General features: G+C 38.1%; 1 pseudogene; it reads right to left on the minus strand.

Annotated features, from left to right (window-relative positions):
- Window positions 1-33532: 33532 nt before the first annotated feature.
- Window positions 33533-49079, minus strand: LOC103013241 (nicotinamide phosphoribosyltransferase-like; annotated as a pseudogene).
- Window positions 49080-72089: the final 23010 nt, after the last annotated feature.

A 72089-nucleotide genomic window follows, 5' to 3' on the forward strand; every position in this document is an offset into this window, starting at 1 on the left:
CATGGTAAATCAACTATACTTCAATTTAAAAAAAAATCATAATCTCAAACTTGATGAAACTTATATCCTAATGATGGCATGCAGATTAAAAGAGTAAAATAAAATTTTCTGTAGAGAAAAGAAAAGCAGTATAGAAGGATGGAGGTACTACGTCTATAGGAAGGCCAAGGAAAACATCTCTGATCAGATGATTTTGCAGAGAGAGCTGAAGGAAATAAAGGAACAAGGCGTGTGAATATGGGGGGTTTGGGTAAACATCCTGGCAGAGAATAACAGCTTCAGAGGTCTCATGTGCTTGATGTGTCTGAAGATCAGTAGGGTGGCTTCTCTAGCTGCAGCAGAGTGAAAGAGGAAGAGGCGGGTAGAAGATGAGGTCAGCAAAGTGATGGGTTAGCATTTCAGGTAGAGCCTTGTAGATCATTGTGAAAACTGAGCCGGGAAGAGGTTGGAGGAGTAAAGTGATATGACATATTTTCACAGTGTCACTCAGAGGAAAACAGCTAGACATCTGCAGAACAGCTCACTAATTCTTTGAAGTATAGTGGATGATAATGTCTCATCTATTTTACTTTTTTAAAAATTGAGGTATACTTTGCATAAAGTAGTATTCACTGTTTTTGGAGTAGAGTTCTGTGAGTTCGGACAAGCACATACGGTCATGTGGCCACCACTACAAGCATGATGGAAGACACTTCCATCACTCCTTAAAATTCCCTTCTACTGCTGCTGGTGGTAAACCTCTCCCCCATCCCCATGGCTTCATCTGTTTCGTCTTTCTTGTGTTACCTTTTCCAGAATGTCATATCAAAGGAATCATAGAGTATGTAGCCTTTTGAGTCTGACTTCTTTCACTTAGCATTATGAATTTAAGATTCATCTGTGTTGTTGTTGTGCGTTTTGGTATTTGTTCCTTTTCATTGATGAATAGTATGCTGTTGAATGGATGTGCCACATTTTCTTTTTCCATTCACCAGAATTTGTTTTTTTTTTTTTTCCAGTCTTCAGCTCTTTTGAGTAAAGCCTCTAAAAACATTCGTTTGTGTGTGTGTGAATGTTAAGTTTTTATTTGTCTTGGATAAATATCAGGAATGGGGAATTTTATTGATACTTTTAAAAATCTGATGCAGTTAGGCATTAAACTGCAGAGGAAAGCATTAACTGACTACAAATGAAGGCCATACCGTGTGCAAGGAGTTAGAGCTACCACAGTGAACAGAACAAGGTCCTGTTCTCTGAGTAATATGGAGACATGCATATGCCAACTATATTCCAGGCACTCTTCTAGGCACTAGAAATAAAACAAAGGATAAAATAGAATTAGCTCTTTCTAGTATATAAGCAAATTAATAATCAAGAAAATATCAAGCCCTGATAAGTCCAAAAAAATAATAAAATCGGTGCTGTGAAAGAGGAAGAGGGTAACTCTAGAGGCAGTGACCAGAGGAAATTTCTCTGAGAAAGGCACAAGTAGGCTGATGCTAGAGCCCTTACCTTAATATCTTGGACAAGAGTGTTTAGGACAAATGTCTTATTTTGGGAACAGGCAATGAATGTTCAATGAGGTGAAGTAATTGACAGTTATTGAGCAACTATATACCAGTCAACATGCTAAGTTATTAACCCATGTTCTAAGTTATAGCATATTCTTCATTTGAATAGAATACCTAAATTCCCAGTAAAACTGTTAAACTGTAAGATATGGAGTAATAATTAGACTCATAAGGAAGAACGTTCATGTATCTAAGTATGAAGTGTATAATATCATGGTGATCACCACTGCTCTCCTAAGCTAGACATAAATTAAAGCTGAATGAGTAAGTAGGAGTGAGCTCACTCCCTGCACATACAGTGGGTATGATTTAACAGTGATGCCTCAGTGCCTTTCAAAATGGCATCTCACTTACTCTAAAAAAATGGAATAGATCACACGCCAGAGGTCTTAGGCAGTATGTCAAGATACTTTATAGAGACAAAGAAAGCTATAAAACAAAGCAAACCAACTAAGTATTCACTGACATATAAAAGAAATAGTCTGCTTTGAGCTGAATTTTCTCTGGTTCTCTGATTCAGTGTTCTTCTTTCCCAAATGTATATTCTTCTTGAGATATTAAAGCCTCATGGAGAGATGACAGCATTTTCATCTCAGCACCACTTTATTCCAGCCTTCATGATCTTTCATTATGTCTAATTTGTGCTTTACATAGATGTGGCAACTGTGGGTGTAACTTTGCAATAGTAGGTTAGAAAACTCCAGGTAGAACGAGAACTTGATTTTTGACCAATCACATTATCTAAGTGCTTGAAAACATAGGTGACAACAGTTAAAAATACTAACCTAAACATCGTCATGTTTCCTGCCATCTTAACTGCAATGTGATCAGAATACAAATTCTGTTTGATACATAGTGATACTTCAGAGTTGGAACCAACCTAAAATCAGGATTATCAGATAAATGTGGGGGTAGGACATAGACCAAGGAATGTGTTCAAATATATGGGTGTTCATAGGGTTTGAAAGATGGCAAAAGTTGGGTATGAGGAGATTTATTGAAATTGAGATGTGGGACTTTAGACTATTGACAGGGATATAATAGCATGCTTAACATTATCACTTATTACACATGTAAATAGATGATGTAGAAATGGATGAAAAGACCTCTGGTCCAATGAAGTAGACTGAATGTACATGTTTATGCTTGTTATTTCTCAAAAACACCAGTGGAAAAAAATGACAGTGAAAAAATAGAGATATAAGTCTACAAAGAAAAAGAATGAGAGAGGAGAAGACCCCAGATGAGAGATAGCGTAGCATACAAAGGAAGGAAATGGATGGAAGAATGGCAACAGACTAGAAGAGCAAATGAAGCTGAAATTTACCTGCATAAAGTGAAAGAGCCAATTAGCAGCTAGCCAGAGTTAGCCACCGAACCTCAGAAAGGTTCAGGATTTGGAACTGTTGTGTAATTCTAAGGTAAATGGAGAGAGGTGAGGCTGAATTGAGAGGACCCTTTGGAAAACTGTGTAAGATGTAGTTGCCCCACTAGCCCACCCCACGTTAGAGCTCCCCCATCACCCACCACTCCTCACACCTATGTGGCCACTCTTTGCTCACCCTCAGATGCTAAGAGTTTCACTGCATGCGGAAATTGAACCAGAGAACCTCTAGACCTGTACCAGACTGTATGACTACACCCTTCTATTACATTTAGTACTTGTACTTATTTATTTATTTTCATGACTGTTGATTTTAATGCTAAATAGATGAGCCATACATGTGTTTTTTCAGTGTATGGTTATGAATACAAATATTCTAAGGTTTGAAATATTAGCTTTTACTTTAGTACAAGAGGCAAATTTAGTTTTACCTAAAATAACTATTAGTGATCCTCTCCCTTTTTACAGCTTTCCCCAACATAAGCACTTACCTCTTGAAGTGGTCCTGTGTATTAAATGAGAAAATATGAACAAGCCTAGGCAAAGTACACAGTAAATGCTACATAACTACTTGTCTCCATTCTTCTTTCTTTCAAATCATCTTCCTTCTCTCCCATATGGACATCTTTTTTTTAAGGCATCCAATATCCATTCCCTCATTTTTATTGTATTAGAGCCTTCATTTTCCTTTGGGTAACTCTCTACTTAATTGCTAACACCTTGGTTTGGAAATAGCCGACTTCACTAAGCCACCTCCAAGGGATGGAGATGAGACCTAAACGTAGCGAATCCGTGGCCACGGTAAACAGTTATTGACCTGTATGTAGCACAAGCCAAGCTAATCACACCAATACACACAGTTTACAGGAACTAATAAGGAAGAGAAGCCCTTTCCACAGGGATCGCTAGACAATGAGGGTAAGCCTGGAGCCCTTGGTGACCAGCGTGACTGGGGAGTTTGCCTGAAGGCGAAGTCAACACAAAGAACATCAGTGCTGGAAATGCAGCTTGACTGAGTTCAGACTATGGCATGGAGCACCTTGGCTCAGCTGTGTCTGAACTTCTCAGCTATGTTAACCAATAAATCTCCCCCCCTTTTTCTCCTAAGTTGTGTTGAAGTGAGTTTGGTATTTCCAAATATAAGTGTGTGACCCAATCATATTCGTGTATTCATTCCATCCTTTCAAGATGAGCTTCTCTATTAAATCTTTTTACTCAGTATTTCTTTACACATTTTTCACTATCCTCACTTTTTTTAACTGAATTATATATTGTATTCAGAAATTATTCATTATTAAAAATGTTTATTTCTGTAGAACCACACATTGTTTAATGTAATCAATAAGGATAAGAAAAATTACTTGTTCTTTGACAAATCCTAGTTGTATGATTTGGGGAAAATTCTTAGTCATTCATAAATCCACTCTAATTAAATTTTTGCTTTGATCATTATAATGAGAATTCTCTTGTCAAGGTCACTGCTGTCAACCACATTGATATATTCAATGCTCGATTCCCAGTCCTCATCTACTTGACTTACCTGCGCCGTTTGACAAATCTGATGACCTCCTCCTCATTGAAAGTCTTTTTTTTTACTTGGCTTCTAGGACTCCACAGTCACCTGGTTTTCCTCCGGCCTCACTGGCCATTCCACCTCAGTTTATTTCATGGTAACTCCTCATATTTTGGCTCTAAATGTTGGAGGGCTTAGTTCTTGGACCACTTTCTCATCTTCGTTTCCTCCTTTGGTGTTCTCTGTGCATCTCATGGATGTAAGTGCCTCCGTAAACCTGGCCATACCCACATTCATTATCTCTTCTGAACCTAGGCTTGGTTACCTAACTGCCTATTTGACATCTCCTCTTGAAAATCTAATAAACTTCTCAAACTTAACCTATTCAAAACTGAACTCCTAATTGTCTCACCAAAACTGTATCACCCAGATCTTCCCCATGTTAGATAAGAGCTACTCTTCCAGTTATCGGGCACAAATACTTGAAGTCATCCCACACTCCTTTCTCTCTCACATAAGCACACCCATGCCTCAGGGTCCTTGTACTTGGTGTCCCCTCTGCCTGGAATGCCATTTCCTAAGATATCTGCATGCCTCACTTTTTTACATCATTTAAGTTTTCGTTCAAAAGTCAGTTTCTCAATATGGTCTTCCCTGACCAATATGGTCTTCCCTGACCATGATATTTAAAATGTGTGTCTCTAAAGCTGGACAGCCCAGATTTAAACGATGGCTCTGCCATTCCTTAGCCAACTCTCACCAGTAAGTTATTTAATACATCTTGGATTAATTTATTTATCTTTAATATAAGGCTAATAATTCTACTCATATCATGGGGTTTTATGAGGACTAAATGAATTCACACATGTAGAGTATTTAGAATGTAACTTATTGTTATTACTTTCCATGTAAAGTTAACAGGAAAATGATGTTATTAGAAAAGGAAACAGTTTCTAGCAACATATATACCACAGGGTATAAGCAGAGGGATACGCATTTTTTTTTTTAAAGGAATGCAAGCCTTGTTTATTTATTTATTTATTTATTTATTTTTGGCTGTGTTGGGTCTTCATTTCTGTGTGAGGGCTTTCTCCAGTTGCGGCGAGCGGCGGCCACTCTTCATCGCGGTGCGCGGGCCTCTCACTATCATGGCCTCTCTTGTTGCGGAGCAAGGGCTCCAGACGCGCAGGCTCAGTAATTGTGGCTCACGGACCCAGCTGCTCTGCGGCATGTGGGATCTTCCCAGACCAGGACTCGAACCCGCGTCCCCTGCATTGGCAGGCAGACTCTCAACCACTGCGCCACCAGGGAAGCCCGGGATACGCATTTTTATGTAAAGCAAAAATTCTTCACAAACCATGAGACCATCACACTCATTGGCTCTGCTCATAGGTAAATTTCTGATCAGTAGGGTGCCTGATTTCTCTTTCTAATTCAGTGAGTTAGGAGTGCTCCTATAGGAAAGGGATAAAATCAAAATTATCTTGTGATGTGATATGCAGCAAAGGTGACAACAGGTTCTTTTTCATCTTCCTGAAATAGATGCTGTAATAAAACTTCTGACATAAAAGTGAGCTACTCAAGATGCTCAGGTTATTTATTTAAAGTGTAATTTTCTATCTGTCCCACAAGGCAACATACTGTGTTGCTTCTCACCAACATAGACGCTGTATATTTAAAACTCCAAAGCAAACATTGATAAAAGAAACAAAACCACTGGATTTTATTTCAGATTCAAGCAACAGCTTAGACAATTTCTCTTCACAAAATTGATTAAACTAGGTTATATTTCGTTTTATTTTTGTTTTTGACATTATAGAAACAAAAGGAAGGAGGGAAGGGGAAGACTTCAAAATAACTCTTAATTTCTATTTATTTTTTAAAATAATTTAAACTGTTAATACACACATGCGTGCGCACACACACACACACATACATTTTGGAAAACTGTGTGAGAAGTTCACCATGAATGTATACTTAATTGTGAAAACTGAATTGTGTGGTCATATTGTTTTTATTATTTATTGACGACATAAAAGAAGTTAGGGGCAATGTTGATGAAAAAAGGAAATTCACATCAGAGCAGAAGCCAATTTTTAAAATTTCAGTGTTGAACATAAGGGGAGATCAGAGCCATGAGGAAAGAGCAGGTGCTAACTCCAGTCACTAACCTAGATCCTTTATACTGTCCATCTATTTGACACAATTTGATTTATTTTATTTAGGATATGCATATGGTATCATGCTGGGGAGAAATTAATGGCTTCTCTAGGTTCTTTCTAAACCAGGAAGCCTATGTCCTCCTACTAACTGAGTTGTTTACCCAGGACCTCTCCAACCCACAGATTCCAAAACCATTGTCTCCTTAGAACTACCAGAGAACCATGTCCTCTGCCTGCTGAATGCTATAATCTGGGGGGCGGGGGGGGGGGACAGAAACCCTCACATGCTTAATGGCTTTAGTTTATTATTTAAAATATAGATGAAAAATGTCCTACGTAAGAAGAAAATAGCTCTTCCTAAAAGCTTATTTACACATGAGGCTTTATTTTACCCTTCTTTGTCCCTTAGCATTTATTTCACTTCTGGGAACTGTGTAGGTATTGCTCGCCCATCTAAAGATTAAGTGACAGAGGCGTTAAGTGATCAAATAGCAATTATGTCTTAAAGCCAACCTATGAAGTGTGTACTGCTGTCTCTCAATTTGTGTCCTTGTGAAAATTTTAATTTAAAAATTCTGAGAGGGTTTGAACTGCTTTTTACACTTCTTAAGAAAAGCCCCCTTACCTATCTGGCCTTGATGAATGCTTTCGGATGTAGTGAGTTTTGATGCCTAGTTTTCATTCCTTCACTTGTTTGATAAATACTATGTAAGCATCAATTTTGCGCAAGACACTGCTCAACAGAGAGAGGGAAGTTGGGACTGCGTTATAAAGCAATAGCACAAAAGCCCACATTAGCTGTTCTCCTTTTGGTGGTTTTATAATGTATGTGTGTGCTCATGTGTTTGTGCACACGTATATGTTCAAATAGGGAGACCCTGTTTGACTCAGGCTAGATTTAAATCCCTTATAATAGTAAGCTGTGATCATGGGTTTTATAGGCCTAGAAGGCAGGGTACACTCCATAAATCCTTTCACTTAACACATATTTATTAAGTACCTCCTATGTACCAGAATTCTAGACACAGATTTCAGCAGTAAAGAAACAAATAAAATGTCTAGCTTTTTGGATCTCACATCACAGTTTTCATGTTAGCTTTTACTCCAAACAAATCTAACCTGGAGTTTACACATGTAAGAGCCAGAGATGAACATTTACAAACCAAGAAGATCAATAAAGCTCAGCCACTTTTTTTTCCCACGGTCACTCACTTGTTCCTTTATTTAGTACATCATTTAAACATATTATATGCCCAGGGGTTATGCTAGCTACTGGGGAAACTGAGATGCATAAAACACAGCCCTTTCCCTTAAGATGTTTACTGTAGAGTTTGTGAGACAGACCCTCATATCAGCCAATTACATAAAAAATAAAAGTTTTTTAAACATAAGAAAAAACTTCAACCTCATACACAATGAGATAAAATTGAAACTTACAACTACAATGAGATATCATTCCTTAACTTTCATATTTACAAAGGCCCAAAAGTTCCAAAACACACTTTATAGAAGATGCTATGAGGAAATACCCTTTCATCCATTGAAGCTCAGCCACGTTTTTTTTTTTTTAACATCTTAATTGGAGTATAATTGCCTTACAATGGTGTGTTAATTTCTGCTTTATAACAAAGTGAATCACCTATACGTATACATATATCCCCATATCCCCTCCCTCTGGCGTCTCCCTCCCACCCTCCCTATCCCACCCCTCTAGGTGGTCACAAAGCACCGAGCTGATCTCGCTGCGCTATGCAGCTGCTTCCCACTAGCTATCTATTTTACATTTGGTAGTATATATATGTCCATGCCACTCTCTCACTTCATCCCAGCTTACCCTTACCCCTCCCCGTGTCCTCAAGTCCATTCTCTATGTCTGTGTCTTTGTTCCTGTCCTGCCACTAGGTTCTTCAGAACCTTTTTTTTTTTAGATTCCATATATATGTGTTAGCATACTGTATTTGTTTTTCTCTTTTTGACTTACTTCACTCTGTATGACAGTCTCTAGGTCCATCCACCTCACTACAAATAACTCAATTTTGTTTCTTTTCATGGCTGAGTAATATTCCATTGTATATATGTACCACATCTTTTTTTTTTCTTTTTTCTTTTTTTTTTTAACATCTTTATTGGAGTATAATTGCTTTACAATGGTGTGCTGGTTTCTGCTTTATAACAAAGTGAATCAGTTATACATATACATATGTTCCCATATCTCTTCCCTCTTGCGTCTCCCTCCCACCCTCCCTATCCCACCCCTCTAGGTGGTCACAAGGCACTGAGCTGATCTCTGTGTGCTATGCGGCTGCTTCCCACTAGCTATCTATTTTACATTTGGTAGTGTATATATGTCCATGCAACTATCTCACTTTGTCACAGTTTACCCTTCCCCCTCCCCATATCCTCAAGTCCATTCTATAGTAGGTCTGTGTCTTTATTCCCGTCTTGCCCCTAGGTTCTTCATGACCTTTTTTTTTTTTTCCTTAGATTCCATATATATGAGTTAGAATACGGTATTTCTTTTTCTGTTTCTGACTTACTTCACTTTGTATGACAGACTCTAGGTCCATCCATCTCACTACAAATAACTCAATTTCATTTCTTTTTATGGCTGAGTAATATTCCATTGTATATATGTGCCACATCTTCTTTATCCATTCATCTGTTGATGGACACATAGGTTGCTGTTGGCTATTGTAAATGTCCTGGCTATTGTATTTTTTCTTTTCTTTTTTTTTTTAATAGATCTTGAAAGCAGTTTTTTAAATTTATTTATTTATTTATGGCTGTGCTGGGTCCTCGTCTCCGTGCGAGGGCCCTCTCCAGTTGCGGCAAGCGGGGGCCACTCTTCATCGCGGTGCATGGGCCTCTCACTATCGTGGCCTCTCTTGTTGCGGAGCACAGTCTCCAGACGCTCAGGCTCAGCAATTGTGGCTCACGGGCCCAGCTGCTCCGCGGCACACGGGATCTTCCCAGACCAGGGCTCAAACCTGTGTCCCCTGCACTGGCAGGCAGACCCCCAACCACTGCGCCACCAGGGAAGCCCCTGGCTATTGTAAATAGAAGCTCAGCCGCTTTTAACTCCAGTTTATGAACCCAAAATGTGCCTAAAACCCAAAATCTTCAGGCTTAATAGCTTCAAAAGTAATGGTAAAAAAAAATAATAATCAGGGTCTCAACTAGAACTTAATAAATCAGTTATGCCTGAGTATTGAATCTTAAAACACTTCCTCTTCTATCTTAAATATCATTTAATATGATAGTGTACTGGATTCATTTCATAATCCAGTTTTTCATTTTGCTTGCAGAATTCCTCAAATATTTTGTAAAAGAGATTATAGTAGCTGAACTTGTGAATGTTAATGTTGCTCTTTCATTAGTAACATTTTAATTCCTTTCACTAAACTCACAAACTGAGCTTTGTTTAAGCAATGAAATGTGGAAGACCATACTGATAGGTGGTGAAACCTTGCCATGTTCCAGTATGATGCATTTTAGTCATCACAACAGCCCTATTAGGTGGATTCTCTTTTCAAATTCTATTTTTAAAATAAAGAAAAAAGAATGATCAGGTAATGTTTTCAATGTCTGACTGCTCCTAAGTGGAAAAGCTAGACCCAGCCCCACACCTTTCTGAAATTAGTAAAGAGGTGTATGCACTGAATACTTAGTATGTGCTCAGCACAGAGGTAAGATGCTTTGTGTGAATTGACTTATTTAGTTATCACTATGATAACTCAAGGAAAGTAGCATTATTCTCCCAGTTTTATATTCTTACAAGCTAAAACTCAAAGAGATTAACTAGCTTGCCTAATCTTATATGTCTGATAAGCAGTAGTGGGTATTTGAACTTGGGCAGTCAGATGACAAAGTCCCTGCTTTCTTTTTTTTTTAAATTTTATTGAGGTATAGTTAATTTACAATGTTGTGTTAATTTCTGCTATACAGCAGAGTGACTCAATTATACATGTATATTTTCTTTTTCATATTCTTTTCCATTATGGTTTGCACAGGATATTGATTATAGTTCCTGTGCTATACAATAGGACCTTGTTGTTTATCCATCCTAATATATATATTATATTATATATGTATATAATAGTTTATATCTGCTAATCTCAAACTCCCAATACTTCCCTCCCCCATGCTCCCTCCCCCTTGGCAACCACAAGTCTGTTATCTATGTCTGTGAGTGTGTTTCTGTTTTGTAGATATGTTCATTTGTGTCGTATTTTACATTCCACATATAAGTGATATCATATGGTATTTGTATTTTTCTTTCTGACTTAACTTAGTATGATAATCTCTAGGTCCAGCCATGGTGCTGCAAATAGCATTATTTAATTCTTTTTAATTGCTGAATAATATTCCATTGCATAAATATACCATATCTTCTTTATCCATTCATCTGCCAATGGACATTTAAGTTGTTTCCATGTCTTGGTATCTTTTCAAATTATAGTTTTGTCTGGGTATATGCCCAGGAGTGGAATTGCTGGATCATATGGCAACTTTATTTTTAGTTTTTTGAGGACCTTCATACTGTTTTCCATAGTGCCTGAACCAATTTACTTTCCCACCAACAGTGTGTAAGAGGGTTCCCTTTTCGCCACACCCTCTCCAACATTTATTATTTGTAGAATTTTTAATAATGGTCATCCTGACCACTGTGAGGTGGTATGTCATTGTAGATTTGATTTGCATTTCTCTAATAATTAGTGGGGATGAGCACCTTTTCATGTGCCTCTTGCCATCTGTATGTTTTCTTTGGAGAAATGTCTATTTGGGTCTCCTGCCCATTTTTCAATTTGGTTGTTTGTTTTTTTGTTACTGAATTGTATAAGCTGTTTGTATATTTTGGAAATTAAGCCCTTATCAGTCACATCATTTGCAAATATTTTCTCCCAGTCTGTAGGTTGTCTTTTTGATTTGTTTATGGTTTCCTTTGCTGTGCAAAAGCTTATAAGCTTGATTAGGTCTCATTTGTTTATTTTTGCTTTTATTTCTATTGCTTTGGGAGACTGACCTAAGAAAACATTGGTACAATTTATGTCGGAGAATGTTTTGCCTATGTTCTCTTCTAGGAGTTTAATAGTGTCTTGTCTTATATTTGTCTTTAAGCCATTTTGAGTTTATTTTTGTGTATGGTGTGAGGGTGTATTCTAACTTTATTGATTTCCATGTGGCTGTCCAGCTTTCCCAACACTACTTGCTGAAGAGACTCTCTTTTCTTCATTGTACATTCTTGCCTTCTTTGTCAAAGATTAATTGACTGTAGGTGTGTGGGTTTATTTCTGGGCTCTCTATTCTATTCCATTGATCTGTATATCCGTTTTTGTGCCAGTGCCATGCTGTTTTGATTACTGTAGCTTTGTAGAATTGTCTGAAGTCTGGGAGGGTTGTGCCTCCTGCTTTGTTCTTTTTCCTCAGGATTCTTTTGTCAATTCTGGGTCTTTTATGGTTCCATATAAATTTAGGATTATTTGTTCTAGTTCTGTGAAAAATGTCATGGATAATTTGATAGGGATTGCATTAAATCTTAGATTGCTTTGTGTAGTATGGCCATTTTAACAATATTAATTCTTCCAATTCAAAAGCATGGGATATTTTTTCCATTTCCCAAAGTCCCTGCTTTCAAACATTATGATATGCTGAATCTAGTAGCTACTGAGAAATATATCTGGGCCCAGAAATAAACAGCATGTGGTCCCAGTCAGCTATAAATATTGGTATTACAAATGAGAGCAGATTTTTTTTTTTTAATACATAGTAGTACCCATGAGTTAGTAAAGGAGGGGAACCAATTTTGTGGGGGACGATCATGAAGTCAAGTTGAGATGTGATGAATGAGAAGTAACTGGGTGACACCCAGTGCTGATGGTGGATAGGAAGTTGGATGGATGGGATGTAACCCATAGGAAGGGACTGTTTTGGAGATATCTATGTGAGAAATGTCCTTAGAAATGAAGCCAAGCTCATGAGTTGTAACACCTAGGAAAAGAGTTAGGAGTAATAAGAGGAGAAATTCAGGAGAAAGCCTTAAAGACAGTCTACTTTTTTTTTTTTTTATTGAAGTACAGTTGGCTTACAATGTTGTGTTAGTTTCAGGTGTACAGCAAAGTGATTCAATTATGCATTTATATATATATATATATTTTTCAGATTCTTTTCTCTTATAGGTTATTACAAAATACTGAGTATAGTTGCCTGTGCTATACAGTAGGTCCTTATTGGCTATCTATTTTATATATAGTACCATGTATATGTTACTCCCAATCTCCTAATTTATCCCTCCCTGCCCCTTTCCCCTTTTGTAACCATAAGTTTGTTTTCTATGTCTGTGGATCTATTTCTGTTTTGTATATAAGTTCATTTGTATGTTTTTTAGATTCCACATATAAGTGATAGCATATGACATTTGTCTTTCTCTGACTGGCTTACATCACTTAGTATGATAATCTCTAGGTCCATCCATGTTGCTGCAAATGGCCTTATTTCATTCTTTTTTTATGGCTAATATTTTATTGTATAAATATACCACATTTTCTTTATCCATTCATCATGGACATTTAGGTTGCTTCCATGTCTTGGCTGTTGTAAATAGTGCTGCAATGAACATTGAGGTGCATCTATCTTTTTGAAATATGGTTTTCTCTAGTTATATGCCCAGGAGTGGGATTGCTGGATCATATGGTAGTTCTATTTTTAGTTTTTTAAGGAACCTCCATACTGTTCTCCATAGTGGCTGCCCCAACTTAAATTCCCACCAGCAGTATGGGGGGGGGTCCCTTTTTCCACACCCTTTCCATCATTTATTATTTGTAGACTTTTTGATGATGGCCATTCTGACTGGTGTGAAGTGATACCTCATTGTTGTTTTGATTTGCATTTCTCTAATAATTAGCAGTGTTATGCATTTTTTCACATGCCTTTTGATCAGATGACCAAAAGACAGTTCACATTTAAAGCCCTGGGAGAGAAGGCTGAACCAGCAGTGTCTATGGGCCCTATCATGAAAATTGGTTCCCCATGATGAATAAAATAGGAAAGAAGGAAGGAGGGAGGGAGGGAGGAGGGAGAGAGGGAGGGGAAGGGAAGGAAGAGTTTGCCAAACCAAATGCATCCTACCTAGTTCTGATATTTATATTCTCAGTAACATTTTCACCCTATTTTAGTTATGCACAGTAGTCATTTAAAACAATTCAGAGCAAAATGTTGGATACAGAAAGCTATCTTTTCATACGTATAGACCTGGAAACAGACTTTTCCATTACAATCTTGGGTAAGTGATTTAACCTTTTCAAATCTTGACTTTTTTCACTTTTAGAAAAATTAGACCAGAAAACAGAAGTCTCATATAACTTACTCTGGAATCTTCTCTATTGCCCTGTAAATATCAAGTGTTTTAGAAATACTGAATTATAAATGAGCAATTTTTATGTTCATGGTAAAATAACATGTTCATTATGCTTTTTTGTTTGTTTGTTTGTGATAGTACTGCTAATTCTCTGCAAAAGGGAGAAGAGTTGAAGAGTTTCAGTAATTAATAAAATCCTATTTGTCAAATAGTTTTCCTTGTGTATAAATTCAAGAGTAGTATAGAACGAGGAGGAGCCAAGGGGTACTAAAAGAGGAATAAATAAGAATTCCAGCATCCGCTCTCCAATTAATCAACCGAGTGACCTCAGACTCTTAAGGCTAGGCAGCCCTGGAAAATTAGTTACAGGAAGGATATTAGCCGATTATATTTATTTAGCACTTTATTATGAGCCAGGTTCTGTCTCATACGTTTTCCATATATTATTTCTATTTCCACCTCACAATATCCCTGCAAGATTGGATTTATTATCCTCACTTCAAAGATAAGACAGCTGAGGTTCAGAGAGTTGAAGTTATTTTCCTGTTGTGAGAGCTAGTAAGTGTTTAAGATAGAATTGTGATCCAGCACTTTTATGTTTAAAGCATATACTACTTCTAATAAATCACTCAAAAATAGGTAGCATGTAAAAGTGCTTTATAAGCTGCCAAAAGCTATAGAAATACAGGTTGTGATTGCAATAAATTAGTTATTTTAACCAAAGCCTATAAAGTTGATGTTATCTTTACCTCACTACTATAATGTTACAATGGAAGTGTAATATAACGTTGAAGTAAAATCAACTGCAGACAGTAGTTTAGCAAACAGATCCTGTTTTCTGCATTCTGGGTTCATTTGTTACCATAACCCACTGAGACACTTCCCTCCTTGTCAACTAATAGGCTTTTGATGAAACCATTTTAGATCCATCTAGAGATACATTATAAATCTTAATTTGCTCTATTTATTTAATGAAAGTTGTTGAGACTAATCCTCGTTTTTCTTGCAAGTGTAAAAAAAATGATTTCCATTTAATTAAAATTAATGACCTTCACACTGCCAAAGATTTTTTTAGTTCATAGAATGAAATTTAAGACAGTGCAAAAGGGGAGCCTGGCACAAATGTAATAAATTGGAAGAAGCCTTCTTTGGCACATGTGATGACAATTTCCTTTGCAACATTCAATTCCCTCATCTCCAAAATCAGTGAGGAGAAATTGCAGTGTGCTAATAGAATGTTGGACTCTGTAACAAGTGACACTGCTTTAGTTTTGGTCTCCTGTCTCATTTATGCCGAAATATTGTATTTTACTTAATTTGAAAATTTTTCCTTAATATGAATGGGCAAAAGAGGAGTGTAAATGGAATTTAAATACCGTAAAAGTCACCCTTAATATTGTGTTATTTTGTGCACAGTCGAGCTTTGGATATTAATTGGAAAATTAAAGGTTTTAACATAAAACCAGAAGATTAGGCAAACAGCAAAATACATTTTGTTGTGCATGCGTATTGAGTATACTCCTCATGTAAAGCCTCCCTAGCATACTTTAAGCTGTATGTGTAATTTATTAGAAAAGTAAAAGTAAAATCCCCTCATGCTAAATTGCAGAAGTTACTTTTCCTTAAAGTCAATGGACATAGTAAGATATTTTTTAACAGCTGAGATTCAAGCACAGATCCGTTTAAGCCTCTTTTTAAATCTAAAGTCAAATTTCACTTAGCAGATATTGTGAAAATTAAAGGGCAAGAAAAATGAAAGCAGCCATGGTTTCTTCCTAAAACCACAAGTTGTTTCGTTTGCAGATTGTGCCTCAGTCAACAGTTCTGGTTCAAGTCCAGTGTGACTATTTTCTTTACTCTTCCTGCAAAGGAGAGACTGGGGAAAATATCCACAACATGTCACAGGCCATATTCCTAAGACGTTTATTCAGTGGGCCCTTAGGTGCTTTGAAAATAAGAAAAAAAGTTGAGTTGTCCCGGGAATGCAGGGAGAATGGTTAGAAATGGTCTGTTGAAGAAACATTATACCTGTTAAATCATGAAATACTGCTCTAAGTGGAGTGTCTGTGGCAATCACCTGGGTTGAGTAGATGATTTATTGCTCCCGAGGGAAGAAAGAATAAAAAGGGCAGTTTCTGTTCAGACTTGTCTATCAGTAACAGTATTTGAGAGTCATTCTTTTGGAACCAGTGGTGGCATTTGACCAGAACAGCGAGGGATAGGTTAGCCAAAGACTGACTGGATTTATTCATAATGAAAGGCAAGGAAGAGAGGGGCTGAAGGCAGCAAATTTTACTTAAAATAATTTGTTTTTAAAATAACATCTGAGATAATGCTTCCTCGGGGGCTGTGCTGAAAGTAATCAAATGCCAAAGCTGCCAGCATTTAGGAAGCTCTGCAATGGGGCCTGACAAGCCGACAACAGTATCCTGGTTTGTTTTGATCTTCCAGGACTCATCAGGCTTTGCAGCTGTTCTTTCTCAAAAATGCTCGGACAGGAAGAGAATAATTCATTTACCCTGAGCACATTAGTCAGGTTCAGAAAGCAACAGCAGAAAGGGCAAGGGCAGGGCTCATGGGTTGGTAGATCCTCCCATTCTGCCCCAGCAGCCTCTTTCAGAGCTCTGCAGGCTGGGTGACCAGAATGCAAGTGGAAAAAAGTGATGCTACTGGGTGTACCCAGAATGTCTGTGAAAAGTGTGCACTCAATGGCTATTAAAGCTCTAGCTGATATTCACATTGTTCTTAATCCTGCCTTTCTCTAGAGTATGTAAGGAATACATAGAGAGTTATTTCATATATTTCAGAATATAGGAAATAGGTAGTCATTTCATTGAAAACAAGTCTTTTACTAAATGTCTACTAAGTGCCAGGCACCATGCTAAGCACTGGGGACATAAAAATAAATAAATATATGAAGTTCTTGCCCTTGATAAGCTTACTTTAGTGTCATAGGCAAGGCATCACACAATTATATCTGGGTATGTATAAATAAACACAAAATATGATATGGCTTCTGAACAGAAAGTATAGGGTGCAATGATTGATTATTGTGGGGATAGCTGATCTAGCTGAGGATATGTCATTTTAATGGAGACTAAAAGAAATAAGGAAGATTTAACAAGGTATGGAATGTAGAGAATAGTCCAGGTATTATGAAGAGCCTAAGGAGAGGGAAATCCTTTTGAGCTCTAGAACTAAGAGAAAGCAGAGGCTACATAAGAGCAAGAAGTTAAAAGGAAAGGTGAGAAGACATTAGGGTGGTTCATGGGTACCAGTGATGAAATATAGGTCAGAAAGGGGGTTGCCTTGGGAGGAATCAATATGAACACATCTCCTCAAATCCCCCTTTTCTGTGACATGTAAACAAAGGAGAGGACTCATACTCACTGGTGCAGTTAGCAGGCCAGGGAAAACACAGACCACATCCATTGATGCCAAAGGAGCTCCGATTTTTAAAAAGGAGAGTTGAGCTGATTCCCCGTGAGAATTTACCTGGTATGGCAGTTCTATGTCTTTGTGACCTGAGTTGACATTTAGGCAACACAGTTAAACAATCAGTAGAAGTATTTTTAATCTATGTGCCTTCATCTTGGACCTACCTATCCTAAATCACTTGAGTGCATCTCACAGTTGAGTGCTTTAGACCCTGGTTCCAAATGATCCCTCTGATACACAAATCAAATAGAACTTATGGTTTATTGTGATAACTTAAGACGACACATTCTCACCAGAGCATGGCATAGAACATCAGGGCAATGAGTAGGAAAGGTTTTTGGAGTTTCCTAGTTCCTCATGGAAGATGCTCTTGGTATTCTTCCAGTCTAGGGTGAAGTGTTGCCAGGTCAAAGGAGGCTCTAAGAGGGACTTACCAAGCCTCTTAAACTCATGGTCACACATCCCTGAAATTCAGGCATGATTACCTTATTTTGTAACTCACCTTTTGCACGATATTAATTAGATCTAACAGTTGGGTTCTTGGTAAAATTTTGTACAGAGCCACAAGCATATTTTTGACGTTGATTCAATTACATTGTAACAGACCATAAACAGATGCCATAAATTCCTCACAAGGCCTGGGAAGGGCTGAATATGGCAGACCAGGCTGGGGCCTACCATGGTTACTTACCATGGCAAAAGACAGAAAAATGTACCCAATGAGCTTTTTAAAAAGTCTTTATTTGCACACCTAATTGAAAAACTTACAAGCTGGTTTTAGGTATTGCTTGATTCCAAACTCAAACTTTACTACCATATCTCAACTATGTTCTCTCTAACATGGCTTTATCAATGTGGTAGGAAAAAAACAGTAGCAGTGTCAAACCTTCCATTATTCTTCCACTAAGCGCTGAGGAATATAGAGAAGCTTGTCTTTTGTAACCCCTAAGGGATAGAGAAGAAATTTTGCTTTCCCAGAATTCTCAGTGTTTCTTCAATATTATTATTTTTTCAGCTTTAGTGAGATATATCTGAAGTATAACACTGTGTAAGTGTAAGATGTGCAATGTGATATATAGAGATATAGATATATTTACCATAATAAGGTTTGTTAACACATCTGTCATCTCACATAATTACATTTTGTGTGTGTGTGTTGAGAACTTTTAAGATCTACTCTCCTGGGAACGTTCAAGTAATCAAGTAACTATAGTCACCATGCTGTACCTTATAAGAATTTATTCATCTTATAACTAATAATTTGTATGCTTTGACCACATTTACCCGTTTTCCTCTCTACCCTATCCCCACCTCCCATCCCTGGCAGCCACCAATCTACTCTCTGTTTCTATGAGTTCAGTTTCTTTGATTCCACATATAAGTGAGATTATAATGTCCTCCATGTTTATTCATGTTGTCACAAAGAGCAGGAATTTCTTCTTTTTTATGGCTGAATATTTCTGTGTGTGTATGTATGTGTGTGTATCACATACCCATTCATCTGTTGATGGACACTTAGGTTGTTTCCATATCTTGCTATTGTAAATGATGCTTCAGTGAACATGAGGGTAAAGCTATTTCTTTGAGATAGTGATTTCATTTCCTTTGGATATATACTTAAAATTGGAACTGTTGGATCATATGGTAGTTCTGTTTATAATTTTTGAGGAAACTCCATCCTATTTCCATAATGGTTGTACCAATTTACACCCCCACCAACAGTGCACAAGGATTTTCTTTTCTCCACATCCTCACCAACATTTATTAGATCTTACTTTTTGATAATAATCATTCTGATATGTGTGATGTGTATCTCATTGTAGTTTTGACTTGCATTTCCCTGATGATTAGTGATGTTGAGCACCTTCTCATGTGCCTGTTGGCCAGTTGTATACTTTGGGAAAATGTCTATTCAGATTCTTTGCCGATTTTTTAATTAGATAGCTGGTTTTTCAATATTGAGTTGTATAAGTTCCTTGTATATTTTGGATATTAAAACCTTATCAGAGATATTATTTGCAAATATTTTCACTCACTCTGTAGATTGCCTTTTCATTTTGTTGATTATTTCTTTTGCTGGTAGAAGCTTTTTAGTTTGATGTAGTCCCACTTTATTTTTGCTTTTGTTGCTTTTGCTTTTGGTGTCATATCCAAAAAGTCATCGCAAAGACCAAAGTCAAAAAGGTTTTTTCCTATGTTTTCTTCTAGAAATTAGTGTTTCTTTGGTAATTGTTTTGAGGGTGTTCCATACTAATCCATTAAACAATTAGTGTGACCAGTGGATTGCCATAGAATAATTGCCTTAAGGATGATGTCAATTTCATTCAAGCCCCATGGGTGAAAACAGGAAAAGAGTAAACTACTATAAAACTGGTGTGAGAAGGACAAGGGGAGGTGGAAACAGGAGAAAAGTAGAGAGAGAAGACGGGAGGTGAGGAGAGGAGAGGAGAGAGATTTATTTTTTAAAAAAAAATTGGCGGGCTTCCCTGGTGGCGCAGTGGTTGAGAATCTGCCTGCTAATGCAGGGGACATGGGTTCGAGCCCTGGTCTGGGAAGATCCCACATGCCACGGAGCAGCTGGGCCCGTGAGCCACAGCTGCTGAGCCTGCGCGTCTGGAGCCTGTGCCCCGCAACGGGAGGGGCCGCGATAGTGAAAGGCCCGCGCACCGCGATGAAGAGCGGTCCCCGCACCGCGATGAAGAGTGGCCCCCACTTGCCGCAACTAGAGAAAGCCCTCGCACGAACCGAAGACCCAGCACAGCCAAAAATAAATAAATAAAAAAAAAAAAAAAAAAAAAATTGGCAGTGGAATGGCAGAGTCTTGGTAAATCCAAATTCACCTTGGCCGGCTGGGAAGCTGGAGAACCAGGGATGAGCTGTGTTTAGAGTCCAAAAGCTGTCTGCTGGCAGATGTTCATCTTGCTTAGAGGAGGATTTACATGAGGAAAAAATGAAAACACATTGACCTGTAAAGCCATGTGGGTGACAGGGTCTTGGTGCTCTGGCCGGGTGTCAGGCCTGGGCCACTGAGGTGGGAGAGCTGAGTTCAGGGCCTTGGTCCACCAGAGATCTCTTGGCTCCACATAATATCAAACAGCGAAAGCTCTCCCAAATATCACCATCTCAATGCCAAGACCCAGCTCCACTCAACAACCAGAAAGCTACAGTGCTGGACACCCTATGCCAAACAACTAGCAAGACAGGAACACAAACCCACCCATTCGCAGAGAGGCTGCCTAAAATCATAATAAGGTCACAGACACCCCAAAACACACCACAGGATGTGGTCCAGCCCATCAGAAAGGTAAGATCCAGCCACATCCACCAGAACACAGGAACTAGTCCCCTCCACCGGGAAGCCTACACAACCTACTGAACCAAACTTAGCCACTGGGGGCAGACACCAGAAACAACCAGGACAACGAACCTGCAGCCTGGGAAAAGGAGACCCCCAAACACAGTAAGTTAAGCAAAATGAGAAGACACAGAAACACACAGCACATGAAGGAGCAAGGTAAAAACCCCACCAAACCAAACAAATGAAGACGAAATAGGCAGTCTACCTGAAAAAGAATTCAGAGTAATGGTAGTAAAGATAATCCAAAATCTTGGAAATAGAATGGAGAAAATACGAGAAATGTTTAACAAGGACTTAGAAGGACTAAAGAGCAAACAAACAGTGATGAACAACACAATAAATGAAATTAAAAATTCTCTAGAAGAAATCAGTAGCAGAATAACTGAGGGAGAAAAATGGATAAGTGACCTGGAAGATAAAATAGTGGATATAATTACCACAGAGCAGAATAAAGAAAGAATTGAGGACAGTCTCAAAGACCTCTGGAACAACATGAAATGCACCAACATTCGAATTATAGGGGTCCCAGAAGAAGAAGAGAAAAAGAAAGGGACTGAGAAAATATTTGAAGACATTATAGTTGAAAACTTCCCTAATATGGGAAAGGAAATAGTCAATCAAGTCCAGGAAACACAGAGAGTCCCATACAGGATAAACCTAAGGAGAAACACGCCAAGACACATATTAATCAAACTCTCATAAATTAAATACAAAGAAAAAATATTAAAAACAACAAGGGAAAAACAACAAATAACATACAAGGGAATCCCCGTAAGGTTAACAACTGATCTTTCAGCAGAAACTCTGCAAGCCAGAAGGGAGTGGCAGAACATATTTAAAGTGGTGAAAGGGAAAACCTACAACCAAGATTATTCTACCCAGCAAGGACCTCATTCAGATTTGACAGAGAAATTAAAAGCATTACAGACAAGCAAAAACTAAGAGAATTCCGCACCACCAAACCAGCTTTACGACAAATGCTAAAGGAACTTCTCTAGGCAGGAAACACAAGAGAAGGAAAAGACCTACAAAAACAAACCCAAAACAATTAAGAAAATGGTAATAGGAACATACATATCAATAACTACCTTTAATGTAAATGGATTAAATGCTCCAACCAAAAGACATAGACTGGCTGAATGGATACAAAAACAAGACCCATATATATGCTGTCTATGAGATACCCACTTCACACCTAGGGAGACATACAGACTGAAAGTGAGGGGATGGTAAAAGATATTCCATGCAAATGGAAATCAAAAGAAAGCTAGAGTAGAAATATTCATATCAGAGAAAATAGACTTTAAAATAAAGACTATTACAATAGACAAAGAAAGGCACTACGTAATGATCAATGGATCAATCCAAGAAGAAGATATAACAATTGTAAATATTTATGCACCCAACATAGGAGCACCTCAATACATAAGGCAAATGCTAACAGCCATAAAAGAGGAAATCACCAGTAACACAATTATAGTAGGGGATTTTAACACCCTACATCCACCAATGGACAGATCATCCAAAATGAAAATAAATAAGGAAACACAAGCTTTAAATGATACACTAAACAAGATGGACTTAATTGACATTTATAGGACATTCCATCCAGAAACAACAGAATACACTTTCTTCTCAAGCACTCATGGAACATTCTCCAGGATAGATCATATCTTGGGTCACAAATCAAGCCTTGGTAAATTTAAGAAAATTGAAATCGTATCAAGTACCTTTTCTGACCACAACACTATGAGACTAGTTATCAATTACAGGAAAAAATCTGTAAAATATACAAACACATGGAGGCTAAACAGTACATTACTGAATAAAAAAGAGATCACTGAAGAAATAAAAGAGGAAATCAAAAAATTCCTAGAAGCAAATGACAATGAAAATACGACAACCCAAAACCTATGGGATGCAGCAAAAGCAGTTCTAAGAGGGAAGTTTATAGCAATACAATCCTACCTCAAGAAACAAGAAACATCTCAAATAAACAAACTAACCTTACACCCAAAGCAATTAGAGAAAGAAGAACAAAAAAAACCCAAAATTAGCAGAAGGAAAGAAATCATACAGATCAGATGAGAAATAAATGAAAAAGAAATGAAGGAAATGACAGCAAAGAAAAATAAAACTAAAGCTGGTTCTTTGAGAGATAAGCAAAATTGATAAACCATTAGCCAGACGCATCAAGAAAAAAAGGGAGATGATTCACATCTATAGAATTAGAATGAAAAAGGAGAAGTAGCAACTGACACTGCAGAAATACAAAGGCTCATGAGAGATGACTACAAGCAACTATATGCCAATAAAACGGACAACCTGGAAGAAATGGACAAATTCTTAGAAAAACACAACCTTCCGAGACTGAACCAGGAAGAAATAGAAAATATAAATACACCAATCACAAGCACTGAAATTAAGACTGTGATTAAAAATCTTCAAACAAACAAAAGCCCAGGACCAGATGGCTTCACAGGCGAATTCTACCAAACATTTAGAGAAGAGCTAACACCTATCCTTCTCAAACTCTTCCAAAATACAGCAGAGGAAGGAACACTCCCAAACTCATTCTACGAGGCCAACATCACCCTGATAACAAAACCAGACAAAGATGTCAGAACAAAAGAAAACTACAGGCCAGCATCACTGATGAACATAGATGCAAAAATCCTCAACAAAATACTAGCAAACAGAATCCAATGGCACATTAAAAGGATCATACACCATGATCAAGTGGGGTTTATCCCAGAAGGCAAGGATTCTTCAATATACGCAAATCAATCAATGTGATACACCATATTAACAAATTGAAGGAGAAAAACCATATGATCATCTCAGTAGATGTAGAAAAAGCTCTTGACAAAATTCAACACCAATTTATGATAAAAACTTCCAGAAGGTAGGCATAGAGGGAACTTACCTCAAAATAATAAAAGCCATATAGGACAAACACAGAGCCAACATCGTTCTCAACGGTGAATAACTGAAACCATTTCCTCTAGGATCAGGAACAAGACAAGATTGTCCACACTCACCACTATTATTCAACATACTTTTGGAAGTTTTAGCCACAGCAATCAGAGAAGAAAAGAAATAAAAGGAATCCAGATCAGAAAATAAGAAGTAAAGCTGTCACTGTTTGCAGATGACATGATACTATACATAGAGAATCCTAAAGATGCTACCAGAAAACTACTAGAGCTAATCAATGAACTTGGTGAAGTGGGAGGATACAAAATTAATGCACAAAAATCTCTTGCATTCCTATACACTAATGATGAAAAATCTGAAAGAGAAATTAAGGAAACACTCCCATTTACTATTGCAACAAAAAGAATAAAATACCTAGGAATAAACCTACCTAAGGAGACAAAAGACCTGTATGCGGAAAACTGACACTGGTGAAAGAAATTAAAGATGATACAAACAGATGGAGAGATATACCATGTTCTTGGATTAGAAGAATCAACATTTTGAAAATTACTATACTACCCAAAGCACTCTACAGATTCAATGCATTCCTATCAAACGACCAATGGCATTTTTCACAGAAGTAGAACAAAAAATTTCACAATTTGTATGGAAACGCAAAAGACTTCGAATAGCCAAAACAATCTTGAGAAAGAAAAAGAGAGCTGGAGGAATCAGGCTCCCTAGCTTCAGACTATACTACAAAGCCACAATAATCAAGACAGTATGGTGCTGGCACAAAAACAGAAATATGGATCAATGGAACAGGATAGAAAGCCCAGAGATAAACCCACACACATATGGTCACCTTATTTTTTTTATTTTTATTTTTTTTAAATAAAGGAGGGTAGGTAGATTGAGAATTCATTCGGTACAAGGGATCACAGTTTTTATTTATTTATTTATTTGTTTATTTATTTATTTATTTTTGGCTGTGTTGGGTCTTCGCTTCTGTGCGAGGGCTTTCTCCAGTTGTGGCAAGTGGGGGCCACTCTTCATCGCGGTGCGCAGGCCTCTCACTATCGCGGCCTCTCTTGTTGCGGAGCACAGGCTCCAGATGCGCAGGCTCAGTAATTGTGGCTCACGGGCCCAGTTGCTCCGCGGCATGTGGGATCCTCCCAGACCAGGGCCCGAACCCATGTCCCCTGCATTGGCAGGCAGATTCTCAACCACTGCGCCACCAGGGAAGCCCAGTCACCTTATTTTTGATAAAGGAGGCAAGAATATACAATGGAGAACAGACAGCCTCTTCAATAAGTGGTGCTGGGAAAACTGGACAGCTACATGTAAAGGAATGAAATTAGAACACTCCCTAACACCATACACAAAAATAAACTCAAAATGGATTAAAGACCAAAATGGATTAAAGTGTGAAGGCCAGATACTATAAAACTCTTAGAGGAAAACATAGGCAGAACACTCTATCACATAAATCACAGCAAGATCCTTTTGACCCACCTCCTTGAGAAATGGAAATAAAGACAAAAATAAACAAATGGGACCTAATGAAACTTAAAAGCTTTGCACGGCAAAGGAAACCATATACAAGATGAAAACACAACCCACAGAATAGGAGAAAATATTTGCAAATGAAGCAACTGGCAAAGGATTACTCTCCAACATTTACAAGCAGCTCAATATCATAAAACCAGCAACCCAATCCAAAAATGGGCAGAAGACCTAAATAGACATTTGTCAAAAAAGATATACAGATTGCCAACAAAGACATGAAAGGATGCTCAACATCACTAATCATTAGAGAAATGCAAATCAAAACTACAATGAGGTATCACCTCACACTAGTCAGAATGGCCATCATCAAAAAATCTACAAACAATAAATGCTGGAGAGGGTGTGGAGAAGAGAGAACCATCTTGCACTGTTGGTGAGAATGTAAATTGATACAGCCACTATGGAGAACAGTATGGAGGTTCCTTAAAAAACTAAAAATAGAACTACCATATGACCCAGCAATCCCACTACTGGGCATATACCCTGAGAAACCATAATTCAAAAAGAGTCATGTACCATAATGTTCATTGCAACTCTAATTACAATAGCCAGTACATGGAAGCAACCTAAGTGTCCATCAACAGATGAATGGATAAAGAAGATGTGGCACATGTATACAATGGAATATTATTCAGCCATAAAAAGAAACGAAATTAAGTTATTTGTAGTGAGGTGGATGGACCTAGAGTCTGTCATACAGAGTGAAATAAGTCAGAAAAAGAAAAACAAATACAGTATGCTAACACATATATATGCAATCAAAAAAACACACAAAAATGGTTCTGAAGAACATAGGGGCAGGACAGGAATAAAGACACAGACATAGAGAATGGACTTGAGGACACGGGGAGGGGTAAGGGTAAGCTGGGACAAAGTGAGAGAGTGACATGGACTTATATATACTACCAAATGTAAAATAGATAGCTAGTGGGAAGTAGCTGCATAGCACAGGGAGATCAGCTCGGTGCTTTGTGACCACCTAGAGGGGTGGGATAGGGAGGGTGGGAGGGAGACGCAAGAGGGAGGAGATATGGGGATATATGTATATGTATAGCTGATTCACTTTCTAGTCTGAAATTTGAGCTCCCTCAAATGTTCCCTTTTCTCTCTCCCTGCTGCATGGTCTTTTCTCGTATGGATATGTGACCCTCCAGCAGGCAGCTCAGATCGGAAATCAGAAGTTAGATCTTGGGATTTCCCTGGCAGTCCAGTGGTTAGGACTGAGTGCTTTCACTGCTGGAGCCGGGTTCAATCCCTTACGGGGAACTAGGATCACAAAAGCTGTGGGGTGTGGCCAAAAACAAAAAAAAAAGTTAGATCTCCACTAGCAGAATGATATACTGATCTACTTCCTGACCCTGGTCAAGACTCCAAAAGTACCTTTGTATGACTCAGGCTAGCTAGTTACCCCCACTCAAAATGACCCCCAGCCTTTTTTATCCATTGTATGCTTTGGGTGGGTAATTACATCAGAGATTGGCTAAGGTGATAGAGAAACTGCTTCCTGACTCTGCCTAGTGGCACCAGCCTGCCTGAGAATATTTTGGGAGATTCAGGTGAGGAGAGATATCCTTAAGGATCAGTAATTTCTAAGGCAATGACTTACCTTATTTCTTATCTCCTCTGAGACAACTATTCTCTTAGGGACATGCTTAAGGGCTACGAACCAAGTGCTTTTCTCCGGTTAGAAAATCCAGTAACTAAACAAAGGGAAAGGTGAATATCTTAAGCTTGAATAATTTGCCCTAACCCTATCTTCGACTAATTCCTGATACAGTATCCACTTGTGTTCCCCAAAGATGTCCTACAATATTCTGAATCTGTGTCTTTGTACAAACATTTGTCCCTCCATAAAACTACCATTTTTAACTCTCCAATTCCAACTAATTCTTCAAGGACAAAATCAACTTCTCCTTCTTCCTGGATTCTATTAGTAATAATGAATCTCTCCTTATAGGCTAGACAATAGACAGCAAAATGATGTGAAGTTCAGACTCTGCAGTCAAATTGACTATGGTTCCGATCGTTTTTACCAGCTTACAGACTCTTACCCTTGGGCACATTACTTAATGTTCCTGAGCTTCACCTTTTTCATCCATAAATGGGAATAATAGTAAGCTCCTCATCAAAGGACTGTGGTGAGTGTTTAAATAGATTTATGTAAAGTCTAGTTTATAGGAAATGCTCAAAATATGTTAGCTGTTTTTAATAGTGAATTTTGTATCTTCACCTGCATCAAGGATAAGACTAGAACAATAAATATATGCTGGATTTTCCAGAACCAAGTAAGGGACCCTATAGGTATACAGATATTTGAAATAGTATGGAAGGAAAGCATTAAGAAGCAACTAAGCCACTGTACTCAAACAACATGTTTTTTTTAAAAGAAGGATATTTATTTTACTTTTTTTTTTTTAAAAGCAATTCCTTTATTTTTATTTTTTATTTATTTATTTATTTTTGGCTGTGTTGGGTCTTCGTTTCTGTGCGAGGGCTTTCTCTAGTTGCGGCAAGTGGGGGCCACTCTTCATCGCGGTGCGCGGGCCTCTTACTATCGCAGCCTCTCTTGCTGCGGAGCACAGGCTCCAGACGTGCAGGCTCAGTAATTGTGGCTCACGGGCCCAGCCGCTCCGCGGCATGTGGGATCTTCCCAGACCAGGGCTCGAACCCGTGTCCCCTGCATTGGCAGGCAGACTCTCAACCACTGCGCCACCAGGGAAGCCCAAACATGTTTTAAAGAAGCTGTGTCCCTAGAGAAACCTCCACTTCATATTCACTTCTTCATGGTGAAGTGTCTTCACTTCTCGCTGCTCCCTTGACTGGCTTCGTCTCCTTCTCTGCAGTAGTTTCTGTGAACTCTTATGAAATCTCTGGGTGTTTGCCTTTTCTATATAAATTTGCTAACTTTCTTTGAATAAAGCCCATTCTCATTTGCTTGTTTCCCATTCATTTGACAGAGTAATCCATAGAACTTTGTGGCTCAACTATGATATCTTTTTAACGTTTTTTAGTATTTTTATCATCGGTTATTAGAATAATGAAAGAGTGGTATGTGTGGATTGTACAATCTTTATTTTCTAGTTACTTAGAAAGAAGACAACTAGGAACAAATAGAAAATTTCCTTAGACTCACCCGGCTGCCACTCAGAATCCACACTGGCTACATGCCCTTGTGTTCACTATTCTTGGGGGTGAGGAGATTTCTCAGCCCTTGCCAATTGCCCTATCCTGTTCTGGCAGCCACCAGCTTTATAAAATTGTATGAAATTCTAAAGCCAAATAAAGGGGAGAGCGGGAGAGAGAGAGAGATCCAACAAATTTTTATTTCCACATTTCTTCTACTCTTGAAGCTTATTTTATTTGGACTTCATTTGCACCAGTTTTCATTTTTAATTGCTTTGTTGAATAGAGTCATGTTTTTTCATGGTCCAGCTGATAAATCTTCACAGCATGTTAGGTTTTGCAAAGTTGTAAATGGCTAATTTATTTTACATTTATTTTTCTGCCAAGGTTGAAAGGACATATCTGACTCTTAACATGAATTTTTAGCACCTTTTTAACTACAGCATTTATTCTTCTCAATGATGTTGACTCCATCAGAAAGCTCATGAATCATCTAAGGTAGACGGCGTTTGGTAGTTGAGTTTATCTTCCGGTTTTGTAGTACATGCAGGGGTTCACGTCCACAGCCCTCTCTCAGAACTAAAGAGCTTCCCGCAGCTGCTGAGAATACTGGTGGCTAACAGCACTTAGCAGAGTCCCTCTCTGGGTAATGCTTTCCGCCACAGAGTTTCTTCAAAGCCCAAGGATAAGCCCCCTATCTAGGGTCTGGATACACCCTACCCTGATCAATACAGGGTTATGAAAGCTGGGCCCCTTGACTCAAAGGGAATCACATGGAAGGGTCATCCCACTTTTTCCCATTTCTGTGGGGTTGACTGAGGCCTTTCTTGAGACAAAATCATAGGTAAATCTTCTCTCTTCCCAACTTTATTTCCATCTCTTCTTCAAATGTGTTTATTTTGAGAGCATTCCTCAAAGAACTGCTGTTTTTTTGTTGTTTGTGTGTGTGTGTGTGTTTTGCCACATCATGTGGCTTGTGGAATCTCAGTTCCCCAACCAGAGATTGAACCCAGGGCCACGGCAGTGAAAGCCTGGAATCCTAACCACTAGGCCACCAAGGAACTCCCAAAGAACTGCTGTTTTAAGATAGGTTTTATTATGATTTAGGTATGGTAAGGCCAACAATCAGGAATTGATTGCCATTGGAAAGATAGTTTGTTACCTACAGGCTTAGTATTGGCTATCTTGTGACAATTTCACTGGGCTCTGGGGCATAGAGGCTGACCTTAGTTGTCTGGTGCCTGACCCTGGGGTGGTTAGGACAAGTGGCTGGGGGTATGGGTTCTGGATTGTTAGGTTTGCATTTAAAAAGCATACTGGTGAGCAAATTGTTTACTATCTTTAAGAATTGCGTGGCCTCTCCAGTGTTGGCAAGGCCCCAGATGTCAAAGCATCAAAATACAAAAAATTAAAGACATGGTTAATACAACTTCCTACATAAAAATCTTCATCTCATTCTGTCTCCCTGGGACCCAGACCAAATTCTATCTCAACATCCACAGTGCATAGTGTTTTAGACTCATAATCCTCCAGATGTTGTACTGGTAAATCTTTAACAGCTGATTTTCCAAAAGAAAAAAATCCCTGGTCTATAGCATTTGCCAATTTCCATGGTGTAATGCCCGCATCATGACTGATTTCAAGCTATCAATGTGATGTCACTGAAAGTGAAGTTGGGAAGAATGCACACACATCACCACTTTGCTGCCTCCTCCTTAGGGAGAATAAAGTCATTTTTGTAAAGCACGTTTGCCAACTGCAGTACAATAAAATGCTACATAACTAGAATTTAATCAATGAGCCTGCCCTACTAATCCCTTTCCCAACGTTACCCACATGTTACAGGTTTGCAACCTGATTTTCTCCAGACTTCCACAGGATGGGAAATGGAATCAAACTGGCAATAATAATCTGTACTCCAATACTCTTGTAAATACTTCCTCAGGATATTTAGAACATTGCATAGTTTCCTTAAGTATTTTTAGAAACTCTATGTGGTGAATTAGACCTGCTTAAGAACTAGTTGGCTCTTGCAGGATAGTGTCAGCTAGATGGCAGAATAAGTAAGAAGCTTTGGACTCGCCTTCACCCATAAACATTCTGATTCAACAACAATTCAGACAAAAATTCCCTTGGTGAGAAATCCAGAAGCTAGTTGAGAGGCTCCTACACCTTGGCAAGTGTGAAACCAGACACATTGAAACCAGTAGGGAAGTTCAAGACACCTTCTTGCCAGAATCCCTACCTCTGGTATAGTGCCGTACGATCAGAAGGAAACACTGCAGCTCCTAGCTTCTCACTGGAGAAGGAAAGAGTTAGACTGCAGTCCATTGCTCCAACTTTTCCAGGAGCTCCCCAAAGGGCTAGCTTCTGTTTTACCGGTCATGTAACACTTTTGGGACCTGAGGTCCTCTAGACACCAGAAGGAAACCAAGATGGTGGTTTGGGCTGGCACTCTGCATAACCCCTCTTCCTGGCTTAGCACAAAGTGAAGGCATGAAAAACTCCAGCTCTCAGCTTCTCCCTGGGGAGGGAAAGAGAGTTGGGCCACATGGCAAATGTACCAACTTTTAGAAGAGCTGCTCAAGGACTGGCTTTTGTCTTGTTTGTCTCAGTGTGCTAACAGAACCCAGCATATTCTAGCCACCTGAGGACTAGTAAGAACAAAGACAGTGGTTTGATCTAGTATGTAGCTCATCACCGCAGCCCTTCTCCTGGTTTAAGCACAGAGCAAATAGGTGAAAGGCCTCAGTTCCCAGCTTCTCCCTGGAGAGGTAAAGAATTGGAGAGAACATCCAATGGTCCAACATTCCTGGGGGCTGCCTGAAGAACCATCTTTGGTCTCACTTGTTTCAGAGCACTTACAGGATCTCTCATACTCTAAATGCCTGGAGGCTAGTAAGAATGAAGAGGTGTCAGCAAGGCCATGCTCCCCCTGAAACATGTAGGGAATCCTTCCTAGCCCTTCCTACCTTTTGATGGTTTCATGACCATCTTTGACATTCCTTGGCTTGTAGATGCATCACTCCAATCCTCTGTATCACATGGTGTTCTCCCTGTATGTCTTCACATTGTCTTCCCTCTGTGCATACTTGTCTCTGTGTCCAAATTTCTCCTCTTTACAAAGATACCAGTCATATTGGATTAGGGCCCACCTCATTTTAATTATTACCTCTGTAAAGGCCTTATTTCCAAATAAGGTCACATTCTGAGTTACTGAGGGTTAGGACTTCAAAGTGTCTATTCTGGGGGGACAAAATTTTACCTATAACAATCACAATAAAAACTAATTATATGAAATACTTATAACAAACAAGAAATATAAAAGAACCTAAACCAAGGTACATTTTAATCAAATTGCTTGAAACTAGTGAAGAAAGAAAATCTTCAAATCAGCCAATGCAAATAGACATGGTATATACAGGGGAACAAAGATAGGTTCTTTCATGTTTCTCATGCTTGGGGTTTGTTGAGATTCTTGAATCTGTGGGTGTATAGTTGTCATCAACTTTGCAAGATTCTCAGCCACTTTTTAAAAATATATGTATATTTTCCCCTTTCTTCTCCTCTGGGGAGAGTAATTCTAAATGTTTATAGATGAAGCCACATCAAGTTGTCCCACCGCTCACTGATTTCATTGTTTTCCCAGTACTTTTTCTCTATTTTATTTTGAATAATTTCTATTGCTATACCTTCAAGCTCACTAATCTTTTTTTTTTTTTTTTTTACAATTTTATATCTAATTTAATTTTTTTAAAACTTAATGAAAAGTATAACAGGATCAAAACATTTAAATTAAGTACACTTATTAATCTGTCCAGTAATTCATTTTAGTCATATCAAATATAGGATATGAAAAATAAATTCAGAAGTGCAATTACTTTAAAATACATTCCTTCCACTTTTGTCAAAGTTTATACTTATGTACATAATCTATAGTGGAAGCAGAATTTCTCTCTAAAAAACATTATCTCCTTAAACTCTCAAGGTGCACGTTAGAGCCACGAGTAATTTCTTTCATGTAAAATTGTAGTACAGGCCTTTCAAATTTGACCTTTCACTGGTATGATACCACAACTAACATATATAATCACTGTATAGTGCCTTGGCATTCCATTAACAACCATTATTTTCTTTAATATAGAATGATTAATATACACTCTACAAGGGGCATTGAGGTTAGTAATTCTATAGGGTATATCCTGACATAATTTTCAAACTGTATAATGACACAAACAGCTTTGTTAAGGCCATATTTTATTTGCTGATTAATGGACAACAGGGAGTGTAATTTCATTTTCTTAAAAGTCTGCATTCCTAAAAATCATGAAAAGTTGGAAAGATGGTTAAATCATTAAAACTTTAAATATATCTTACACAATCTTGTTTATACAAAAATATAAGTTAAATATAAACATGAAGCAATCATGATATTTTATGTAAATCTATTTTATGATCTTCAGTTATATATAAAATTTCTCAGTTCTGTTACTCGTGAAAAGATCAATATCAGACTGAATTACTGTCTATTGGCAAAAAGCCCAAAAAGCTTATTTTAGCATTAATCTTTTACATGATTAAATGTATTTCCTACTTTGAGATCACCTAAACATTGGGGAAAAAAAGAAAAACAAATGAAAGGGCAGTATATTCATAAACCAGCAAATAATTTCACTGAAATGTACCATAAAACACAAAGAACCCCCATATGCCTGTATGAAAAACATGGTGCATTACATACTCACACACAGATCTATGCATACATGCATGTGTATATACTCACACACATATCCAGTCATAAAACAAAGCCTATTGAGATGCTGCCATATCCAGCTGGAGACGTTCCATATCCAGTTTTGCATTTTTTCTTACTACATCAAATAAATAACTTTTTGTCATCATCCCATTCTTGAAGACTGTATGGAGAAAATCATAACCTTATTCTTCAAGGTATTTTTCAAATGCAACAAAATTGCCTGCTGGTATCCTATGTAAAGATAATCAGCCCTTCCTGGGCCTTTTCTTGGGATCAGCAACGAAGTCCTTAAAGACATTAATCCCAAGCCCAGTAATTACAACATGACTATACTTGAAGGAAAAGTTCAAGAGATACCTTGTTAATTGCTGTAGAAAAGCTTCCACCAGAACCAAAAGAAACATTTTCAACGCTCCATTTTTTCTTTTTGCTTCACACCTTCCACAATCTCTTTTAAGGTGTTACATCTGCAACACCCCCTTGACTAACTCTAAGGTAAGGGGGCAGCAACTTGCAGGTCATTGAGTTCTCAGTAGCGGGGAAATTCTTACCTAAATTATCGTAGTCTTTAATACAGTATTAAGAAGATTTCAAGAAACTGGTATGATTATTAATGGTGCCTCTGCATACTTTGGAAACACTAAATGTCTTACATCCTTACCCTCTATTATCTCTCACACATTATAACTGTTATAGTTTTTGCAGACTACAAATCCAGGCGCTGATAAAAACTGGGTTTCTTTATGTTCAAACACATCTTTTTTATGGTCTTCACCTCAAGTTGTTATGGTACTGTGTTCTGCCACTAGAACAGAACAGACTAGAACAGGATCTTTTGTTCCATAGCATTTTCTTTTTAAACATCTTTATTGGAGTATAATTACTTTACAATGCTTTGTTAGTTTCTGCTTTATAACAAAGGGAATCAGATATACATATACATATATCCCCATATCTCCTCCCTCTTGCGTCTCCCTCCCACCCTCCATATCCCACCCCTCTAGGTGGACACAAAGGACCGAGCTGATCTCCCTGGGCTATGCGGCTGCTTCCCACTCGCTAACTATTTTACATTTGGTAGTGTCTATATGTCCATGACACTCTCTCACTTCGTCCCAGCTTACCCTTCCCCCACCCTGTGTCCTCAAGTCCATTCTCTACGTCTGCGTCTTTATTCCTGTCCTGCCCCTACGTTCTTCAGAACCTTTTTTTTTTTTTAGATTCAGTATGTATGTGTTAGCATATGGTATTTGTTTTTCTCTTTCTGACTTAACTTCACTCTGTATGACAGTCTCTAGGTCCATTCACCTCAAAACAAATAACTCAATTTCGTTTCTTTTTATGACTGAGTAATATTCCATTGTATATACGTGCCACATCTTCTTGACCCATTCATCTGTCGATGGACACTTAGGTTGCTTCCATGTCCTGGCTATTGTAATTAGAGCTGCAATGAACATTGTGGTACATGACTCTTTTTGAATTATGGTTTTCTCAGGGTATATGCCCAGTACTGGGGTTGCTGGGTCGCATGGTAGTTCTATTTTTAGTTTTTAAAGGCACCTCCATACTGTTCTTCATAGTGGTTGTACCAATTTACATCCCCACCAACAGTGAAAGAGGGTTCCCTTTTCTCCACACCGCCTCCAACATTTATTGTTTGTATATATATTTTTTATAGTAATCTTTTTATTTATTTATTTATTTTTATATTTATTTTTGGCTGTGTTGGGTCTTCGTTTCTGTGCGAGGGCTCCCTCTAGTTGCGGCGAGCGGGGGCCACTCTTCATCACAGTGCACGGGCCTCTTCACTATCACGGCCTCTCTTGTTGCGGAGCACAGGCTCCAGACACGCAGGCTGAGTAGCTGTGGCTCACGGGCCTAGTTGCTCTGCGGCCTGTGGGATCCTCCCGGACCAGGGCTCGAACCCGTGTCCCCTGCATTAGCAGGCAGACTCTCAACCACTGCGCCACCAGGGAAGCCCTTGTTTGTATATTTTTTGATGATGGCCACACTGACTGGTGTGAGGAGATACCTCACTGTAGTTCTGATTTACATTTCTCTAATGATTAGTGACCTTGAGCATCCTTTCATGTGTTTGTTGGCAATCTGTATATCTTCTTTGGAGAAATGTCTATTTAGGTCTTCTGCCCATTTTTGGATTGGGTTGGTTGTTTTTTTGATATTGAGCTGCATGAGCTGCTTGTAAATTTTGGAGATTAATCCTTTGTCAGTTGCTTCATTTGCAAATATTTTCTCCCGTTGTGTGTGTTTTATTTTCGTCTTGTATACGGTTTCCTTTGCTGTGCAAAAGCTTTTAAGTTTCATTGGGTCACATTAGTTTATTTTTGTTTTTATTTCCAATTCTCTAGGAGGTGGCTCAAAAAGGATCTTGCTGTGATTTATGTCATAAAGTGTTCTGCCTATGTTTTCCTCTAAGAGTTTTATAGTGTCTGGCCTTCACATTTAGGTCTTTAATCCATTTTGAGTTTATTTTTGTGTATGGTGTTAGGGAGTGTTCTAATTTCATTCTTTTACATGTAGCTGCCCAGTTTTCCCAGCACCACTTATTGAAGAGGCTGTCTTTTCTCCATTGTATATTCTTGCTTCCTTTATTAAAAATAAGGTTACCATAGGTGCATGGGTTTATTTCTGGTCTTTCTATACTGTTTCATTGATCTATATTTCTGTTTTTGTGCCAGTACCATACTGTCTTGATTACTGTAGCTTTGTAATATAGTCTGAAGTCCAGGAGCCTGATTCCTCCAGCTCCATTTTTCTTTCTCAAGATTGCTTTGGCTATTTGGGGTCTTTTGTGTTTCCATACAAATTGTGAAATTCTTTGTTCTTGTTCTGTGAAAAATGCCATTGGTAGTTTGATAGGGATTGCATTGAATCTGTAGATTGCTTTGGGTAGTAGAGTCATTTTCACAATGTTGATTCTTCCAATCCAAGAACATGGTATATCTCTCCATCTATTTGTGTCATCTTTAATTTCTTTCATCAGTGTCTTATAGTTTTCTGCATACAGGTTTTTTGTCTCCTTAGGTAGGTTTATTCCTAGGTACCTTATTCTTTTTGTTGCAGTGGTAAATGGGAGTGTTTCCTTAATTTCTCTTTCAGATTTTTCATCATTAGTGTATAGGAATGCAAGAGATTACTGTGCATTAATTTTGTATCCTCCTACTTCACCAAATTCATTGATTAACTCTAGTAGTTTTCTGGTAGCATGTTTAGGATTCTCTATGTATAGTATCATGTCATCTGCAAACAGTGACAGCTTTACTTCTTCTTTTCTGATTTGGATTCCTTTTATTTCTTTTTCTTCTATGATTGTTGTGGCTGAAACTTCCAAAACTATGTTGAATAATAGTGGTGAGAGTGGAAAACCTTGTCTTGTTCCTGATCTTAGTGGAAATGGTTTCAGTTTTTCACCATTGTGAATGATATTGGCTGTAGGTTTTTCATATATGGCCTTTATTATGTTGAGGTAAGTTCCCTCTATGCCTACTTTGGGGAGGATTTTTATCATAAATGGGTGTTGAATTTTGTCAAAAGCTTTTTCTGAATCTATTGAGATGATCATATGGTTTTTCTCCTTCAATTTGTTAATATGTTATATCTCCTTGATTGATTTGCGTATATTGAAGAATCCTTGCATTCCTGGGATAAACCCCACTTAATCATGGTGTATGATCCTTTTAATATGTTGTTCGATTCTATTTGCTAGTATTCTGTTGAGAATTTTTGCATCTATGTCCGTCAGTGATATTGGCCTGTAGTTTTATTTTTTGTGACATCTTTGTCCAGTTTTGGTATCAGAGTGATGTTGGCCTCATAGAAAGAGTTTGGGAGTGTTCCTCCCTCTGCTATACTTTGGAAGAGTTTGAGAAGAATAGGTGTTAGCTCTTCTCTAAATGTTTGACAGAATTCGCCGGTGAATCCATCTGGTGTTGGGCTTTTGTTTGTTGGAAGGTATTTAATCACAGTCTCAATTTCAGTGCTTGTGATTGGTCTGTTTATATTTTCTGTTTCTTCCTGGTTCAGTCTCAGAAGGTTGTGCTTTTCTAAGAATTTGTCCATTTCTTCCAGGTTGTCCATTTCATTGGCATAGAGTTGCTTGTAGTAATCTCTCATGATCCTTTGTATTTCTTCAGTGTCAGTAATTACATCTCCTTTTTCATTTCTAATTCAATTGATTTGATTCTTCTCACTTTTTTTCTTGATGAGTGTGGCTAATATTTATCAATTTTGTTTATCTTCTCATAGAACCAGCTTTTAGTTTTATTGATCTTTGCTATCGTTTCCTTTATTTCTTTTTCATTTATTTCTGATATGATCTTTAAGATTTCATTCCTTCTGCTAATTTGGGGGTTTTTTTATTCTTCTTTCTCTAATTGCCTTAAGTGTAAGGTTAGGTTGTTTATTTGAGATGTTTCTTGTTTCTTGAGGTCGGCTTGTATAGCTGTAAACTTCCCTCTTAGAACTGCTTTTGCTGCATCCTATACATTTTGGGTCTTTGTGTTTTCATTGTCATTTGTTTCTAGGTATTTTTTGATTTCCACTTTGATTTCTTCAGTGATCTATTAGTTATTTAGTAGTGTATTGTTTAGCTTCCATGTGTTTGTATTTTTTACAGATTTTTTTCCTGTAATTGATATCTAGTCTCATAATGTTGTGGTCAGAAAACATACTTGATACGATTTCAATTTTCTTAAATTTACCAAGGCTTCATTTGTGACCCAAGATATGATCTATCCTGGAGAATGTTCCATGAGCACTTGAGAAGAAAGTGTATTCTGTTGTTTTTGGATGGAATGTCCTATAAATATCAATTAAGTCCATCTTAATGTATCATTTAAAGCTTGTGTTTCCTTACTTATTTTCATTTTGGATGATCTGTCCATTGGTGAAAGTGGGGTGTTAAAATCCCCTACTATGATTGTGATACTGTCGATTTCCCCTTTTATGGCTGTTAGCATTTTCCTTATTGAAGTGCTCCTATGTCAGGTGCATAAATATTTACAATTGTTATATCTTCTTCTTGGATTCATCCCTTGATCATTATATAGTGTCCTTATTTGTCTCTTGTAATAGTCTGTATTATAAAGTCTATTTTATCTGATATGAGAATTGGTATTCTAGCTTTCTTTTGATTTCCATTTGCATGGAATATCTTTTCTCCATCCCCTCACTTTCAGTCTGTATGTGTCCCTAGGTCGGATGTTGGACTGTTGAAGACAACATATATATGGGTCTTATTTCTATATCCATTCTTCCAGTCTATGTCTTTTGGTTGGAGTATTTAATCCATTTACATTTAAGGTAGTTATCGGTATGTGTGTTCCTATTACCATTTTCCTAATTGTTTTGGGTTTGTTATTGTAGGTCTTATCCTTCTCTTGTGTTTCCTGCCTAGAGAAGTTCCTTTAGCATTTGTTGTAAAGCTGGTTTGTTGATGTGAATTATCTTAGCTTTTGCTTCTCTGTAAAGCTTTAAATTTCTCCGTCGAATCTGAATGAGACCCTTGCTGGGTAAAGTAATCTTGGTTGTAGGTTTTTCCCTTTCATCACTTTAAATATGTCCTGCCACTCCCTTCTGGCTTGCAGAGTTTCTGCTGAAATATCAGCTGTTAAACTTATAGGGATTCCCTTGTATGTTATTTGTTGTTTTTCCCTTGCTGCTTTTAATATTTTTCTTTGTATTTAATTTTTGATAGTTTGATAATATGTGTTTTGGCGTGTTTCTCCTTGGATTTATCCTGTATGGGACTCTCTGCACTTACTGCACTTGATTGACTGTTTCTTTTCCTATGTTAGGGAAGTTTTCAACCATAATCTCTTCAAATATTTTCTCAGTCCCTTTTTTTTTTCTCTTCTTCTTCTGAGACCCCTATGATTTGAATGTTGGTGCATTTAATGTTGTCCCAGAGGTCTCTGAGAGTGTTCTCAATTCTTTTCATTCTCTTTTCTTTATTCTGCTCTGTGGTAGTTATTTCCACTATTTTATCTTCCTTTATCTTAAGGTCACTTATCCATTCTTCTGCCTCAGTTATTCTGGTATTGATTCCTTCTAGAGAATTTTTAATTTCATTTATTGTGCTGTTCATCATTGTTTGTTTGCTCTTTAGTTCTTCTAGGTCCTTTTTAAACATTTCTTTTATTTTCTCTATTCTATTTCCAAGATTTTGGATCATCTTTACTATCATAACTCTGATTTCTTTCAGGTAGGCTGCCTATTTCCACTTACAATTGTTATATCTTATAATTGTTTGTTTTGGTGAGTTTTTACCTTGTTCCTTCATCTGCTGTGTGTTTCTCTGTCTTCTCATTTTGCTTAACTTACTGTGTTTGGGGGTCTACTATTCGCAGGCTGCAGGTTCATAGTTCCGGTTGTTTTTGGTGTCTTCCCCCAGTGGCTAAGTTTGGTTTAGTGGGTTGTGTAAGCATCCTGGTGGAGGGGACTGGTGCCTGTGTTCTGGTGGATGAGGGTGGATTTTGGCTTTCTGGTGGGCAGGACCACGTCCTGTGGTGTGTTTTGGGGTGTCTGTGAACTTATTATGATTTTAAGCAGCCTCTCTGCTAATGGGTGGGGTTGTGTTCCTGTGTTGCTAGTTGTTTGGCCTATGGTGTCCAGCACTGTAGCTTGCTGCTCATTGAGTGGAGCTGGGTCTTTGTGCTGAGATGGAGGTCTTGGGAGAGCTTTTGCCATTTGATATTACATTGGGCCAGGAGGTCTCTGGTGGAGCAATGTCCTGAACTCAGCTCTCCCACCACCTCAGAGGCTCAGGCCTGACACCTGGCTGGAGCCCCAAGACCCTGTCAGCCACACAGCTGAGAATGAAAGGGGAAAAAAAAAAGAAAGAAAGAAAAAAGAAGAAAAATAAAATGAAATAAAATAAAAATTATTAAAATAATTTTAAAAAAAGGAAAGAAAGAAGAGAGTAACCAATCCAAAAAACAAATCCTCCTGTGATACAAGCACTAAAGACTATACAAAAAAAAAAAAGATGGACAGACAGAACCCCAGGTAATTGGTAAAAGCAATGCTATACAGACAAAATCACACAAAGAAGCATACACATACACACTCACAAAAGGAGGAAAAGGAAAGAAAAAAATATATATATAGATATATTTTAAAAAAGGAAGAGAGCAACAAAATCAATAAACAAATCTACCAATGATAATAAGCTCTAAATACTAAACTAAGATAAACATAAAACCAGAAACAAATTAGATGCAGAAAGCAAATCCCAAGTCTACAGTTGCTCCCAAAGTCCACCGCCTCAATTTTGGGACGATTCCTTGTCTATTCAGGCATTCTAGAGATGCAGGGTACATCAAGTTGATTGTGGAGATTTAATCCGCTGCTCCTGAGGTTGCTGGGAGATATTTCCCTTTCTCTTCTTTGTTCGCACAGCTCCTGGGGTTCAGCTTTGGATTTGGCCCTGCCTCTGCGTGTAGGTCACCCTCTGGCGTCTCTTCTTTGCCCAGACAGGAGGGGGTTAAAGAGCACCTCATTAGGGGGCTCTGGCTCGCTCAGGCCCGGGGGGAGGGTGTGGTATGGAGTGCGGGGCGAGCCTGCACTGGCAGAGGCTGACGTGACATTGCAACAGCCTGAGGGCTGCTGTGTGTTCTCCCAGGGAAGTTGTCCCTGGATCACAGAACCCTGGCAGTGGCACGCTGCAGAGGCTGCCGGGAGAGGAGGTGTGGATTGTGACCTGTGCTCGTACACAGGCTTCTTGGTGGTGGCAGCAGCAGCCTTAGTGGTTCATGCCCGTCTTTGGTGTCTGTGCTGATAGTCGCGGCTCGCGCCCGTCTCTAGAGCTCATTTGGGCAGTGCTCTGAATCCCCTCTCCTCTAGCACTCCGAAACAATGTTCTCTTGTCTCTTAGGCAGTTCCAGACTTTTTCCTGGACTCCCTCCCAGCTAGCTGTGGCACACTAACCCCCTTCAGGCTGTGTTCACGCAGCCAACCCCAGTTCTCTCCCTGGGATCTGACCTCCGAAACCCGAGCCTCAGCTCCCAGCCCCCACCTTCCCTTCGGGTGAGCAGAGAAGCCTCTCATGCTGGTCAGTGCTGGTCAGCACCAGTCCTCTCTGTGGGACTCTCTCCGCTTTGCCCTCTGCACCCCTGTTGCTGCGCTCTCCTCCATGACTCTGAAGCTGCCCCTCCCTACCCACCCCCCATCTCCGCCAGTGAAGGGGCTTCGTAGTGTGTGGAAACTTTTCCTCCTTCACAGTTCCCTCCCATAGGTGCAGGTCCCATCCCTATTCTTTTTTTTTTTTTTTTTAATTTTATAGCTACTTTATTTATTTATTTATTTATTTTTGGCTGTGTTGGGTCTTCGGTTCGTGCAAGGGCTTTCTCTAGTTGCGGCAAGTGGGGGCCACTCTTCATCGCGGTGCGGGGACCGCTCTTCATCGCGGTGCGCGGGCCTTTCACTATCGCGGCCCCTCCTGTTGCGGGGCACAGGCTCCAGACACGCAGGCTCAGTAGTTGTGGCTCACGGGCCCAGCTGCTCCGTGGCATGTGGGATCTTCCCAGACCAGGGCTCGAACCCGTGTCCCCTGCATTAGCAGGCAGATTCTCAACCACTGCGCCACCAGGGAAGCCCCATCCCTATTCTTTTGTCTCTGTTTTTCCTTTTTTCTTTTCCCCTACCCAGGTATGTGGGGAGTTTCTTGCTTTTTGGGAAGTCTGAGGTCTTCTGTCAGCATTCAGTGGGTGTTCTGTAGGAGTTGTTCCCCATGTAGATGTAATTTTGATGTATTTGTGGGGAAGATAGTGATCTCCACATCTTACTCCTGTGCCATCTTGAAGGTCTCCCTCCATAGTATTTTTAATTAAACCAATTCCTGCTACTCTATCTTTTCCTTTGAAATTAAGCAAGTGAGCAGAGGCTCCAATGCCAGCAGTCTCTTAAAAAGAGACTCCTTTGTAGCCAAAATCATGTAACTTACATACAGGACCATCTAGGTTATTGGAAGTTTCTAATAAATATTTGGCCAATATTTTCTTCTGCTCTTTAGCATTTGTGACCACTGTGATTGGATATTAGGCCTGAACAAGAATAGTCTCAATCCAGTTTGTTAGCAACTAACACTCCGAATCTGTGTTTTATACTGTGAAGAGAAACTTCCTCTGAGAATGACAGAGCCTGCAGGAGCAGCTTTTATTTCTATTGGAAGATGTCCATCATATTTCTCAAGAACATAGTTCTATCCCTTTTCATGAAAGACATCATCTGGAAAGTCTTTGATCATTTATTCTGCAATGTCTATTCTGCTGTTCATCCTATCTAGTGAATTTTTTATTTAAGTCCTTGTAATTTTTATCTTTATAAGTTTGATTTGGGTCTTTTTTATATCTTCCATGCTTCTACTTAGCACACCCAGTCTTTCTTCCAATGTGCTAAATCTGTGGAGCATCTGGAGTGCTGGCAATGTTCTATTTCTTAACCTGGCTGGGAGATACTTGGTGTTTGCTTTACATTATTTGGTAAATTTTACATTGATGTTTTTCCTACTTTTCTACATGTAAATTATATTCCAAAATGAAAATTAGATGGTCCAAGAAATCATATTAGCTCCACAAACATTCAAAATCCAACCAGTTACCACAAACTTCACCACTATTACCCTGATCCATGCCTCCATCATTCATAAACTTGTTAATAGCAAAACCCAACCCACCAGACTTCCTTCTTCTGCCCTTGTCCGCTATAGTCTAGTTTCAGCTCAATGGGTGATGTCTCTGTTTTAAAATACAAGTTCAGTGATGTCATCCTCTGCTCAAATCCCAATGGCTTCCTATCTTAATCAGAGTCAAAGTCAAACTTTTTATGGTTTATAAAGCCATAGATGATCAGGCATCCTCTTATCTCTCTGACTCCTTTCTTAAAATTTGTTTCCTCTATGTTAGCCATCCAGTCTTCTAACTTACTGGGCACTCACCTGCTTCAGAAATATTGCACTTACAATTTTCTCTGCCTACAGTGCTCTGCACTGATACCCCCATGGCTCACTTCTTTATCTTCATCAAATCTACATTCAGATTGTATCTTCTCGGTTGGACTTTCCTGATCTTATTTAAGTCAATCTCCTTTCACCAGCACCTCTGTTCCCTTCTCCCTTCCTTTCTTTCTTTCCCTCTTTCTTTCTCTCTTTCATAGTACTCATCACTATCTATCATACTTCATATTCATTTAATCTTTGTCTGTCTTCCTCAAACTAAACATGAACTCTGCAAGGGAAATAATTTTTAACACTTTTTAAAAAAAATTCATTGCTTGAAGCGTCAGTGCCTCTATCAGTATCTCATATACATGAAGTATGTACTCAATAAATATTTATTGAATAAACACTCTTAAACCATTATTCTCTACTTTCGGGTAATTTTTCCTCCTTGAAATTAAAAAAAAAAGCCTCCGTTGTTTATTTCAGTGGTGCATATGTAACGTGCAATGATAGCTGTTTGTTGAATGAACAACTCTGTGCCTTGCTAAGGGTAGTGTAGTCCTGTTATCCTAATGGTTACAGATGGGGTGTAGGAGTTTGCACTCTGACAGTCTATTCTTGGCTCTTTCTCTGATTGCATTCAACATACATGAATATTCATTAACTGTTTATTTTGGGACCCAAATATCAAACACCCATCTAGTAAACATGTTTGTATGGAAAACACTGGACAAGCCACTGCAGATTAAAATAAAGACCATGTTTTCTTCCAGGCTCCCAAAATATGCCTGCAAAATGAAATGTGTCCCTGCATTCTACGGTGTGCTGCTAAACTTGCATTTGCATATGCAGATGCCAGATTCTGCCAACAGATCAGTTAATTGCCAATACAAAGCAGCCACTGAGGACATATTTACTTCTCTTGTAAAGGCCAGTACATTTGTGTGAGCCACAAATGACATGCATGCTGTTAGATTTGCAGGAATGGTTTTGGAGATTGGAAATGATTACCTCTTAGCGCAAATAGATTAGGGAGCTGTTGCTGTCAGTTCTAAAAGTCCCTGCTTTTCTCAAATAGGAAATATCACTCGTTTTCCACGAAAATATGCTGCTGGTCAGAAGAAATCTACTTCTCTGCCTCAACCCTGGCATGTTTGGAATGGCAGCCCTCACTCACCCATCTTTAATTAAACCTAGAAGAGTGTTGAAGGCCAGGGAAGGACCCACATGCTCTTGCCTGGATGTGGTGCTGGCCAGTCTTGACTCTACTCCAGAAAGTGAAAGTCTCTCTGAAATACAGTGGCCGGCCCTGCAAACAGGACTTATGAGTAGACTGATCGATGCAGAGCGTAACAGAACTAATATTTCCCATGTTGTGGGGGTCTATTTAAAGTATTTGCAAAATGTTATAGTAGACATCTGATCTAATATCACCACTTTACAGATGGGATAATACAGGCCCAGAAAGGTGAGGTAACTTGTCCAAAGTCACAGAACTTATTACTTGCAGGGTGGAATTAAGACCCAGGTCACCCGACTTCTGATACCACGGTCTTTCTACTGTATTATTCCCACAGTCATGAGCCTCCTGTTAACCACACTTGATCTCAAATACTGGCATTTTTGAAAAGTCACGCTTGGAGCAAATTGAAAATGTAGATCTTTGGGACCTGTCTTCCAGAGATTCTAATTTGGAAAGTGAATAAAAGAGCATAGGAATTGTGTTTTAGCACATACCAGGTGAATCTGATAGAGATAGCATCAGGCCACAACTTGAGAAATTCTGGTATCTGTCAGGGATCATTAGGGAGAATGTATAGTATATAGATTAGCATCATCACTGCAGAGCCAGAAGACCTGTATGTTTAATCTCGGCTTTGCCACTTACTAACCATGTACATTTGAATGAGTTCATTATTCAGCCCTCTCTGAGTGTCAGTTATCCTACCTGTGAAATGGGAACTCACTGGGCTATTGTGAGAATTATATACACATAATTGTGTGCATCTGTGTAGCACAGGGTGTCTGGTATATAGTAAGTGCTTAATAAATGTTGGCTGTGGTTGTTATTAATAAAGTGCTGGTCATATACTTTGTGCTTTTAAATATTCCTTAAGCAGTGCATGGTATTATTGGTACTTTGAGAGAGCAACTAAGTCATTTCCCAATTTCATATATACATATATATATATATATATATATATATATATACACACACATATATATATACACACACACACACATACAAAAATATAATATGTATATGTAAATATATACAGGCTATATATAACATACTGTGCGTAAAACTATATTTTTTCTTTGGCTATACCCTAGTCTCCTTATTGCTTCTTTCTCAGTCCCACCAAATCTATAATAGAAAATGCCTGTCTGAGGGAACAGGTATGATATCAATGAGATTATTCATCTATTCTTTAAAATGTTATTTTCCCTTTCCTTCCAATGGGCCTTAACTAAAATGGCCAATTGCATTCAACAAGCCTGGTGAGAACTCAAATTTCTGATTGAAAGGAAATATGTTTAAGTAATTTAGACCTTTCAGCATGCTTATTCCCACCTGGGCTAGAGGTCTTTCGGTCCAGTGAGCTTGTCAAGTGCAGTGAAAATATACTCAACCCAGGTTGTCATTTATATGTATAAGCTTATAGGCTGCTGAAAAAGTCTACCAAGAGATAAAATAAATAAGTGCCTCAAATCATCCAAAATGGTGACTTGAGTGGTAGTTTATCATCAATTGTCTAAAATAACTTGATTGCAGAGATTCTGAGGATAGATAGTGGAAATAAACTCAAGTGTGACGTGACAGCTATGTCAAGAAAAATGGAGATGGATGTCAGAGAATTCCAAGTGGCTTTTGGGCTAGCTGAGTGCTTTAGAGAGCACACGTCATCTAGGAACTTCACACTCTGTGACTGACTTTAAGCTGTTGTCATTCAAATGTATCGGGAGGGGCAAACAGTTAGCTTGACTACAGTGATGCGTCCTATTATTGAAAATGGCCCTAAACATCACATTCTAGTTGGTGGTGATAGTGGTAGTGATTCCAATGTTAGTAGTGGTGTGGAGGGTCGCTGTTTTTTTTCCTTCTAAAAATCTAGATAGTTAGTATAGCACACTGGATGAAAGTGGAAACTTAGAGTTGAATGAGACCAAGGTTTGAATCCAATTTGGTACTTCCTAGCTGTGTGATGTTGGACAAGTTGTTTGGAATCTTTGAATTTCAGTTTTCTCATCTATCACACAAGAACAAATCACTGACCTTAAAGGGTTGCTTATATAATTACATTAATTTATATAAATATATGTGAAATATTTAATATATAATCTAATTAGGTAAAGTACCCGAATCATAGAAGATCAATAAATGCTTTCTCCTTCATAGTACCATTAATGGTAATAAAAGTATTAGAAGGAGTAGGGTGTTTTTGAGTGATGTAGCCTAATTCTAGTTTAATCTGCTGTCTAAACCTAGTATTTAGGTTGTTTGAATGACATCCTACTCAAAAATGAATTTTCCCAATGGAAATGAATAAATGATGAAAAAGTCTAAGAAGAAGGAAGAGATTCAGAATAGTCCAAGTTATTTTAAACGTATAATGAAGACAAACAGAATTAACATGCCAGAGCCTAGGCAATATAGGAATGTATCTTAGATCTGTATTTATTATTACACATTTAGGGTAGTAGGAGATAAAGCATCCATCTGAATCTGCTTAAAAACAAATAATAAACTGCAAACATTTTTATCCATTGTTAAAGTGTTAAATGCCAAGACCTTGAGCAGAGTTCTAAGATTACTAAATTGCATCAACTTCTCCTTAGATTGGTAAAATATGAAAAGGCACAGGTTCCGACAGGTCAGGTAAGCCTTCAGAAGTGAACTCACCTTCCTCTTGGGGGTCCTCTTGTCCTGTGATGCAGCCTCATTTGTACCCATAAAACTTAGGTTTCTGGAAGGAGCCAATGAGCTTATTTAAACTGAAATGTAAATGACTATTATTGCTTTGTAAATTCTCTTCTCAAGGAAATATTTTTGCAGGATTGAAGAGGAATAAATCCCTAGTTTTAGGATGCCAAATATTAGGAAGTAGATGAGGGACAAAGGAATAGGTATCTTTTTGGTTACGGTAATCATATTTTTAAATTAGTTCTTTGCTATATCTATGGAAAATCACATTCATTGAGAAAAATTTGGAATATACAAAAAAGCCACAAAAATGAAAATGTATCACCTGTATATTTAACACTCAGACTTAAGAATTGTCTTATTAAGTATTCAGTGCATACAATTTCAAACTTTTTTTATAGTCATTTTCACATGCATGCACAGAAGTGGTATTCCATATATGTATTTACAAAATGTTCTTATATAGTGACTATTTCCATTTCATTATATTTTGACATCCTGATTTTAATAGCTGCAAGTTATTTCATCATATAGATGGACCTTACCATTTTTAACCTGTGTTCTGTGGTTCTAAGTTTTTGCTTCTCAGAGCCAAATAGAGATTAATATTCTTGTGGATTAAACCTTTCAAAATTTCATGATTAATTTCTTAAAGTTCTAGAAATAAAATTGCTGGATCAAACTGTATGCAAAGTTTTGAGCTATAATGATATATTAATAAAGTTACAGAGAGTTATTATCAAATTTAAAGAGAATCAGCACTTTCCCCTGCTCTCACTATCACTGGTATCATTATTAAAAGCAATGGAGTACACATACAGAATTGCAGCACATATTTCACTTAAGTGTATGAACAACCCACCCCAATGATGGGATATCATTGCTTACTCTTTTGAAAAATTATTCTAGTCCCCTATTTTGTTTCCAGCTATGTCCATTTCATAGCTAGAGTTAACAGCTGTGAACATCTGAAGGCTTGATAAGAGAACCATAAGAGGGTGGTGAAGTAAGCATGCTTATATTTTCTCTCCACACTAACAAAGACATAATTTAACAATTACTGAGGGCCAATGCAATGACACAACCCAGTGGGTTTCCTTTAAAAAGGAAATAGCACATGTATGTATCTTTCTATTTTAACAGAGGCAATAAACACATACAAATAATGTCATGATGGTGCTGGAATTGGAATGATTCAAAGATAGTGCCTGTACCAAATGTCCGTATGTACAAAAAAATCCAATCATTGTCATAATCAGATAAGGCCTCTTTCTCCCTATGGACAGTAGGTTGTTTTTAAAGATACAAAACAACCTGCTTTTTTTTTAAGCTATGAAAAGCAAAATCAATTCTTGCTTTATTTTTATCTAAAATACTTAAGAAATAAATTTTCCCCTTCTGTAATCTGAAGTGAAAAAACCAAACTGCAATTGCTTTTTTTTTTTTTTTAATGAAAACACATATGATTAACAATTGCTCAAGGTTGTACTGTAACTTGGAGATGTGTGGTTTGTTTCAAAGGCCTCAATTTTTTAAAAAAGTGATTTGTCAGGAGAAATTGGATACAAACTCTAGCATCATTTCCTTATAAAATAATAGGAAAATTTAAAAAATCAAATAAATGTAGTTAATTAGCTCTCCATTCTAGGCCTTTGTCTCTCCCTACTTTGTACCCTTTTTTGTAACAATCTCAACCACATGCAAAGCTCTAATCACCATCTATTTGCTAATGACCCTCAAATTTATATCTCAGACTTCACTTTTTGAGCTCCCTATACATTCAATTGCCTTTTTGATTTCTCAACTTGCAGCTCCCCAATGCCCATAAAACATGAGCAGTCTGAAATCCATAAACATCTCCCTCAAAATGGATCTTCTTCTAGCTACCCTAACTGAGTGAAGGCAAAAAGAAATAGCCACGGTCACCTCTACTCCTCCCATCAGCAAATCTTATCCTTTTCTCTTCCTAAATATGTCTCACAAGTATCCTTTTCTACTTCCCTGGCCCTTTTCTGGATTCAGCTGGCCTTCTCTCCCACCTTTCTGAGCCTCCTACCTACACGCCATTGCACTCAGTCTCCTTGAGTCCAGATCTTCCTCCCCTGCCCCTGGTCTGAGCACTTTCCAACATGTTCTCCCAAAAAGAGTGAGAGTAGTCTTTTACAACTCAAATATGATTATATCACCTGCAACTTATAACTCTTTAAGGGATTCTCAGTGATCGTGATACTGAAAGATGTCTTTAACAAGGCCTGCAAAGGCGTGGCTGTTCTGCCTATTTTACGAGCCGTATTTTGCACTACTGCCCCTCCCATTCCCTGTGCTAAAAGCACACTTCCTTTGTTTTGGTTTCTCAGTTGCGTTGCATGTCATCTGACGAAGGCCTTTGCACATGCTGTCCCCACCCCACAACCTCCCCCGACTTGGGACGTGCTTGTCTTGCTTTTCATTCTGTTTACTCCTCATCACTCTTCATTGCTCACCTCAAGCATCATTTTCTTATGGAAACTTTCTGTGACCCACCAGCCTAGGAAAGATTCCTTTAGTCTCTGCTCTCACAGAATTGTATTGCTTTGCTTCATATTCCTTAGTTCAATTTTGTAATTATATCCCTCTTATTTGGAATTATTCGATTACTGTCTGGCTGATAAGCTCTATGAATAAGGACTATATTAGTTTACTAGGGGTACCAGAAAATCAGTGGCTTAAACAACAGAAATGTACTGTCTCACTGTTCTGGAGGCTAGAAGTCTGAAATCAAGGTGTTGGCAGGGTTGGTTCCTTTTGAGGACTGTGAGGGAAGAATCTGTTCCAGGCCTTGCTCCTTGGCTTGTAGTCGGCCGTCTTCTCCGTGTCTCTTCACATCATCTTCCCTCTGTGCATATCTGTCTGTGTCCACATTTCTCCTCTTTATAGGGATACCTGTCATGTTGGGTTAAGGCTCATCCTTATGACCTCATCTTAACTAATTACATATGCAATGACCCTATTTCCAAATAAGGTCACATTCTGATGGACTGAGGATTAGGACTTCACCATATAAATTTGGGGGGGAAGTAACTCAACCTATAACATGTACCATATCTGTTTTGTCCCCCAGTGTGTTTCCAGTACTAAGCAGTATCAGAGCCATCAATAAATAAATAGGCAAATGGTTGCTTCTTAGCATTCATGTAGCCATCTTACCAGGAGCAGGGACTAGCTCCTTAACATGGCTGGGTTATTCCTGTATTATTTATTCTCTTCCATATTAACCATAATGTTTTTTCCTTCTTCTAAAAAAAAAGAGTAGGGATACACTAAAATAGAATTTTTTAGTACAACAATGTGTGACTGAGACCATTATCTGAATTCAAGGATGTGACTATAGCAGAGAGGCTATCCCTTTGTGGAAACTCAATAAATTTTGATGGAAGAGAAACAGGGAGGGGAAATGACAGAAACAGAGAAGAAACACCATTCCCAAAGGCGTTAAGGATTTGAAAACACAATCTGGAATATGAATAGAGAGTAGGACTGTTGTTCTCCATGCCTGAGACACCAAATGTGGCATATTGCATTTTCCAAAGATAATTGCAATAGCTCCCGTCCCAACGCTCTTCGGCAGTGTGGTTTTGTCGCTCCCCCACAAAAAAACAAGAGTCTACCACTCTGCACCCTTGAATCTGAGCAGACCCTGGGACCCCTTTGAATGATAGAATACAGCCGAATCGACACTGTGCCAGTTTTGAGGGGAGCTTTCAACTGGCCCAGCAGTTTCCATTCTTTTCTCTTGGAAGTCAAACACCGTGGAAGAAGTGTGACTATCCTAAGACCACCGTGGTGTCAGAAGACCAAGCCATGTGGAGAGGCCCATAGAAGAGGCGAGACCATGTGGAGAGAAGGAAGGAGGACAAGGAACCCTGGGGGGACAGATCTGTGAGGGAAGAATCCTTCTTGGATCCCAGCCTAGATGAGCCTCGCGGTGCCTCCAGCCCCTGCTGCTATCCGAGTGCAACCTTGTGAGAGACCTTTGGTGAGAACAGCCCAGCTGAGCTTAGTCAGCTCTCAGGACTGTGAGAGATAATAATACATTGTTGTTTTCAGACATTCAGTTTTAGGGTTGTTTTCTACGCAGCAGAGTAACCAGAACCACCCAGTAAATGTTCTATAAATGCCAAGCATATAGCAGATGTGAAATGTCTTGCTGCTGTAGAATGGATAAATTTATCTCCAGGGTCCAAAGGGAATGAACGTAAAGAACTCAGAGAAATTGATCTTAGGTGCAAGATGTGCAAAGTCCCCTCTTACATGTTTCTGTCAGAATGCTTTTTCTTGAAAGCCTCCACTGGAAGGCTTTCAAGGCACCATAGAGCTGACCTTAAATGTCAGGTCAGGCAACCAGCTCAGACCTCAGGAACCACGGAGGCTTTAGGGAGGGAGTTCCTGATACTGAGAACTAGAGGTGTGAAATAACTCCTTGGTTGGCAGCTGCGAGCTGAGAATTTTATTCCTAGAAAGTGTTAAGATTTGAAGAGAAGACATTTAGCCAGTTCAGTTCAATAGCTTGTTAAAGTGTTAGCTACTTCATTTCCCTGCACCCCCCGCCCCAAACCAAACCTCAGTCTGAATTATTTGACTAAATACAATGTTTTTATACAACCAATCTGAGTGGTGAACAAACTTTAGTTGGAAATTGACTACTGGCAAATTAATCAACTTCTAATTGCCTTAATTTTCACTTGTTTAAGAGACTAGGATGATAAGAGAGATAGTTACTTCTCTATTGATCAACTTTGCATAGGATTAAAAGAGCTTTATGCATCAAAACAAACTCTTACTTGCAAAGTAAGCAAATCTCAGATCTTTAAAAAAAATTTAAAAACACTTCTCACACTTTAATGCATAGTTGTCCAAGTACAGGAAAAGTCTTTATGTTGAAGTTCTCAAAAGTATAATTCTGATGCTTACATGTGTATAGGCACATATACACCTACACTTTTGTTGTACACCCATACCCTTACTCATATACTGTGCATGCACACACAAACACACAGACGCACACACAGACAAAGAAATACACACATACACATCTTCTCAGAGGTTAGACCTCAGCTTTTCCAGTGATACATTATCCAATTTCAATCTCTTTTATTTGTTTTAAAAATTAAACCAACGTGCTTATTTGCATTCAAGAGCCACGTAAGTTATACTATTTATTTCCACTCTGGGTAGTTTTCAAAGAAGTGCACCAAACTTGTATTTATAAGATTATCTCCTGAGAAGTGTATAATAGCTTATAACTTCCCACGCATGCATTTTTGCTTTTTCAAAATTGTTAGACTGAGCATAAGCTAGACAACTTAAACAATAGTTATTTATAATCAAAGTCTCATTGTCAGCCAGACCATTTTATTATTGTTGTTTGCATCTTAGAAATCATCAATGTGCAAGTGTCTAATCTAGGAAAATATTTAGAATTGTCTTGTGTTTCTTGAGTACAAACACATAACCCTTTAGTCTTTTTTAGACCAGTGGAGCACTGAGGCCCAATAGAAGGAATTTTGTCATACCACACTTGAAAAACAAACACTAAGCTTATTTCAAAGAAATGATGAGTATTAGTGGGCAAAGGAATACAGCTTTCATAAGCAGATATTCTGCATATTTCCATGTACATGTTTTTATGACTGAATACCTTTCTAACTAGACAACTTAAAGAAGTTCTTAAACCATTTTCTATTTTAACTCATCATCCTTGGGATATAGTCAGTAAAATGACCAAAGGAGAGTTACAAAGAGACCAGTAAAGTCTGACTTTGAATGTAAACTAACCAGTCTATGTAGACCCCACTTATACAAGGAATGCTCAGTTGGTAACAAAGATACTCAGTATTTCAGAGAGCAAACCCAAAAGTGACCAATCATAGGAGCTTAAAATTCTGATGTAAAACATTATGTGATACTGAATTTCTCATTTCTCTCTCTGCTGAAGGCATTCAGAAGAGTAGCAAGGAATGTGGTTTTTAGAGAGGAACTATACAGGGGAAATATTTTTTGGACCACTTGTATAGAGAAGATATTCTCTTTACTATAAACAGTATATTGGCGAAAGAATATAACTATCAGTCAGAATGCAATTGTCATTGCAGCACATTCTTGGCACTTTTAGACACTCTGTGTCTCATGTTGCCAAGCTTTAGAAAGACTCTGTCTTCATACTTGACAAATATTGTGATTCCCAACTCAAAGGAGTATAAGGAGTAACCGAGAAGAACTACTATAGAAATACTAGACATTAAAATAGACCAATCTGGGAGAGCTTCCTTCTAAGGTTGTCAGGTGGTACTCAACCACATTTCCTTACATTCCAGAGCCCTGTAAACTAACCTGGGCTCCACCATGCATTCTAAATGACTGTATGCCTAGGCAGACTCCTTTTAAACTTGGCATTGTCTACATAAATAAGCTGTATTGAAATTGGGGGTCAAGGAGAAGACTCATGACTTAGCTGCTTAAAATCGAACGTTTCTTTAGAGGCTCCCAACCGGTTACAGAAAATGGACTTCCTTAAGGACTTAGGTGTTCCTAAAGAGAGTGAAAGTCAAAGGGTGGTCTGGTCTGAGAATGTGACAGTGCAGTACAGTTCAGCATCCCCAGGCCTCTGGGAGGAGAATGGGATGCCTTGCGCAGATAAGATGCTCTGTAGCTTCATCATTTCCATCAAGAAAACAGATCTGATGGCTACAGACCTGAACAAACAGGAATTCTTATCCCTTCTCTATTAAGGATGCTTCTCATTCTGACTGTTTGGTAACTCTACCAAGTTTATCCAAAAGAAGTAAAAGAAATTTACTTGAATTCTGGAAAATTTTTCTTGGTTTGGCACTTGTTAACTTTATATTGGACTTGGTTTAATAGGATAGTAGAGGTGAGGCCATGAGCTTTGATGTCAGATAGATTAAGATTTGAATATCAGCTGTGCACTATTTGTAAAATATGGATAATAACATTTTCCCTAAAGTAACATGCTTTGGATTGAACGTGATAATTTACAGAGGGCTTAGCATATACTAAGTCAATCAAGTATTACAGTTGTTGATTTTCATTGCCATTATCATTATTGTAGACTTGTAAAGTTCTTCTATGAGAAGAAAATAGTTCTGTGGTGTCAACGATACCAAATTATCTATGAAAACATAGAACAATTTCAGTAGGAAGTGAAATTATTCAAAAATAATCTATAACATTTTCCTGAAGTAGAAAAAGTCAATTATATTGTTTTCTAATTATAAGGTTTATATATGCTTGTGGTAAAATGTAGAATGACAAAAAGTTAATATGGTAGAAAGCAAACCCTTCTCGTAATTTTATACCTCCAAGATTTGGGGTTATTCTTTCAGATTTATTTAAATGTATATTCACATATATAGATACAGGCATGTAAATATGTATTTTTAATCTTCACCTGATTCAATTTAGTTCAACAATATGAGCTAGAGATTTTTATACAGAGAACTCGTTGTTCTTAAATTCTACACAGTGTTCCATTACTTTAATAAACTATAATTTTAAACATTATAATGCTGGACATTAAGACTGTTTCAAATTTCTAGCAATCACAAAAAAATAGACGCTACATGCTAGAGAATGGTTGCCAATTTTTCTAATCTTTAAACAGAATTAGTAAAGGATTTTTAGCTGGGTTGGTATTATAATTCTTTTTATATTAGTAATGAACAGATAGCATTTAAAACATCTTAAAGCCACTTAAATGCTAGTACATATCTTAAAGGCCAGAGTGTTCTTTGCCCACATCACAGCAAAAGTTTAAGCACATATTTGCAGGATATATCTTGAAAGAGAGAAATGTGTCAAAATGAGATATTTCAATGACATTTACCATCAGATGAAGTAGACATGACAGTGGATGTAGGAAAAATGGAAGCACTCAAGGCATATATTTTTGGAATTTAAGGCAAAAAAGTGACTCTAGTCAGTCTTCATGATACTCATAAGATGAATATGGTATGAGAAGGTTGCAAGGAAAAATGAATTCTATTTTGATAGGTGGCTTTGTTTTAATTCTCACAAATAGTGAAATACATTTCAGAATGCATGAGAAATATTACAAAATAGACAAGTTATCAGAATTTGAATGTAGATTAATATTGGGCCAGTTTTCTTTAAAAAAAAACATGATTTCAAAATTTATAAACCAACAAACCTGATTCTGATCACAAAGAAAAAGTCACAAGTAGCTTATTTACTGCTAGGCTTGTGAGTGTACAGAAAAGACAACAGTACCCACTAGATAACCATGGAGATCCACTCTGAACAAATCATATCTTATTAACAGTCTGATTTTCAAGTTGTTTTTCCAAACTTGCAAATGATATGAATTTCATCAACATAGTCTAGCAGAAAAATCAGCTAAAAATTTTGACAAAATCATTCTTGCTCTGGCCGTGGGTAAGATGATGTGTGAATTACCAGTTTTTTAAAATTCATTAGAAGAATGTCTCTAAGGTCATTCCTTAATGGTTTTTCTTTATAAAGATTTTATCAGTTGCTTGGGCGAACTTTATGTTTTTCAGATGACTCAGCACTAGGGAGGACAAATGAGTACAGAATCAAAACCTTTTCAGACTAATATGAAACATTAATAGAAATTTTAAAAATCACAAACTTGAAATCTTACAGAGTTTTCTATTGTGACCAGAGTCATTTTGCTGCCATCATGCAGGCACATTCAATGAATGAAACAGTTCCTTCCAGATATTGCACATAATTTGAAATAACTGGACTGAAGTTTTAAACCCATCAAAAACAGACTGTTCAACTCTGGGCAAATTAACTAATTGTTTATCTTGGAAAAAAGATTAAATTTTTACTGATGCTGTTTATATAAAGGTAAAGTAAGATACTCTCCGCTCTTCTTCATTTTTCCTCTCCCTCATTCCTATCATGAAGTATGTATTCATGAAAAGCCAGCTAGATGCTTTAGGAATTTTTAAAAAAATAAGTTTTAAAAGTGCCCTACCATCAAAAGGTTTATAATTACATAATTGTGGTCATGTGGTATAGTATACAGAGTAAAGACTTCAGGATAAAAAAAAAAAAAATTCAGGCTCAAATTTCTATTTTTCCATTCCCAACTGAGGCCTTTCAGGCAAGTTACTGAAACTTTTTGAGTCCCCTTTCCATCATCTGTGAAATGGAGACAGTAATGTGTATTCCATAATGTTGTTATGAGAATTAAATACAATAATATATGGAATCATTAGTAGTAAGTATTTAATAAAGGGTAACTATTTACACAAGAGGTTTGGATAAAAATATTCATAATAAAAAGGAGTGAACAATGAGAAAGTTGAGCTTGAAGTATTGTTGGTGCTAAGAGTGATTATTTTTAGTTGATTAATCTCTGCTCTTATCTTTTATTTACAACTTTATATCATGGAAACTTTCAAACATATACATAAATAGACAAGCAGCACAATAAACCCTTATGTACCCCTTATATGCCTTCAAGAATTATCAACATGTTTTGCTCATAAGTAATTATTCTTGCTTTTCTTACTTTGCTTATATTATCATTATTTTCTCCTCTAAATACTATTGTGCCCTTAATTCCTTCTTTAATCCCAAAACTACTTTGGAGAGATAGACTAGCAAAGTGGTTACACACACACACACACACACACACACACATTGTAATTAGGCTGCTAGGTTTAAATCCCTCATATATGTTACTAGCTGAGTAACTGGGCTCATGTTACATAATCTCTCTCTTGTTATAAGCTTATTCACTTGTGAAATGGTAACAATAGCAGTATCTATAAAGATTTTGTGCAGATTAAATGAGCTGGTTAAGGCAAATCTCAGCACTCTGAAAGTATGTAGTAAACATTCAGTAAACGTGAGCTATTATTGTTCTAATTTCCAAGTTATTTGAATTGATTTATGCTGGTGTTATTAATTTGTAGCTTTATGACATTGATTATGGAGAATGTTGACTGCAATATTACTTGGTTCTTGATTTGTTGCCCAAAATTAGGGTTCTGGAATAATACAAGGCACTGTTTTGCAAATATTCAGTGGATCCTTAAAAGAGGGTCCATTCTGAGTTTGTAGCTAGAGAAATTCAATATATAACTATAAATCGACCTAATTAATTGTTTTATTTCTCTATTTTCAAATTATTTATGGACTATTTGATCTTTTAAAAATTGAAAGGCCTTTTGAAGTGTCCTCCTAATATCATGCTTCATATACCTCTTGACATCTGTTTTCTTTTTTCACGTAGTCAACTAACGTACCTCAAGGGTGAAAACAGTATCCCCAGTTGTATCCCCAGTTCTTATCTCCTGCCTGGAACTAGGTAAATGTCTCAGGGATTTCCCAATGCCATCCACTCATATGTAGTCTGCCTTTTCACTTTCTTTCCCCTGCCTGAAAGCTACTCACCCTTAAAGTCTTAAATTCCCTGACTCCCTCATAGATTAGGTCTTGTATGTGTTCCTCATTGAATCCTGTTCTTTTCCTTCCCCCACTTATTATCCAATTGCAATTTTATAGTTATTTGTTTGATTACTTGTTGAAGTCTAGATACCTCCAGATTGTAAGCTCATGAATGACAGGGCATTGTCTGCTTTGTTCACCCCTCTATGCTAAGCACTCTGCACAGAGTCTGGCCACAGACGTTTAGGACCCTGGCTTTGAAGCTGAGTGCCAGAGTCAGAATTCTCCAGTTCAAATATTAGCTTTGGCACTTACTGGCTGTGTGACTTAGGGCAAGGCACTTAGCTTTCTGGCTTTAGTTTTCTTTTCTATAAAGTTGGGATGGTTAATAGTACCTACCTTATAGAATCATTATGGGGGTTAAAAGAGATGCATTTGTAAAACAGAGTGTTGGCAGCTATGTGCCAAGCATGTTTCTAGGTACCAAGGATATGGCTGTAAACAAGACAGATGAGATCCTTGCTCTCATGAATTTATATTACAAGGAGAGGGTGAACAAAGGGGAAAAAAAGAAACAAGTTCACAAGAGAAGTTAAGAAGTGGTAAGTGAAACTGAAAAGAAAAAGAGGAGGAAGAAGAAGAAAAAGGTTAATGTGTGAAGAGTAAGTGGGTTCAAGTAGGTGGTAATGCACACTGAGTGTTCAACATGGCCTCTCTGTAGACCTAATCCTCAAGCCGATATTTGAACTGCGAAAAGGAACTATCCATCCATGTGAAAAACTGAGGGGAGAATGCTCTGGTGAGAGGGTTCAGTAAGCCTCTGCCATAGGAATGAGCTTTGGTTGCCTGGGGACAGCAAGAAAGCCAGTGTAGCTAGAGTACAAAAGCAAGAGGGAAATTATAGGCAATTTTGTATTATAGGCAATAAAGTGGAGGAGAGAAGAGGGGCTAGAATGTAATTCAAATCCTGACTGACACATAGTAAACACTCAATAACTGTTAGTTGCTAGCAGTGTCATGGTTGTAGTTTTAGTTATTGGAAATAATAAATAGTTTTGAATGAATAAATCAATGTTTGAATAGAAATGAATGTGATTGCTCTCAGGGAGGATGAAAATATTGGGGCTTAGGAAGATTGTGAAACTTATCAAGGTCCATTTACCCTTTGCCTACTGCAAACATGTAGCAGGAGTTAAGGATAAAAAGATAAACCTTATTTTGTTTTGAGGAAACCACAATGAGTTGTAGTATGAAGACAGAGAAGCCACATGTTTTGAAGGAAGTACAGTTAAAATATCATGTTCATTGAGTGGAAGCAGAACATTTTGTTCATCAGTGGGGTTGACTGTAACCATTTGCAGTGGAAATTTGTTGATGTAACCTGATTAGTATAGTTTTCATTTCTTTTTTGTTGGGCAAAATACCGTGCTTTTCTTCTGGAAGAATTCTCTTCCTCACTTTTTATTTTTATTTTATTTTTTTATTATTTTTTTAACATCTTTATTGGAGTATAATTGCTTTACAATAGTGTGTTACTTTCTGTTTTATAACAAAGTGAATCAGCTATACATATACATATATCCCCATATCTCTTCCCTCTTGCGTCTCCCTCCCTCCCACCCTCCCTGTCCCACCCCTCTAGGTGGTCACAAAGCACTGAGCTGATCTCCCTGTGCTATGTGTCTGCTTCCCACTAGCTATCGGTTTTACATTTGGTAGTGTATGTATGTCAGTGCCACTCTCTCACTTCGTCCCAGCTTACCCTTCCCCCTCCCTGTGTCCTCAAGTCCATTCTCTACTAGGTCTGCGTCTTTATTCCAGGAATAAAGACGCAGACCTACTCTTCCTCACTTTTAATGCTTGTGACTTTAGTGGAATAGTATTTGACTCAGGTCAGGCCATTTCCGACATTTGCATTCTTCATTGACAAGGTCAGAGAAGATCAAATGATACAAGTTTGTTTAATTATAAGCCAATTCTGAATCTTTGGATGAAACTACATGAGAAGTGTCCTCTTTTTCCACTGGATATGCTATAACCCTGAAGTTGGCAGCTACTTTGTAGCCTCAAAGGGAGCTCCAGCTTAAAAAGGAGGCAGGAAAGAAGTCGGGGCCTAAAGAGAGAGAACAACCACTGAAGATATTGTTGAGCACCTAGATCCCACCAGCCTGAATACTCCTACACTTTTAAATTATTGATACCACAAAGTCCTTTTATGCTTAAGCCCATTTGAGTTAGCTCTTCTGTCACTTTCAAAGAACACGTCTTAACTGGAAGAGAGATTTTATAAAATGGATGATACTTGGACAGTCAAACAAAGACTAGGGAAATGCAAAAGTACCTAAATAATATTAAATGCTAAATAAATGTAAGGTGGCTTTTTATATAACCTGCCAGACTTGGCTTTAATATATGTTTCGGGAAGTTTGTTTTCTTGACACAAGAGGTATGAGGGGCTGCTGCCTTCTGTATATTGAATAAACTCTTCTATCCTTTTCCCTTAAGTGCTTTTCCTTGATACATCCCTCAGCTTCCCCCAATCACTTGAAAAATACAAATAGATCATGTCAAAGGAAAAACTGCACCAAACTTAAACAGGCAAGGGCAGCTTTTTTGAAGGAGATTACAGTAGGGGAGAGAGGCCAGAACTGAGTCTGAAATCAACTTTACTGAAGCAAAGGACCAGAGAGTTTTTAAGAGCTGGGGAAGGCGGTGGGTGAGGGAGAGATGGGGGCTAGTTATAGGCCATCTGGTTTTGCTAACTGGTCTTACCAGGAGGAAAAGTAAACTTTCTTGTATCTGCATGACAAGAGGTAGTTTTACAACTTGGAACAAGTGGTACACCAAAGTTAGGCTCCTGCCCTACCATGCAAACTAGGAGACAGGGGTGCTATCTCCCTTAAAGTTTACATCTCAAAGGCTCTCACGTCTTTGAGATAGACAGTCTCAAGTGGCAAGAGGCTTTTAAAAAGACTTGTATCTGGAAGGAGCAGAGAAAGAATTTCTAATTACAACTTTTCTTTAAAAAAATTCTTCAAGAAAAGGGAGGTCAGTGCCTAGAGTGAAGAAAAGAAAAAGCCTGTCCGAGTTTGATGAAGCTGAGGGGAATGTTACATCCATCTTTGTCACCCAATAAGAGATGCACCTAACATTTCCCCAAGGCACAGTTTTTGTGTGCGCAGCGAAAGAAGGCACGTACATGGCTCTAGCATCTTTCTGGATTTGCTCAGTTGTAAAGCTATTTAAAGTGGACCCTGTTCTCTGGGAACATAAACTCAGCCCCACTCTGGCTGAGACTATTTCAAGATCACACTGGTGACAAAGCTTGTCCTTTGTGAATGGAAATTCCCAAACAATCCCCCACTGTAACATTGGAAAAGTCACTGTTGTGCATGGTTTCTGCAAGGACAAGAAAATGTATATATAAAACACTAGACATAGTAACTTACACCTAATAGATACTCAAAAAATGTATATTTGTTACTTAGTATTACTCACTTTAAAAGGTGCATTTTGAATTAAAGAATATAAAAGATCTGAATGATTATTGAAGCAGAGATTGTATATTGGGGGTCCTTGGGCTGAATTTTGCCTACAACCACATTTTGTTTGATCTGTATGGTGAGTCGCTTATTATATGCATGCATGTTTATTTGTTGTTGTACATTTAGATTAGTTTAAAATATTTTTAAATTGGAGATTACATACAAATATCCAAATTGAACTATTCCCTTATTGATGGATATTTAAGTTGTTTCCAAATTTTTGCTAATATAAACAGTGCTTGATCATGCCTTCTATTAAGGACCAATCAGTGTCTCTAGAGTAGATTCTGTGATGTCAAACTGTTAGATCATGGGAGATAGGCATTTAACATTATAACAGATGTGACCATTGCCTCCAAAGTGCTGGACTAATCTACAGTCTACCAGCATGTGTGGTAGGACGTATTTCCTCCCAGCTCCTCATATGTTTCATAGTGTTTTCTCCAATTAAATAAATTAAAATTGTATTTTGTGAGGTGTACCTCTTTTCTTACACTTTTTGGTGGTTTGTGTCTCCTTTCTCTATGAATTCCCTGGACTGATTCTTTGATAACCTTTCTGTAGAGAAGGCTCGAAACTTTGGAAGTACTCTCCGCCTGTGAAATAGTCCTCTTCCTCCCACATAGATTCTCTCTATTATAGTCCTCATTAATGATTCACATCATTGTTTTAATCAGTTCCTTCTCTAGATCCACAAGGTGGAATTTGTTTAATCCTTATCACGTTTATCAGATAACTTTCTTGAATGTCAGATGATTACCTGGCAGCACAAAAATGCCAAAGGAGTTAGTGCATTTAAAGTGCTAGAAATGGACTGGAAGAGGTGGGGGTGTATAGAAAACAACCTTTGCTATCTTTCCAGTTTTTAGGAGAATAACTCTGATGCATAGTAAATGTTTGTTCAATAAATGAATATGGTACAGCTTTGGATAATGGATTATTACAAATGTAATCAGGTCACATTCTTGTATGCCTCTAATCAAATTTGCCCTTTATGACAATGAGCTGATTCCAGGGTCCTGCTTGCTCTCATTATGTTAATCCTCTAGGAGAGCATGTATTTGCTGTAGCACTTCAAAGTGGTTTTGTAAGCTTTTTCCTTGGTCACCTTTAATACCTTGGCTGATGAGATGGACAGGGGTGGTGGGGATGGGGGGCTTTGCTTCCCTGCTTTTAGTTTTTTGTTTGTTTTCCTCACCTATTCGCAAGCCAAGCCAGTTATTTCCCTTTACCCATTTTTCACTTTCCTGTTCAAAGAGAAGAGTGGGAAAAAATAGAATATTGAGTTGTCAGCAAACACTGTGTCTTAAATAATTGAATAACAAGCACTATTATCCCAAAATACCTCCAAAAAATATGTGCAGCAGATAAGGAAAAAACCAAAAATCTCTGCCTTCTATAGGGGAAACTGGGTGACAGCCTGAGACCTTACATTCATAACAGTGTACAAAACAATATGTCTACATTCATGCTTTGTACATGTGCATTTAACACACATTGCTGGTGCAAAATAGATCATCATTTTGGAGATGTCTTAACCATCTGCATTAAACTAATAGGTCTGAAGAATGTATGTGAGTGTAGAATGGATTTATCAGTCTCCCAGCCCCATCCCAGGATTTGATCTTTTTCATTATTTATTCAATTATACCCTAAATCAATTTACAAAATAACTGAAAGAAACAACCTATCCTTGAGTCAATAACCCTGGTTTACGTGAGAATTTTGTTTACAGTGAGTAATTGAAATGCTTTGTTCAGCCCTATTTTAAATAACTTTCTGCCACTTCTCCTGGGAAAGCATGCCAGTTTAAAGACTTGCCTATTAGGAGAACCTTGCTGATATTCAGCCCAACTCAACAATTTCTGTTTTTCTCTAATTGCCCCTTCTCTCTCTTGGGCTCCTTTAAGACCCACAGTGAAAGCACCACTCCTGATTGCCCTGCTGGCTTTCAATTCCCAGAACTCGGTCTGCATATCTTCATTTGAAAAGCCACTCAGTCACTTCTTGAAATAAATCATTTTCCTTTCCTCATGACATATCTTCACATATATCATAGTCTTTGACCTCTTGTGTTTAGAATTACAGGATAGTAGAGCAGGAAAGCCCCTTCTTTAAGTCTTACTTCCAGAATTCCCCTTCTCTATTTGCAAATGAGAAAAATATAATCCAGGTATGTTAAATGATTTATCTAGGCATGTGAGTAGCTGGTGATAGAAGAAGAGCAGGAGCTCAAACTTGAAATCCTGAGATAGAAACACAAAATGGCCATAGGGTTAGAGCAAGTAATATAAATAAGAAAGTGGGCTGGGTGTATGACAATGGAGTGTGTCTGTAGAGGACAGGTTGGGGGGCAGTGATGATCTGAAGAGACATGCCCTTTGGAAAGGAGGCAGATGCTAGTCAGTATTACCATTGCCAAATTTATAGGCCTACAAGAAACATCTGAATTCTGGATTTTTGTGTGAAATACGCTGGTTTTAAAAATAATTTCAACCAATTAAGATTATTTTAAAATTCTCTGCAAACAAGCTGAACCATGTTTGAATCCAGCCTGCAGGGCAGTAGTTTATAAATAGTACTATAGAATCTCATGGAATTGCTTCTACATTTGCAGAATGATGTTAAGAACTGTAAGTGTCCTGATAGTTATGAAATCCACCCTTCTTGGTTTATGGATATGGAAGCTAAAGAAAAGGGGAAGAATATGACAGCTTGAGTTATTGGTCATCCACACCTAGTCATGGCCTCATAGTGATGAAGTAGACTTCCCTCCCCCTTCAATTTAAGCTTGATTTGTACTTTGCTTTGGCCAGTTATTTGGCAGATAGACATGACATCAGGACTTGAAATGCACTTGCATGGTTGAACTTGCCCTTTTGCATTCCTGCCTTTGGACATGGGTAGGATATGCCTTAGGTAATGCCTGCCCAAGAAGGATGAGTGACATGTGGAGCAGACCTGGACTCAGATGGTAGCTTGGAGCCAGGCCCAGGTGAGGTCAGCCAAGATCAGCCAAACCCCAGCCAACCTGCAGGTTCTTAAGTAAGAAATAAATGCTTGTTGTTTTAATCCATTGAAAGTGTGTGGCTTTTTTTATCACACAGTAATAGCTAACTAATAGAAAGAGACTTTCTCAAGATTACACAGTAAGTAGATGGCAGAATCAGAATTAAGTCAGAGCTATAAACTCCTGGTCCAGTGCATTTTCTTTTCTATGGTACCCTTGAATGCTGCTGATCTTCAATCTGTCACTTTCTAATATCATTCAGCCTGCCTATTTGTCACATTAAGTCAACAAAATGGGCTTGATATTTGAGTCTTCTTCACAAGATTTTCTTGCAGGGATGATATTCGTCTCTCTGTACCCCTAGCACAGCTTTGAATGCAGCTTTCAGATTTCCACAAAGATAATTGAAAATAATCTGGCTTGATTTGTTGTTAGACAATTAGGATTTGCACAACCAGAATTTGAATTTACATAAAAATTAAACCAATCTCTATGCAAGATGAAGTAGTTTAGAATTACCACTAATTTAATTGAGGTTGCTTAAATGGCTTGTAATCGGTATGATTGTTGCCAATTGCTTGCATCTTCAGAAAGGTAATCAGAACCCACTCAGCAATTTCTACCTTCAAATCAATTAAACTGTAAAACAAACTCCCTTGCTTTCAAGAAAGTTTTATGGTTGGGATTTTACTTTATTTACAGTTAAAGCTTTATTGCATTCTAATCTACTTGTCCAGAAAAAATTTGAATACTTTAGTTCCTTTTTTTTGTTTAACTGTTTTTTTCCTCGGTAATGGATCTATGAAAATTATTCCCGAGAGGACCTTCAATATGGTGGGGGAGTAAGACGAGGAGATCACCTTCCTCCCCACAAATACATCAAAAATACATCTACATATGGAACAATGCCCACAGAACACTTACTGAACGCTGGCAGAAGACCTCAGACTTCCCCAAAAGCAAGAAACTCCCCACATACCTGGGTAGGCCAAAAGAAAAAGGAAAAACAGAGACAAAAGAATAAGTATGGGACCTGCACCTCTGGGAGGTAGCTATGAAGGAGGAAAAGTTTCCACACACTAGGAAGCCCCTTCGTGGGGGGACGGGGAAGCTTCGGAGCCACGGAGGAGAGCAGAGCAACAGGGGTGCAGAAGGCAAAGTGGAGAGATTCCCGCACAGAGGATCAGTGCTGACCAGCACTCACCAGCTTGAGAGGCGTGTCTGCTCACCTGCTGGGGCGGATGGGGGCTGGGAGCTGAGGATCAAGGCTTCGGAGGTCAGATCCCAGGGAGAGGACTGGGGTTGGCTGCGTGAACACAGCCTGAAGGGGGGTAGTGCTCCACAGCTAGCTGGGAGGGAGTCCGGGAAAAAGTCTGGACCTGCATAAGAGTCAAGAGACCATTGTTTCAGGCTACGAGAGGAGAGGAGATTCAGAGCACCACCTAAATGAGCTCCTGAGATGGGCGTGAGCTGCGACTGTCAGCGCAGACACCAGAGATGGGCATGAAATGCTAAGGCTGATGCTGGAGCCACCAAGAATCCTGTGTGCAAGCACAGGTCACTATCCACTCCTCCCCACCTGGGAGCCTGTGCAGCCCACCACTGCCAGGGTCCCGTGATCCAGGAACAACTTCCCGGGGAGAACACAAGGCATACCTCGGGCTGTTGCAATGTCACGCTGGCCTCTGCCACCACGGGCTCACCCCGCACTCTGTATCCCTCCCTTCCCCTGGCCTGAGTGAGCCAGAGCCCCCTAATCAGGTGCTCCTTTAACCCCCTCCTGTCTGGGTGAAGAACAGATGCCAGAGGCTGACCTACATGCAGAGGCAGGGACCTAATCCAAACCTGAATACCAGGAGCTGTGTGAAAAAAGAAGAGAAAGGGAAATTTCTCCATGCAGCCTGAGATGCAGCTGATTAAATCTCCACAATGAACTTGATGTACCATGCATCTCTGGAATACCTGAATAGACAACAAATCATCCCAAAATTGAGGCAGTGGACTTTGGGAGCCTCTGTAGACTTGGGGTTTGCAGTATGTGACTGACTAGTTTCTGATTTATATGGTTATCTTAGTTTAGTTTTTAGCACTTGTTATCATTGGTGGATTTGTTTACTGCTTTCGTTGCTCTCTTCTTTCTTCTTTTTTTTTTCCTTTTTAAGGTTTATATTTTGATAATTTAAAAACATTTTTATTTTAATAAATTTATTGTATTAGTTTTTTTTCTTTAATTTTTTTTCTCACTTTTCTTCTGAGCAGTGTGGCTGACAGGGTCTTAGTCCTCCAGCCACATGTCAGGGCTGAGCCTCTTAGGTGGGAGAGCCGAGATGAGGACATTTGACCACCAGAGAAGTCTCGGCCCCATGTAATATCAATCGGTGAGAGCTCTGCCAGAGATCTCCGTCTCAGCAATAAAACCCAGCTCCACTCAACGACCAACAAGCTACAGGGCTGGATGCCCCATGCCAAACAACTAGCAAGACAGGAACACAACCCCACCCATTAGCAGAGAGGCTGCCTAAAATCATATTAAGTTCACAGACACCCCAAAACACATGACCAGACACGGTTCTCCCCACCAGAAAGACAAGATCCACCCTCATCCACCAGAACACAGGCATTAGTCCCCTCCACCAGGAAGCCTACACAACCCACTGAACCAAACTTAGCCACTGGGGACAGACACCAAAAACAACGGAAACTACGAACCTTCAGCCTACTAAAAGGAGACCCCAAACACAGTATGTTAAGTAGAATGAGAAGACAGAGAAATACACAGCAGATGAAGGAACAGTGTAAAAACCCACCAGACCAAACAAGTGAAGGGGAAATAGGCAGTGTACCTGAAAAAGAATTCAGAGTAATGATAGTAAAGATGATCCAAAATCTTGGAAATAGAATGGAGAAAATACAAGAAACGTTTAACAAGGATCTAGAAGAGCTAAAGAGCAAACAAACAATGAAGAACAACACACTAAATGAATTTAAAATTTTCTAGAAGGAATCAATAGCAGAATAACTGAGGCAGAAGAACGGATAAGTGACCTGGAAGATAAAATGGTGTAAATAACTACCACAGAGCAGAATAAAGAAGAAAGAATGAAAAGAATTGAGGACAGTCTCAGAGACCTCTGGGACAACATTAAATGCACCAACATTCGAATTATAGGGGTCCCAGAAGAAGAAGAGGAAAAGAAAGGGACTGAGAAAATATTTGAAGAGATTATAGTTGAAAACTTCTCTAACATGGGAAAAGACATAATCAAATCCAGGAAGCACAGAGAGTACCATACAGGATAAATCCAAGGAGAAACACGCCAAGACACATATTAATCAAACTATCAAAAATTAAATACAAAGAAAAAATATTAAAAGCAGCAAGGGAAAAGCAGCAAATAACATACAGGGGAATTCCCATAAGGTTTACAGCTGATCTTTCAGCAGAAACTTTGCAAGCCAGAGGGAGTGGCAAGACATATTTAAAGTGATGAAAGAGTAAAACCTACAACCAAGATTACTCTACCCAGCAAGGATCTCTTTCAGATTTGATGCAGAAATTGAAATCTTTACAGACAAGCAAAAGCTAAGAGAATTCAGCACCACTAAACCAGCTTTTCAACAAATGCTAAAGGAACTTCCCTAGGCAGGAAACACAAGAGAAGGAAAAGAGCTGCAATAACAAGCGCAAAACAATTAAGAAAATGATAATAAGAACATACATATCGATAATTACCTTAAATGTAAACGGATTAAATGCTCCAACCAAAAGACATAGACTGGCTGAATGGATACAAAAACAAGACCTGTATATATGCTGTCTACAAGACACCCACTTCAGACCTAGGGACACATACAGACTGAAAGTGAGGGCATGGAAAAAGATATTCCATGCAAGTGGAAATCAAAAGAAAGTGGAGTACCAATTCTCATATCAGACAAAATCGACTTTAAAATACAGATTATTACAAAAGACAAAGAAGTACACTACATGATGAGCAAGGGATCAATCCAAGAAGACGATATAACAACTAAATATTTATGCACCCAACATAGGAGCAGCTCAATACATAAGGCAAATGCTAAAAGCAATAAAAGAGGAAATTAACAGTAACACAATAATAGTAGGGGATTTTAACACCCCACTTTCACCAATGAACAGATCATCCAAAATGCAAATAAATAAGGAAACACAAGCTCTAAATGATACATTAAACAAGATGGACTTAATTAATATTTATAGGACATTCCATCCAAAAACAACAGAATACACTTTCTTCCAAAGCACTCATGGAACATTCTCCAGGACAGATCATATCTTGGGTCACAACTGAAGGCCTGGTAAATTTAAGAAAATTGAAATCGTATCAAGTACCTTTTCTGACCACAATCCTATGAGACTAGATATCAATTACAGGAAAATATCTGTAAAAAATACGAAAACATGTAGGCTAAACAATGCATTACTAAATAACCTAGAGATCACTGAGGAAATCAAAGAGGAACTCAAAAAATACCTAGAAAAAAATGACAGTGAAAATACGATGATTGAAAACCTATGGGATGCAGCAAAAGCAGTTCTAAGTGGGAAGTGTATAGCAATATAAGCCTACCTCAAGAAACAAGAAAAATTTCAAATAAACTACCTAACCTTACACCTAAAGCAGTTAGAGAAAGAAGAACAAACAAAACCCCAAAGTTAGCAGAAGTAAAGAAATCGTTATCATCAGAGCAGAAATAAATGAAAAAGAAATGAAGGAAACGATAGCAAAGTTCAATAAAACTAAAAGCTGGTTCTTTGAGAAGATAAACAAAATTGATAAACATTAGCCACACTCATCAAGAAAAAAAGCGAGAAGTCTCAAATCAATAGAATTAGAATGAAAAAGGAGAAGTAACAACTGACACTGCAGAAATACAAAGGATCATGAAAAATTACTACAAGCAACTATATGCCAATAAAATGGACAACCTGGAAGAAATGGACAAATTCTTAGAAATGCACAACCTTCCGAGACTGAACCAGGAAGAAATAGAAAATATAAACAGACTACTCACAAGCACTGAAATTAAAACTGTGATTAAAAATCTTCCAACAAACAAAATCCCAGGACCAGATGGCTTCACAGGCGAATTCTATCAAACATTTAGAGAAGCGCTAACACCTATCCTTCTCAAACTCTTCCAAAATATAGCAGAGGGAGGAACACTCCCAAACTCATTCTACGAGGCCACTGTCACCCTGATACCAAAACCAGGCAAAGATGTCACAAAGAAAGAAAACTACAGGCCAATAACACTGATGAACATAGATGCAAAAACCCTCAACAAAATACTAGCAAACAGAATCCAACAGCACATTAAAAGGATCACACACCATGATCAAGTGGGGTTTATTCCAGGAATGCAAGGATTCTTCAATATATGCAAATCAATCAATGTGATACACCATATTAACAAATTGAAGGAGAAAAACCATATGATCATCTCAATAGATGCAGAGAAAGCTTTCAACAAAATTCAACACCCATTTATGATAAAAGCCCTACAGAAAGTAGGCATAGAGGGAACTTTCCACAACATAATAAAGGCCATATATGACAAACCCACAGCCAACATCGTCCTCAATGGTGAAAAACTGAAACCATTTCCACTAAGATCAGGAACAAGACAAGGTTGTCCACTCTCACCACTATTATTCAACATAGTTTTGGAAGTTTAACCACAGCAATCAGAGAAGAAAAAGAAATAAAAGGAATCCAAATCGGAAAAGAAGAAGTAAAATTGTCACTGTTTGCAGATGACATGATACTATACATAGAGAATCCTAAAGATGCTACCAGAAAACTACGAGAGCTAATCAATGAATTTGGTAAAGTAGCAGGATACAAAATTAATGCACAGAAATTTCTTGCATTCCTATACACTGATGATGAAAAATCTGAAAGAGAAATTAAGGAAACACTCCCTTTTACCATTGCAGCAAAAAGAATAAACTATCTAGGAATAAACCTACCTAAGGAGACAAAAGACCTGTATGAAGAAAACTATAAGACACTGATGAAAGAAATTAAAGATGATACAAATAGGTGGAGAGATATACCATGTTCTTGGATTGGAAGAATCAACATTGTGAAAATGACTCTACTACCCAAAGCAATATACAGATTCAGTGCAATCCCTATCAAACTACCAATGGTGTTTTTCACAGAAGAAGAACAAAAAAATTCACAATTTGTATGGAAACACAAAAGACCCCAAATAGCCAAAGCAATCTTGAGAAAGAAAAACAGAGCAGGAGGAATCAGGCTCCCAGACTTCAGACTATACTGCAAAGCTACAGTAATCAAGACAGTATGGTACTGACACAAAAACAGAAATATAGATCAATGGAACAGAATAGAAAGCCCAGAGATAACCCCATGCACCTATGGTCACCTAATCTCTGACAAAGGAGGGAAGGCTATACAATGGAGAAAAAACAGCCTCTTCAATAAGTCGTGCTAGGAAAAGTGTACAGCTTCATGTAAAAGAATGAAATAAGAATATTCCCTAACACCATACACAAAAATAAACTCAAGATGGATTAAAGACCTAAACGTAAGACCGGATACTATAAAATTCTTAGAGGAAAACATAGGAAAAACACTCTTTGACATAAATCATAGCAAGATCTTTTATGACCCACCTCTTAAAGTAATGAAAATAAAAACAAAAATAAACAAATGGGACCTAATTAGACTTAAAAGCTTTTGCACAGCAAAGAAAACCATAAATGAAATGAAAAGACAAGTGTCAGAATGGGAAAAAAATATTTGCAAATGAAGCAACTGACAAGGTATTAATTTCCAAAATATACAAACAGCTCATACAGCTCAATATCAAAAAAACAAACAACCCAATCCAAAAATGGGCAGAAGACCTAAATAGACATTTCTCCAAAGAAGATATACAGATTGCCAACAAAGATATGAAAGGTTGCTCCACGTCACTAATCATTAGAGAAATGCAAATCAAAACTACAATGAGGTATCACCTCACACCAGTTAGAATGGGCATCATCATAAAATCTACGGACAATAAATGCTGGAGAGGGTGTGGAGAAAAGGAAACCCTCTTGCACTGTTGGTTAGAATGTAAATTGATACAGCCACTATGGAGAACATTATGGAAGTTCCATAAAAAACTAAAAATAGAACTACCATATGACCCAGCAATCCCACTATTGGGCATATAACCCTGAGAAAACCATAGTTCATGTACCACAATGTTCATTGCAGCACTATTTACAGTAGCCAGGACATGGAAGCAACCTATGTGTCCATCAGCAGATGAATGGATAAAGAAGATGTGGCACATATATACAATGGAATATTACTCAGCCATAGAAAGAAACAAAATTGTGTTATTTGTAGTGAGGGGGATGGACCTAGCGTCTGTCATCCAGAGTGAAATAAGTCAGAAAGAGAAAAACAAATACAGTATGCTAACACACAGATATGGAATCTGAAGGAAAAAAAAAAGAGTTCTGAAGAACCTAGGGACAGGACGGGAATAAAGACGCAGACAGAGGGAATGGACTTGAGGACACAGTGGGGGGGAAAGTGTAAGCTGGGACGAAGTGAGTTTGTGGCATGGACATATATACACTACCAAATGTAAAATAGATAGCTAGTGGGAAGCAGCCGCATAGCATAGGGAGATCAGCTCAGTGCTTTGTGACCACCTAGAAGGGTGGGATAGGGAGGGTAGGAGGGAGGTGCAAGAGGGAGGGGATATGGAGATATATGTATACATATACATATAGCTGATTCAGTTTGTTATATAGCAGCAACTAACACAACAATGTAGAGCGATTATACTCCAATAAAGATATTAAAAAAAAACACTAATCATTAAAAAAAAAAAAGAGAAAATTATTCCGTCTTTCAGGCTACTGAGAATAATAATAATACTGACCTCCTAGGGGTTGTGGTCAGATATAAATTGTTACATGTGTTCTTATACACTCATACACTTACAACAGTGCCAGGCAGATAGAAAATGCTATTAGCAATTGTAAAACTTCTTATTGTTATTATA

Source organism: Balaenoptera acutorostrata, chromosome 2 (assembly GCF_949987535.1).
Source record: "Balaenoptera acutorostrata chromosome 2, mBalAcu1.1, whole genome shotgun sequence".
In the NCBI taxonomy this organism is placed as follows: domain Eukaryota; kingdom Metazoa; phylum Chordata; class Mammalia; order Artiodactyla; family Balaenopteridae; genus Balaenoptera; species Balaenoptera acutorostrata.